Raw genomic sequence first — 72,089 nt, 5'->3', positions numbered from 1 at the left:
ATATTTTGAGGCAAGCTTCCTTTGGCTCCTATACCACTAATAATTAAATGAGGCAAAATTCTGTCTCATGGAATTTATATATTCTAAGATCACCACTTAGCTTGAAACAAAGTACCACTAGTGAACATGGATTTAAATGTTTAAAACCCATTGTTTTATTTATTTGTTATTTATTATTGTTTATATTACTTATTTATTATTTATTTATTTGACACAGAGAATAAGCGGGGGAGTGGCAGAGGGGAAGGAGAGGCAGACTCCCAGGAGCCCAATGCAGGTCTCGATCCCAAGACCCTGAGATCATGACCTGAGCCCAAGGCAGATGCTCAACCAACTGAGCAATGCAGGTGATCCTTGATACCTTTAGGCAAGGGAACCTGGGTGGCTCAGTTGGCTAAGCCTCTGCCTTAGGCTCAGGTCAAGGTCCTGGGATCCAGTCCCACATTGGGCTCCCTACTCTGCAGGGTGTCTTCTTCTCCCTTTGCACCTTCCCCCGCTCATTCTCTCAATCTCTCTCTTACCCTTGTTCTCTCTCTCTCTCTGAAATAATTACATAAAATCATTAAAAAAATAGATATTTTCAGGCAAGTAACAATGAGAACTCTCATTGGGTGTGCCATTTTGGGACTAATGAATGATTTCATTGGTCAGAAACCAATGAACTTTCATTTTATTTTTGGAGGAGATGCCTGGTCCATGTAAATAGTGATCAGTTAAAGCAATCCCTTCCCCAGGTAGTTTCACTGAGCCACCACCCTCCTTTCTCCCTTATTCCCCACTACTTCATATCTCCACTGTTATGCACTCATAATATTCTTGTTTCTGTTTCATAACACTTGTTAAATGCACTTACTATATAACCTCTATAAGTATGTGGATCCAATTAGGCTCTAGTTCTTTGAGGACAATTTCCATATTTATCTTCTTTGATATTGCCCCGGAGCTGATAGTCTTCCTTGTATGCATTGGTGCTCAACAAAAATATTTGTTTCGTGTTATCTCTGGTTGTTAGAACAGCACCTACAATGGTGTCTACATTGAACTCCCAGAAAACAGACTCTGAGGTGGAGATTTGCACGAGGAAAGCTTACTAAGGAGTATTCTCAGGAGATGGACCTGTCAGGAAGAGAGAAAGGCAGGACTGGGCAATAGAAGGCCCATCGCTCACCTTAAGGGAAACACTGGGTTTGAAATGTCCATTCAGAGCTGTTACAAAGTAAGGCAAAGGGTGGGGCTTTCAAATTTAAAAGGAAAGTTATCTGTTAGGGGAAGGGACTCTTGTAGTGAGGATTACAGCTGTGAACTGTCAGCAACCAAAGTTCCCAGAAGCCAGAGGACATGATCCTGAGGGGATTTTGGTGATTCTCACGGGATCCATTACTGATAATTGTTCTTTTCTGGAGGAAACAGACTGCCATATACCTAGTAACACTTGAGTAGACTAGAACCAAGATTTCCAGACTCTTCCACCCGCGGCCCCTTTACTCTTGAAAGCTCAAGTCACATTTTAATTATTAAATATTTCTAATTGTTTCAGTATTTCTTTTCCTTTAGTGCCCGTGGCTCTTGGTCATTCCTCTTTGAAGAATGAGGAGGTAAACCAGATAGGAAAGTGGTGGGCAGCAAAACAATTTATTAAGTGATAGTACAAAGCTCCAGAAGAGGGAGGGGGACCCTAGAGGGAGGCTGTCAGAGTTTCTAAGCCTAGGAGTTTTTATAAGATTGTTGGCAGGTTTTTCAATCTGATTATCCCCATCCGCCTGTCATCCCATCAGCTTTTTGTCCCCGTGCTCATTTGCCTATCAGATCGTGCTCATCTGCCTATCAGATCGTTGTTCATATGGGAGAGGGTCCTTCCAGGGTGTTGTTTCATAGCCTAGGGGATCAAGAGGGTGGCTGCCGCCACTGCCCTAAGGCATGCCAGTCAGCTGCGGGCCAGAGGATCAACCTCTTTGTTTAAATATCCCACTGGCTGTTGAGCTAACCCCTGGGTCTGGGTTAAGATGCCCAAGGCCATTCCCTTCATTTCTGTAAAGCCTAGAACAGGATGGGCTCTTTTTCTTTTTAGGGGTAGTTTCCTCCTAAGATAGGGGTGGTGTGGGAGGGCCATGTCCCCCTTGCCCCTGCCTGCCTTTCTTCTTACTATCCTCCGTTATAATCATGTTAGATGCCTGATGTGTCCTTGAATCATCAAGAGAACAAGGATATTCCGGACAACTGACTTGTGATTACCTGTCAAAGAACACAGCCAAGGCTGACTAGGCTACCTACGTGGATTAAGTACATAATAGGTAACACTTAGCATTTACTAATTTCCAAATAGCGGTCTAAGTCATCTGCATGAATTAAGTCATTTACTCCCTCACAATGTTATGTGATAGGTACATCCTCATTTTTATAAGTGAGAAAACTGAGGTACCCTTACATAAGGAATTTTCCCCTAAATGATACAGTCAGTAATTGACAGGACCACAGTTTATACTCAGAGTCTGGCTGGAGAGTGTATGATCTTAATATTTTGGGAAAAAAAATCCCTGTCCCTTGATTTATTATGTACTGACTGTGTCAGGCACTGTTGTAAGCATTTTGCTGGACCTGTCTCATTTTTGCTCCCACAGTCCTTTGAGGTAGCTTCAGATATTTATCCCCATTTTAAGGATTTGGAGATAGATTCCTAGCAGCTTTATAACCTGCCCTAATTCACACCGCTAGAAAGTGGTAGGATTTAAATCCGGATCCATCCTACCTCATGGCCCTGATTTTTAGTTGGTATCTCCAATGTTCTGGCTTTTATGTTTTGATAAAAAGGCCAACAAGGCCTCATGACAGCTTTTTCAAGTTCTTGTCAGGCGATTGAAGTTGTTTACTGGGAAGGTTAAGGTCTTGAAGGAGTGTCCTCATGTTTACACAGATCTTCCAAATTCTTGCATATTTTTCCTTCACTCAAGTGACTTCCTGTAAGAAGGAAAAATATGCAAGAAGGAGGACTATCTGGGTGGCTCAGTTGGTTAAGCATCGGACTCTTGATGTCAGTTCAGGTCTTGATCTCAGGGTCCTGAGTTCAAGCCCTGCATTGGGCTCCATGCTGGACGTGAAGCCTACTTAAAAAATATGCAAGAAGGAAATTAACATTTATTGGACATTTTATAAGTGCCTGATACTTTCCTTATATATTATACATTATACATATTATATATATATTATACATTATATATACCATACATTATCTATAGTGAGAAGCAACACACATTAATTCTAACAATATGAAAATACAATGCCCCTACTGCCAACCCTGTAAGTTACACATCAGTCGGGGCAGGAAGGAGAAGGGGTATATTCTGCCCCGAGGAATGGAGCTTTCCTCTGGGAGTTGGTTAACAAGGCGGTGGGGGAATGAAACCCAGACGGCAACCTTTATAACATTATAACAAACCACCCGAACTATTCACCACTTTTGGAAAAAAAAAAAGTTTCTAGAATCAAAACAAGTTCTTCCTAAGATACTGGTCAGGCATCCTATACATATTTTAATTTTCTTACTTTCAAACTTCCGAACACTATGTTTGCATGTAGGGTAAAGGAAATCTTGTCCTGTTGTGGTGTTCCCTTAAAAGAAGAGCTACAGATAGTCTTTGTCGTGGGATGTAAGACCTGCTGAACACCTGCCTGATTCCTTCACCTGATTTTGACAAGAGTGACCAGGCAGGTGATTTACATGGGTGCAGTAAGGGAAGCTGACAAGGGTTTGTTGATTGAGCCTGGCAGGGTTCAATTCCAGGGATGACTTTGTGCTGACATCAAATAGCGGTGATTTCAGGTTTATGACAGTTATCAGATATAATGATGTGGAATGGGACCGAATTGTACCATAATAGCAATAAAAGTCAACCTGGAAGGAGAGAGAGGCTTCCATCTGTTTTTGCTGTTGCTCAGGGAGCTTCACTGTGCACATCTGAGGCAGTGCCATGACTGTGAGGGACCAGATTTTGTGATTCCCCCTAAGTGGAGTCTCAGGCCACCCCGACTGCTGGGGTCACAAGGGACTTGGACTGTGACAGCTGTTTCCTGGCCAGACATCAGTTGTCACATTCACAGTCAACATTGATGGTTGCCTCCATGGGAGTTCCACCAAGGGAGATGAGAGGAGGCTTGAGTTGGCTGGGTGAGTGTCGGTGACATTAAAATAGAGCCGCTGCTGTGCAAACCATACATGATGATAGCTCTCCGCTTATGTCTACTCAGAGGCTTCCCTTCTGGGGTAGCTGGAGAATGATCCCTGACATTTTTCTATAGGGTGTTTTGTGTAATACTTCATCCTATCTTATGCACTCCCAAACAAACAACAAACAAACAAAAATCCATGGTGGAATGTGACTGAAAGATACTGTATACGATTTCTTTCCTTTATAAGTTAACCTCACACCTGATTATACTAGAAATCTCAAGAAGTCCTACCTGTTTACCTGAAAATCATAAACACTTAGAAGACCACGGAGAATTTTTACCTCAGTATCCCATGGACTTATTTTTTTAGGAAAACATTTCTCTAAATACTTTTAGAAAGCCATGCCTCATTAGCTGCCAGTGTTCAGATGGAGGTGATTTCTTGTTACATGCAAGATGTGAGCAGTGCTGAGCCTCCCCTGAATTTGAAATCTGACCCCTCGTCAGAGCTGGGAGGATGCTACCGCCTGCTCAGAGGTGGCCACTACTCTGGGGGAAGCATTGCCTGTACTTTGATGATGAGCCCCTTGCTAAGATGAAATACAGTGTTCCCAATGCAAGGGATTTCTCTTTCTGAGGGTTGTTTAAGCCAATTTTTAAGTCTTATTTTATGTTCAGGAAGGGAGTGTTGTGTGGTCTGGGGGAGAGTGTGGGCTGAGAAAAGGAATCTGTTCTCCATCTTTAGGGATAAAGGAAGCCAGATGGACATGAAAGGGACAGTGTGTAGGAGAACTCACTGAAACTTTAGAATCTTTGCCATGTGTTTTGTTAGCCAAAGCCCTTTGAGGTCCTGGGGTAAGTTAAGAAAACACTGAGACCTCCTGGGCTGGCCATCACACAGGAGACCTTATCATCCCCTTTTAGACCAAGAACTTACGGCATCATCAGTAGTATGTTGCTGTAAGCCTATTTCAAAACTCTTGGGGCGCCTGGGTGGCTCAGTGGGTTAAAGCCTCTGCCTTCCGCTCAGGTCGTGATCCCAGGGTCCTGGGATCAAGCCCCCCATTGGGCTCTCTGCTCCGTGGGGAGCCTGCTTCCTCCTTTCTCTCTGCCTGCCTCACTGCCTACTTGTGATCTCTGTCTGTCAAATAAATAAATAAAATCTTAAAAACAAAACAAAACAAAAAAAAACAAAAAAAAACAAAAAAACTCTTGGCCAAGTCTTACATAGTTCTCAAGCGTGTTTTTTGATGGCTCAGTCTTCTCTCATTGTGAGCCTTGTAGTTACACAACACTTGTATTCAGGAGGAGGCTTTATTTATTTTAAAAAAGGGAAGATGATTGATTGATTGATTGGTTTATCAGAGAGAGAGAGAAAGAGCTAGAGCACAAGCAGGCAGAGTGGCAGGCAGAGGTAGAAAGAGAGGCAGGTTCTCCGCTGAGCAAGGAGCCCGATGCGGGACTCAATCCCAGGACCCTGGGATCATGACCTGAGGCAAAAGCAGCGGCTTAACTGACTGAGAGATCTGGAGGCTTTAGTTTCAAGTAACTGAGCTGCAACTTTAACTGCTTCAAGCCCCCCCAAAAGAATTTTGGGTCTTCAGGAAGGTTCAGGAATACTGTTGATATGCAGCTCGGTTCAAGGGCTCAAGTGATTTCTTTGGGTCTTAGAATCTGCCTCTTTCTCATCTCTCTCTTTTTATTCCTGTCTCTCTTCCCACAGTTTTCCCCTTCTCCCATACCTCTCCTCTCCCAGTCTCCATGATTCTAATCTGCATTCATCCGAGCTGGCTGCTATTTCAGGCACGCCTTCTCCGTAAAATGGAAAATAGCTCTGGAAACCCCAGATTCACATTTTCACAGGTTAGCAACAAAACCGAAAAAAACACTTTCCGTTTCCTAAGATCGCTAGCAAAGCCTTTGAATTAGGTTTTTTTAGGGCCAGTTTGAGTTACAGCCTCCCCGCTAGACCGACAACCGTGGCCAGGGTGATAGAACCTGCTGACCGGCGAGGTCAGGCCACAGCCTCCCTTCTGGTCCTAGCTTGAGGGTCAGCTGGACCACAGGGCCTGAGAGGAAGGTCCTTCCCCCAAGGAAAGCTGGGTTGCCATGACCAGAAAAGGGGCAAAGGCACTAGGAAGAGAGAAACCACAGATGTCCTTTGAAATAGTAAAATTTCTCCCATCATATGATGGGGGTCCGTGGAGGGGAAGCACTAGAGGACATTTTATCAAGAAAGAAAGGTTAAATCAGGTGCTTTTGCAAACATTTCATACAAATTCTGTTGGTTAGCAACCTCCTTGGGGGTTTTGCGGAATGAAATCTGAAACCAGTTCCCATATAAGGAGGGCAGGGAGAGACTGAAAGAGGCAGGTTGTTCTAGATGGGTAGGTGGCAGGTTCAATAAATAAGGGAACTTAACATATGAGGCTTGTCTTGGGCAGCCAAGAGACCAGTGGATCTCTCTACGTGCCCACCAAATCTTCAAGTTTATACAGTTCTAATTAGGTCAGTCACAAGCACCATCCAGGTCGTCTCCATACCACGGCACTCTCTCAAGGTTGTGTCCTTGAGGCAGTTTGTAGGAGCAGGGAAGTCAAGTGAATGCACATTTCAAGGACAGGGAGGAGGTGAGACGCCTCTGATTTTGAGGGGTCAGCTCATGGGTCAACCAGCAGTCATGTCCTCTCAATGACCTCCCCCAACACACTCCTGTAGGAGAAACCAGGGAGATGCTTGTATTTTCTTGTTTGAATCAAGGTAACTTAATGTTGTTATGTTTGTTTCTACCCCCAACCCTCACTCCTGTCTTCTCCTCTCTGCCCTGTTTGTGGCCCAGGGCTCAGGCCCCTACGAACTTTATCTCCCGGTCTTTCTTGAGCTCAGATTTGCAAGTGGGTTTGGGCTATGAGAGGCATGGGGCAGGAGACTGGAGGGTGGGAAGAGAGGGGTTGGGGTCTCTTTATTCCGTCTCAGAGCTATAAGTCAGCAGGGGCTGCAGTTGACTCAACTGTGAGTCCTTCCTGGCCACCCTTATTTGGTTTCAGTGACACCATTTCCTCCCCTTGTCCCTGCAGCCTAGAGAATTGGTTATGACATTCTTGGTTTCCTGCAATTGTTAGTACTACAGTTACTTACCATGGTTTTTAGAGGCCCATCAGTTACCCCTATCTCTGTAAGCAGGACTTTGCTGAACTTCTCTTTAGAATCCCATCTGCATGTGCCTTCTCTTTCTTCTGTCTGTGATCCTTATCGATAGACATTGCGGAGTTTTCAAGAGGAGTTGAGACTTTTCTCCCTCCCCTTTCACTATTAATGGGTATAAATATCTAGACTAATATGGATTCTGGAGGTTAACTAGGAGAAAGGGGAGAAAGGCCTTTTGGAAGATACAAAGGAAATGAATGCTATCATATGGTAAACCTGTTTATAAATAAGGAGCAAGAGAGGCCTGTATAATTAGCCTATTCCAGAAGGATAGGAGATAACACAGTACTTAACCCTAAGTCATCCTGGATCCTAGATGCTTGCTGCTAAATGAGGAATTAAGAATGTTTTCCTAGTTCCAGCTGGGACCATTCTCATAGACACTTGTCCATGCTTGTCATTTTTATTACCTTGTTTACATCGCCATGTGATGAGTCTGTGTTTTAGGAGGAGCCAGTGGGGGAGGGGAGGGTCACTGGAGAGACTCCATCCTGGGGATAGAGTTAGAGGTGGCAGCTCTGGAGAGGAAAAACAGGAAAGAAGACTCAGTGCTAGGAGCCCATGGGAAGGAAAAAGAAGGTGCATGGATAGCTGGCCAGGGAGAAAGAAGGTGAGGTCAAGCCCGCAACTGGCAGGATTCCCTTGTGGGTTTTTGTAAGGACTTGTGATTTGGTTTCAGCAGTAGAATTCTGAGGCCCGGTTGCCTAGATGGGCCATACTGAGGAATATTTAGGCCTGGATCTCTCAGATCTCTCAACCCTGGGATTCCCCTGGATGCTGCTGGTGAGCCGTGCCTGTGTCAAGGGCACACATTAGGGGGAAGTTATGACTGCCACGCTCGCTGGGCATGCTTCAGTAGGGGAAGCTATGTAGTGTGATAGAGAGGACCATGGGCTGGGGTTGAAAGCTGTTACATCGGGTTTCTAATTTGTTTTTGACTTGAGGATAACTTACTGAACTTGTCCAGTTTCATTATCCCCAACCAGAAAATAGATCAGCATTATGCTCTTTCTGGTGTTTTTCTCATAGAGTGTGAGACATGAAATCAGACTTAGAAGCAAAAGACTTTATTTTAAGGCTTTTTTTTTTTTTTTACATCAACAATCTAGTTTCTATTTTCTCACAATCACTGGTTTGATATAAAAAATATATGTGTATCCATACTCACAGCAATGTGATAAACACTGTAATCAAGGAATGAGTAAATATCTCTGAGAATGGGAAGGAAACCCCCTTAACCTTGGTAGGGGTCCTTCTTAAAGGGTAATAAGGCAGACGAATAAGGAAAGAGACCAGGTATTCCAGACAGACAATGGACCGAGCATAAAGGGTGCAGCAAGACACCAAAAGAGCAACAACTACATGAAACACTGTAGCCAGTTAGACCAGTTGGGACATGAACAGTGGAGGACCATACATGTCAAGCTGAAGGCTTTGGATATACCAGCATTTTCCAAAGTATGTCCCCTAGAACAGTCCTTCCTGGGAGATAAACACTGGTCACATAAAAATGGAAAATTACCCCACTTTGTCAATTTCCTGGAGATTTACAATGCACATTAACATATTAAAAGTTCTCATAAGGACTGCAGTAAAAACAATCATCTGTTTAATCTTGTTTTATTCAGTTTTGTCGACTCTTACTTAAACACGTAGCTCTTCTGAGAACAAATGCATTTTTATCTCTTAGAATTAATGATCCACAGAACTCGTTTTAGGGAAACGGTACAGGAAGATTATCATAGGGAAATGATATGATTACATCTGGCTTTTAGAATGATCATACTAATGGCCAATGTGGACAAGTGGATTAGAATGGAAAGATGAATGCCAAGGACCAATAAAAAGCCTTCTGTGGTAATCCTGGAGAGTGAGGACAGGATCTTGAGCTAAGGCATTAGCAAGGGGAGCTGTGAAAGAAGCAGATGTTTGAGGTGTAATCAACCATTCAGTACTTGATTGATTGAATATGGAGAGTTAATAGGCTATAAAACTCGAACATATTTTAAATATTATTTATCAGGCATATAGTAAAACAGCAACAAAACTAACACTGACAGAGTGCATATTGCATACCAGGTGATGTTCTAAGTACTTGTAATAAATTGACCAATAAATTCTGTGCAACAATCCTAGGAGAGGGATCCTGTCACTTCATAGATGGTAAAATGGAGTCACACCGAGGTATAATTATATGCCCAAGGTCACAGCCTTGATAAGTGGAGGAGTCATGAAACTATGGCTTAGCGGGCCAATCCTGATCCTTCACTTGCTTTGTATGGCTTGAGAACTGAGAATGGTTTTTATTTTTTATTTTTCAATTTTAGCATTTTCATATGGTTGGGAAAAAGTCCAAAGAAGAGTAACATTTCATGACATGAGGAAATTCTATGAAATTTAGATTTCCTTGGGGGCACCTAGGTGGTTCAGTTGGTTAAGCACCTGCCTTGGGCTCAGGTCATGATCCCAGGGTCCTGGAATTGAGCCCCACATTGGGCTCTCTGCTCAGCAGGGAGCCTGCTTTTCCCTCTCCCTCTACCCTTCCTCCTTCTATTTCTTTCTCTCTTGCTTACTTTCAAATAATAAATATAATCTTTTTTTTAAAAAGCAAATTTAAATCTCCATAGATGAAGTTTTATTGGCACACAGCCACACATGGTCATTGCTGTCTTGTCTTTGGCTGCCTCTGGTCTCAACAGCAGAGTCAAGGCCTTGCAACACAGTCCTGATGGCTGGCAAGGCTGAAAATAGTATCTATCCCTTATGGAAAAAGCTTGCAGACCCCTAAATTAAGTGGCACAGGCAGCCTTCAAATCTGAGATTCACAGCCATTTCCAGCTCCCTCTAGACAAAACCCACCCAGGCTCTGGAAGTGTAGCCTTAGGACCCCGTGTGCTTCCCAAGAGCTCAGACTGGGGAGAGATGGGTAAGTCAACAGTCATCTGAGCATCAGGATGGCAGTTGTCACAGTGTGGGAGAGACACAGGTAGGGTCTTAGGATCTGAGACCATTCCTAAATTGGTCTTGGGAGGGGGCAGGATATATCAAGGAAATTGAGCCAAAGATAGAAATGAGATACTCAGAGATAAAGTGGTCAGACAAATGTCCCAGCAGGAAGCTTTCCCAGCAGCCTGTTTCTCCTTTCACATGGTCCTTAATCATTGGCCAGAGAGGGAGCCCAAGATTCAAGAACACCTAGTAGGAAGAAAGAGAATAAATTGCACTCAGAGGTTTCAAACCATGTTTTGGGGGAAAATAGAGGCTCTTGTGTTAAAATAGAAATTGAAAGTGGTCACTGGGAGCTTTGTCAGTTTTGTTTAATAGTAGCAAGCTAGTGATAGATTCGGCAAGAAAACAATTTCTCCCATTCAGGGCTGTTGTGAGCCGCTTTACTACAGAAACACATCTCATCCCAATACCTTGATCAGATCTGTTTTACTTCCAGCTGGGAAGAGGCGCATGTGTAAGTGCACCTGCCCAGCATGTTCTGGTGAGAGCACATGTGGTCGATGTCTGCTGCAGAGTCTGCATTGTCCTCGGTGCTTCTAGAAATGGCTCCCCGTCAATGGCAGGTAATGAGCACGTGAAAGTAAATGCTTTCTTTACATTTATTATGATGTGTTCCAGCATTCTTTGGACAGCCTGACTAACTTTTTACTCCAGGGTAATATTTGCTCATCTAAGAAATTAGGCTCAAAGTGAAGGGAGAAACGAGGTGAAGCCGGTATGCAATGCTGACTTGAGCTTTTTGTGTCCACGACACAGGGAAATCTCATTAGTCTGCATAGTCTGCATGGCCAAGTTTGTTTAAAAAGAACATCAGAGGACTGGATGTGGCGGCTGGGTGTCAGCTTTCTGCTTGCTGTTAGCCATCATGGGACCCGAACCTTTTGTTCTCACATTCAATAAATATTTATTGGGTGCTTGCTTCACCTGTCCAGGCAACAGGAACACCATGGTGTCCCAAATCCAAGTGGTCTCTGCCACCATGGGGAGCGTGTAGAGTCTTATGGGGGCTGAAATGCCAATCACAGAGTCATACAATAGAATAGAAACCTGAACTGTGGTGAGTTCTATGTGGGAGAGATTCCTGTGCTTTAAGAGTATATAACAGGGAGATTTGGTCTAATCAGGAAGGGCAGGAACTTGAAGAAGTGGAATCTGTCTGAGATTTTAAGATGAGCCTGAGTTACCTATATGAAAAGGTGAGGGGGGGCACCTGGGTGGTTCAGTGGGTTAAAGCCTCTGCTTTCGGCTCAGGTCATGATCCCAGGGTCCTGGGATCGAGCCCCGCATCGGGCTCCCTGCTCAGCAGGAAGCCTGCTTCCTCCTCTCTCTCTGCCTGCCTCTCTGCCTACTTGTGATCTCTGTCAAGTGAATAAATAAAATCTTTAAAAAAAAAAAAAGAAAGAAAGAAAAGGTGAGGGGACAGAGTTGCAGGCAAAGGAAGACCTGTGTCAGCTTTACAGGTGCAGAGCTGGTTTCTAAATGCCAGGATTGCTGTCTTTATTCTGCCGGTCTGCCTTTGCCCAGTCATGTGACTCATAGGCCTTCACTTGTGGTTTAATTGACTCATTGGGCTCACTGGGTCAGCAGTCTTTATTGAGAGCTATGTGCCAAGCTTAATACCGAGATGGAAACCGTGTGATCAGCATTCCAAAGCTCCTGCTCCTACATTCACTGAGCTCTTGCTTGACACACTGAGATCTGTGGGTGGGTCCCAAATGTGCCGTTCATGGGGCTGGCAGTGGGGGCAAGTTATCTAGTTTCTCTGAGACTTGAGTCCCAATGTATTTAAAAATAAAAAGGCTAGTGGTATTTATCTAACCCAATCATTGGGAAATTGAGTGACGTGCTGCGGCGTGTAGCACAGCCAGGATGAAGTAGCAACTCAACGAGTGTTTGTTTGTTGGCCAAATAGTGGAGTTTGTCTGCGGCCCATTTTGGGATTTACGGTCTGGCCTGGTCCATCTCAGTTTATGCACAGATCATAACATTCTTCTTCAACTGTCTGCCCGGCCGTTCTGTTCTTTTATTAGGCTCAGAAATAGATTTATACCATTATGAACTCTAGCCATTCCTTTTCTGGTCAAAGCATGAACCCATGATCCAAGAATTATGTTATTTATGTATTTCTAGCAACTGCATAATGATTGGTCCAGCTAGATACTCTTGGGGTGAGGGGAGGGGGACAAAGATGTTCATACTGTTATAATCTGTGAGTATTCAAATGGATTGATGATTGGAGAACTCATGAAAATTGCTGATTATTTTAGGTCAACCCCTGAGAGCAGAAATGCTTGCACAGAGCTCTGCCATCTTTGTCATGTTTCCTAGTTTAGAGAAAATCAAATTCTATCCAAATAATGTTCTTGCCTTCAGAGCCTACATCTGCATGGCCTCTAGGAATACTATCATGCTTCATTTTATTAGGAAATAGGATTATGTCCATGATTGGACCATGCGTCTTGTTGTTTGATGTCTCCCAAACCTGAGATTATAGAATCCAGGTGCTTGCCTACAGGATAAAATAATCACAGTTACGCTCACCCTTCTTCAGAAGGTCTCTTCTAAAATTTTGGCTTTTGGGAGATAGGATGTAGAAGAAATAAAACAAAAAAGCCAAACAGCACAATTTATAGACCTTCCTTAAATGGAAGAAATACTCACGGATTTGTGCCCCCTCAGAGAAAGAATCAGAATGGTCTGTTTGCTGGGGCTCAGAGGAAAAATGAGGCCCCTGCTGCTAGCCAACAGATTGTGTAATTATATATTAGCAATTTATCCCGGAGAAGTGAACTTTCTTGGGATAACCCACTGATACTTCACCACCTTGTGCTCTTCTGTCTTCCTTTCACTCATTTGTCTATGATTTGTAATGGCTTATTTAGAGGCATGCTGTTAAAATCTGTTTTTCTCCTGACTTATCTGGTGACTAAATGGGTATTTAATAAAAATGATAGATAAGGAAACAAAACGGATGAGAAAATATGTAGAAAAACATGCATTACCTTCCAGATTCTTGCTTATTACTTTCTTTCTTAACATGAAGAAGGTACCCTCTCAGATCACCATCCTCATGAAACCATTTTCTCAAGAATCTTGGAGGCTTCGCCTCCCTTGGTGAGCACCTCCCTCTGAGCAAAGCTTCTGCAGAGTAACTAAGGCATGCAGTGAATAGATAGGCAGGCACAAGCCCTGGGAAGCAGGCGGTGGGGAGCACAGTGACATGGCTTGGGGCAGAGGAGGTAGTTTGTGGGGAGGTAAGCCTGCTGAAGGTGGACACAAGGCACTGGGGCACAGCATACTTCTGGTGTCCCCTAGGTGTTTGAGAGAGATGAAATCTCTGGTTTTGTTGCACTGAAACTGTGCCAGTGTGAATTTGACATGGAGCCCTGAGCCGTGTTAGTGAGCCAGGGTCTCTGAGGTTCCAAGGCCTAATGTGGTGCTAACATGGGTGATTTTGCTTTGGTTTATGTCCTTGCTGTAGATTTCATTCTTCCCGCTGCTCCAGGCACATGGCCTACATATTTTCCTCCAATGCAGCAATTCTCCACCAGGGGAGATTTTGCTCCCCAGGGGACTTTGCGCAATGGCTGAAGACATTTTGTTGTCACAACTGGAGGAAAATGGGGTAGCGCTGGCAGGAGGTGTAGGATGCGGCCAACATTCTACGGTGCACAGAACAGCACCCCATAACAAAAACTATCCAGCCCAGATATTACTCATGTCAAAATTACTGAACTCTGCCTAATAGGACAAATTTGTTCCTGCTTCAGTCTCTGTCCTGGGTTTCCCTGTGTCTAAATCTTTCTTCCTTCTTACCTCCTCCCAACTGGCTCTTGGTGCCACGCGGCCTTAACGTGAGTGTCATCTCCTTGGAGAAAATGACTCCAGTTAGCACAGGCCTTCCCCTTCCACTTTTGATACACTTCGCCCACCCCCATGCTTTTTATTGACTTTTTTTCTTTCAGAGCACTTAGCCTTGTGAATTATGAGCTGCTCAGTAAAGATAATCACTTTTATGAAGCCGTGCATTTTGCTTTTCACAAGGCAAAGAATTTACAAATGCATTTGAATTTTTGATACGTTTTCCTTTTATTGCCTTTACTGTGTGGGAAAAGCTTTCAAACACCAACAAACCCCTTTCACTTGTTGAAAAATGCAGAATCATTGTGCAGCAGTAATTAATTTTTTTGGCTTTCACCTAATTAAATTTGTGCAAAGAATGAAGGAAGGGCTTTATCATCCACAGGAGAAGCAAGTTGTTCACACCTGACTTCAATCACTCTGAGTAACTACTTCATTAAGACATAAGCAAGCCTAGTGACAGATCATTAATTTTCGTGGATATAATCTGGGAAGCCAAATGTTTGTAGAAGGGGAGTCTGGCAAGAAAGGCATAAATGTATTAGCACTTATTAAAAATAAGCTGTAAGTCTGTTTGCATGCTGCCTCTGTCATGTTATGAATTAATCGCTTCAATGTAACCACCGTAATAAATACATATCAGTGTGTCAAGGAACTAAAAGTAGTTAGTGTCTTCATCTTCTGCACAGTCTAGGTCTTTTACATTCTTGAATTTAAATATTTTGAGTCTAATGGAAAGAATAACATGGAATCAGAACCAGGAACATTTGTCCTCTTTCTCGCTGTAATTTGACTGTTTTTGCTGTTTTGAAAGGATGAAAGAGAAGGCAGAGGGTACCTGAAAGGCCTTGTGTTCTGTCTGGGATGGTGAATGTACTGTCTTTAGTACCACACCCATCAGATCATTTTTAAACATAATTGTCCCCATATTTCAAAGGGAGTATTAAAATTCAGAATAAAAGTAGGATTATTAGCAAATTGTACATTTCTCCAAACTAACCAGTTTTAAGGGAAAGATCTTCCTGTCTCTGAATTTATCTGTTCTTTTTCAGGAATTACAGTCTGCGGATACTAATACCACCATGCTAATGGACTAATCTATTGCTCTTACAAGACTATTGCATCAAATTAGATAATGATCTCACAAACTTCAAGTACTTTAACAACATTAGCTCTAACTAATGGAAGGAACCTCTCTATCTTGAAGGCTGAAGTCTGTCTCTCTTCCTCTCTGGGGCTGGTATCTGCTGATGCCGGCTTGATGCTTTGTTACAGAGACTTTGCCTGGTAACCTACATGTGGTCTGGATGTAAAAATTGAATTAGAATTAAGATGTGTGCTATTTAGAAATCAATTTGGTAGAAAGACAACAGCTTTTAGGGTCAAAGCTACATCCGAATATTGGCTTTAACACTTGTGAGCCTAGTGGACAATTGATACTGCTTCTTTGGATATCGGTTTTTATCGGAAATAAACAAACAAGAGCAATGATTTGGTGAAAGTTTACTGTAGCATACTGGCACATAGAAAATGCTCAATCAACAGTGGTTCCTTTTCCTATAATAGTTGTCAAATGGATTTTGGGGGTCACTTTGTAGGAAATCTTTTTTGTCCTTGATGTTTCTTTTGTTTTGGGTTATAATTGTTATCACAATGTTATGATAATTTAAAAGGGGCCTTTTGGTTATTCCTAGAATGTGTTTGTTCTCGTACACAAGCTTTTAAAATTTTGTTCAGAGACTGGAAGTCTGGATGCTCTAGTTGACCTAATACACTCCTGAATTCTGTCTTTGAGGGCATTATATTTATACACTGTACAGAGAAATAGATAACTTAAATATTTAAAACTAGGACTTTCCTCTCAAATTCCTGGGATAGTTGGTGGTTCTGGATAAATTTATATAGCAAAGACCATATTTATTTTTCTTTGTCTTTTTAAATCAGAGTAATAGCAGTTTATGGTGCTCTCTCTATGTAAGTATGCTGACTGAAAAGAGAAGAAATAACTCCCAGAACTAGACATGATGGCTTCCTGTTTCACCTTTATATCCCAAACAACTGTGTCATAGTAAAGAAGGTTTGAAAGAAATGGGGTAATAGTAAAAAAAAGTAAAGAAATGGGGTAATAGGAAGTGAGACAGTATAAATTAGGTGAAGGCATCACAAAATACTGGAAAGTCAGAGAATGTAGGTTCAAATATTGGTCTGTGACTTAAAGGCTGAACAAATATGGACAAATAACTTGATCTTTTTGAGTCCCACATTTTTTATTTATAAAATGGTAATCATAATCATTCTTCTCTCTGAGGTGTGGTACTAGATAGATCTTCATGAGGATTTAATAAGATAATGTAAGAAAAGCCCTTAGTGCAGTGCAGAGCACAGAGAGATTGGCATGAAAGGCTAATAATAACAATAATAATTATTGTTTTATTCAAGGAAATACACATTCATGACAGCTGGTTTGGGGTTAAACTCTCCTTCAGTCGCATGTTCAGATTCTCCTTTGTCCATCGAAGCCACTAGCCGAATTCCCTTTGAGGAGGATGTGCACCAGTAACCCCTGAGAGCACATGTGAATGCTGCCCACAGGACGGGTCCACCTGGTGTTGGAAAGCTGTAAGGTCATCCTGTATTAGCTAACTTCCTTAGTTCTGATCCAAAGAGCCTTCCTCTGTGAAAGTTAAGCTGCAATCCTAATTTTACACTTTTTATTAGCTTTGATTCATGAACATCCTGCTGAAGTATGATATTTGTCTGAAACTACTTCATGCAAACAATGTGGTCCCGAGAAATAAGCTGAAGACAGCGAGAGAAAGTTTTCAAATGGAGTGGTGTGACTTCGTCTGAGAGCATTCCATCACGGGCGAATTGCATTTGTCCCTTCGGCACCCTAATGTGTTGCTGTCCTAAGTCTGAAGGGGAAAAAGGTCATGTCAAGTTTGATGATGATCTTCTTGACTTTAATATTCCTCCAGATGCTCTCGAGATGTGACACCAAACCCAGACACTGTGAGAGAGAGTTTCCTCACTCGGTTTTTCTGTTCATTCTCTGGCTTGCTAGGGTCTTCCATCCTGTCCTCTTCTCCTTTGTGTAAGTGTTAAATCTTTTCTTCCAAAGGACACCTGTGAGAACAATGTGTGACCTGCTTTTTCAATATAGTGTTGGTAAAGGTAAATATCCCATTATGCTCTTCCCATATTATTCACTTAAACAGAAATTGTTTAGTCAAGCATGCTCCCTTTCAGCGAAGGATTCAGAGGTGAATGAACTTGTATTCTAATAGATAGTTTATGACAGGTGGCTCTCATGGCACCATATTCTTTCCCATTGTATTTGTTTCCTGGTTCTGCTATAAAAAAGTAACAAAAACTGGATGGTTTAAAAAAATTCCTGTCTCATGATCCCAGGGTCCTGGGATTGAGCACTGCATTGGGTTCTCTTCTCAGAGGGGAGCCTGCTTCCCCCACACCCCCGTCTGCTTCTCTGCCTACTTGTGATCTCTCTGTCAAATAAATAAATAAAATCTTTAAAAAAAATTACTGTCAATTCTGGAATAGAGAAGACTGACATAAGGATGTCAGCTAGACCATGACCCCTCTGAAAGTATTAGGGAAAGATCTGTTCCAGGACTTTGTCCTATCTTCTGGTGGTCCCTTTGTCTTCCCATGGCTTCCTCCGTGTGTGTGTGTATGTGTGTGTGTGTGTACGCACGTGTGTGTGTATGTGTGTTGAAATGTCCTCCTTTCTAAAAGGACATCAGTCATTTTGGATGAGGGCCCACCCTGATGTCATTCTAACTTGTTTACTTCTGTAAAGGCCCTATCTCCAAGTAGGGTCACATTCTGAGGCAATGAGGTTAGGACCTCAAATACCTTTTTTGAAGGATACAATTCAACTTATAACACCTCTCTGCCTTGTAGGCAATGTGAATGCACTATAAAACACTGTTAGTACCAAATCTGAGCGTGCTCTCAAAATGTTTGCAGTTAATTTCTGATCAGATAAGATTCCTTTCTTGGGATTACATCTATATAATGATGAGACTAAGTCCTGGCTTCAAATCTGTGCTATTTTTTTTCCTACAAGGAAAGGAACTGTTTAGCAAATCTGGATTTATCTTTGTTCTGTATGAACAAATAGCTTAACTTCAATAAGCCTCAGTTTCTGTTGTTGAGAAAGTTGGTATTAAAACCAATCTTAGGAAATTTTGTACAGATGAATTGAAATACCCCATATGAAGAAGGTATACATACTTAGCAGGCAGTCATATACTACAAATTATCCTTTGCTCTTTCCATATTCAAGTCTTGGGAGAGGACTGTGAACTTCAGAAATGAAAGAAAATTCTCTCATCCCTTTTTACAATTAGGGAGATCAAGAATTAGAGACTGATAGATGACCTTCTCAGAAAAAGAAGAAGAAGAAGAAAAAAAGATCTAAGTTCCTTCTCTTTAGTTTTTTGGTTGAATTATCTTGAGAAAAATAATCCTTTTATCTTTGTCTTCCCAGTTAATACAGCAAAATTCCACACACTAAAAATAGAATGATAAAAGGATGATGAAAAAATTTTTGTAGGATTTCTTTATATGAGTTCAGCTCTTGGGTAAGATACTTCTATAGCATTTCCCCAAGCCCATCATTGGGTTTTCTTGGTGCTTGTTGATTTGTTTTACTTGAATCTCAGAGTAATTTTATTTCTGGCAGGATCCATCTGTTACCCTTTGCTCATGAACACTATGTATTATTCTTGACAATATAATGTACATAAAATTTAATGTATTTTAAAAAGTTGATCTCAAAAACAAACATTAGTTATTAAAACAGTGGTTCTCTTACCATTATTTTCATCTCTGATATATGATCTGACTAGGCAGCTCCTTTGGGTGACATAAATGGGACATGTTGACTGACTTGTAAACACAGGACCATTCATATTCATTTGGGCTATGTTTTAGGATCCAGGTTTTCTTACCGCTAACCAGAGGCTAGATAAATTTGTTCTCTCAATGATAAAATTAAGAACATGGTATTTATCTTTAAACTCTTAAGCCAGTAGAAAGCTGTACCATGTAATAGCAGGGATCAGAGACCTCTTCCTTTGCTACACTGACCTGCAAAAGCCAGTAAGTAAATTGGTTTGCCTCTTGTCATCTCCCTACCCAAAATGAGACTTTTGGTCAAATACAAATTCAACTTTTACCAAGTCTACAGGTAGGTGTATTCTGACTAAAACTGGGCAGAGAGGGGGAGAAGAATTCTATTTCAAATCTTAATTTTTTAAATGTCTTTAGAGCTATGTTTTCAGAAAAATCGGTGACTGGAGAAAGAATACACAGCTGTGTGGCCAACTGGGGTGCTGACATTGAATCTGAATGCCCCTTCAGGTTCCATCTGGGGATGACATTTAACTTCACCTTCTCAGGACAAGAGGTTAATTTTTGAAGTATTAGAATTATGGAGATGAATTTGTGAGGCTGCTCATTATTAAGATGCCTTTGGCTCTTCATCTGGGCTAGAGACAGCAGACATTAATGATGATAATCCATTTTCTTCCAGGGGGAATCAAGGTCTGCAGTTTCAAGCTTGACCAATTACTTTATGAATTGTTCTCCTTTTTTTACGTTCCTAGAGAAAAGATTGGGGACCTCTACAAACACAATGCCTTCCGTCACCTGAGATGGAAAAGTCAACCAAAGATCTTAGCAGAGTGTATAATGGATCCATTCCTTCCTCTTAGGTTAGCTGTGATAATTACAGCAAGAACTTACTATTGATCCCGCCTCTATGCTAAGCCCGTGACATACATTGTTTCATTTAATCTTCCCAACACCCATGTAAGACAGAAACTATTATTACCTTTCTTTTATGAATTATCAGGGAGTTTAAATAACTTTGCAGGATCCTGTGGTTGGTATGTTTGCAGAACCAGGACCTGGGAACGAATCCTTCTTACTCTAAAGCCTGTGTTTTCAGCACTTTGGCTATCTTGTCTCCTGGAGAGGTTTGGAAATAATGATAGTTCTGACTGTGTAACACGCACAGTTGTGAGGGATTCAACCTCACAACAATCCTAGGTCATAACACAAAAGCATTATCCCCCTCCTACCGAGTATTATCTTCCTGTCCCTCCTTCTAGTGGGGCATAGGGAAACTGAGTGACTTGACTGATACTGCTCAGTTAATAAATAAATGGTAGCCAGGGGACTCAAACCCAGGCAGTCTGCTATCAGAGTCTATGTTCTTGGCCCATCTACACTTCTTCCTGAGTAGAAATGGTTACTGAGTTCATCTATAGGCAATATAAATTGATGTTCCATAGCAAGGAGAAACATAACTGGACATTGTTAACTCTTCTGGAGAAGAGTTTGTTACATTGTTACATTGTTAACTCTTCTGGAGAAGACTTTGTTACACCAGGCTGCATGTCAGAAACAACTGGGGTGGCCCCAGTTAGGGAGATTTTTATTTAATTGGTTAGGGTCGGGACTTGGGCATCTATTATTTTCTAAAACTCCCCAGGTGTCATAATGGGAAGCTGGAGTTGAGATTAACCCTTCTAGATAAGCAATTTAGCCATAAAAAAAGAAATTATCAGATAGAAAAAGAAAGATAAAAAATGATACACTTTTGGATAATGATTGCTGTTCTTCTAAGCAATGGTGAGTCAGATCTTAATACTCAGTGCTCATTACTTTCTCCTCCCCGGCCCTCACCAAAAATAATCAGAACTAGAGATTTGGGGAAAAGGTGTTGATGTTGACTTAATTGGTCCACTTCCTAGAATCCTATTAATCTGATCTAGTGTCTCTGACACGTAGTTTACAGAGTTCCACCATTCCTACAATTTGTGATTTATTGCTTAGCTAGACCACAAGCGACAACAAGAAACCCGAATTAACAGCCTGTCATTTGCACTGGCCTCAGTCTTTCCAGTTTTTCTGACTTGCAAACCTCACTGAGTTCGATCAGTTTTATCAGGGTCTGATACTCTGAGAAGCAGCTTTGTTTCACTTTATTTACATTTCTTCCCCTTTTCCTTCCTCTGCCTCTTCTTCCTCCCCTTTCTCAAAGGGTTGTTTCATCTAAGAGGTTCAGCTGGAGGGGATGGAATTATAAAACAGAACAGAATAAAAAAGCTCCATTGAACTTTCTTGTTTTGCATTATGCACTACCAATACTAAATAGTTAAAAACAAAACAAAACAAAACACTGAAGGTCTTTTGTCATCAAATTCATACAATAGTTAAGAGTTTTATAATTGGAATTCTTGGTATTTCCATTTTAAGACACAACCATATAATGTATTACTAACGTTTCTTAGCTGATTTGCTTATAGGATAGAAGGTGTTAATAGTTTTGTCATATATGAACAATTCCCTTTATATTTAATTTTAAATGTTACATTATGTAAAGTGGTTTCATTTTAACTGATATTTATGACAGTTGAATGAATATTAACATTTTTGCAAAGTCAGGGAAGCTACACAAAATAAAAATAAAAGATTGCAGTTAAAATGGCTGATGCCAAGTTATACTGATGAGAGTAAAGGGCAGGTATCATGTAATTTCCCTGTATACATTTCTTAAGTTATAAGCCTTCTGTCTGGGCTTGTGCACTATACTGTGTCTACAAAGGAAAGCGTATAGCACTGTGATGCAGAGAAACACATTAATAACATCCTTTAGGACATGTCTCTAAATGTTAAAAAAACCAGGACAGTGTGGAAGGTCATGGAGAAACAAAGTGGAGGGCTGATGACCAGGAGAACTGGCATATTGTATGATGTTGAACATGTGATCTTCTCTATAACTCTTTTCATTCATCTATGGAATATTGGAGTAGAGGAAGGCAATGAGTTTGGCTAAATCAATGGCTCTTCAAGTAAGATCTTAGAATCATCATCATCAGCATTACCTGGGAATCTCTTAGGAAATTCGATTTTCTGAACTCACCCAAGACCTACTGAGTCAGAACACTCTGGGGTAGGGCCTAGCAATCTGTGTTTTAACAAGATCTCTAGGGGATTCTGATGCGTGCTATATTTTCAGAACCATTAGGAACAGGTATCGTTGTATTCTATCCATAGCTAACATTCTAGAGGGCTTTCACTGATTATCATATACTTAGAAGGTACTAAATATTACATCTATGCAGAAAATACTATATTTTACTTAGTTGACCTAATACCATTTGAACCTGGACTATTATTATCCTGGGTGAGCATGAACATGCCAGTTAATAGGTGTTCCTAATTGATACAGTGCTACCTAAACATACTTAAAAGTAGAATTCTAAAATATTAGGAGTGGAGGAAACCTTAAAGTCACTTCGGCTGATTATTTCTAGCTGCCATTTTATACTAGAGGAAACTGAGGCCCAGAAGGCTCTATGACCTTGATATAATCTTTTAGATGAGACAGAAGGGCTTTGAAAAGTTTGAGCTACAGGATAGAAATAATCCTTCCATTTTACTATTTTGTGGCATATAGACAGTGCCAGAGAACTACCCGAGCAACTAAATTGATTTTATACCTGTGTGCACACACAAACCAGCAATTAGGAAACAGTGTGTTGCAGATTTTGACATGTATGAAATTATAGAACCAATTACTTTTTACAAGTCAACTCATGACAGTCATTTCAAATAAGGCAGACCCTGCAATCTGTTCCTTAAGGACATGATTGACAGAATGTCAGTGCATGTAAACCTCATTTCATTTTCTGAAGATCACATTTGAGAGGGTGAGCTGGAAGAGTAGATTGAAGATGTTAATTTAAATTAAGAATTTACTATTTTAAGGCTTGCTTTCTTGGGGAAAAAAAACCCGTCAAATAACCAGTGCTTTCCACTAGGTTGTAATGGAAGGAATGTTATTCTTGATTTTCAGGGATGTAATTGTTAATCTTATTTCCCTACTTCCTCTTGTTGTTTACTACTCATAGGGTCTTGAGATAATCAGGTCAACAGATCCAGAGGGCTTTATCTGTGAAGTGGGCATATTAACATCTAGAGTTTCTCAAAGGAGAGAATCAGACCAATTGATTCCTTGAAAAAACAAAGAAATGGGAAATTAAAGGGAGAAATTGAGTTCCAGAGAACTCATCCAGAAGTCTGTGTAAACAAGATACTGCTTCTTAAAAGAGAAAGAGTAGTGAACTAAGAGGCAAAAAGAACTAGGCTCAAATTAGTTAGTTACTATCTACGACCTTGGGACCCTGAATGTTTGGGAAGAAGCACAGTTAAAGTTAACTTACTTATTTTAAAACATCACCCAGTATACCTTCCAGCACATTGGCTACATCATTAGTAAAATCATTGGAGGCAGATAGTTCTATCAGAAGTATGCATGGAGACTTCCGTTTATGTCTGTAAAAGAGCATCTGTTATAGGACTTGACCTTTTGCTGTAAACATATAGAAAACTGGATAAAATATACAAGACAGTGCTTTTTGAATATTGGATGGCAGGTGAAATAGGACTGTGACTCCTGATAGAAGGTGAACAAGCAAGTGAATCCTAGGTATACCCCAAGTGTCTTCCTCGAAGCAGGTTTTCCACTGTGGTATAGGAGGGAAGAACCCAAACAGAGCCTAAGTAATCTTGCTGGGCTGAAGAGACAGAGATCAAAATTCAGGAATGGTGAGACAGCTAGAATTTGAGTGTAGAGCATGAGATAGAAGGTAGTTGCACTGTGAGAGAGGGAGGGAGGGGAAGAGAGAGAGAGAGAAGAAAAGGAAGGGAAACACTGGAGAGCTGCAGAAAAGTCCTCTCATATTTTTGAATGACTATCAGTATGTCCATCTATAGGGTAACACTCCATGAGACTGAGTAAAGAACAGCTGTCAGGGAAGTAGCAATTACACAGGAGCTGTAAGCCAAAGTTCATACAAAGCAGGAGCCTTTTGAATTCCCATTAGCCAGAGTGGAGAGACATCACTGAATAAGCATAGAATATACTGGAAACTCCAGGGTAGTGATTTTTTTTTTTTTCTTTAAGGGTCAGATTATAGGAACTGCTTTACTTTATTTTTAAAAATATATTTAATTTTATTTAAATTCAATTAGTTAATATATAACGTACTATTGATTTCAGAGGTAGTGGTCAGTGATTCATCATCTTAAATAATACCCAGTGCTCATTAAATTACGTGCCATCCTTAATGTCCATCCCCCAGTTGCCCCATCCCTTCGCCCCTCTCCCCTCCAGCAACCCTCAGTTTCTTTCCTGTGAGTAAGAGTCCCTTATGGTTTGTCTCCCTCTGTGATTACATCTTGATTTATTTTTTGCTCTCTTCCCCTATGATCCTCTGTTTTGTTTCTTAAATTCCACATATGAGTGAAATCATATGATAATTATCTTTCTCTGATTGACTTATTTTGCTTAGCATAATACCCTCTAGTTTCATCCATGGCATTGCAAGTGGCAAGATTTCATTTTTGATGGCTGATTAATATTCCATTGTATACATGTACCGTATCTTCTTTATCCATTCATCTGTTGATTGACATTTGGGCTCTTTCCACAGTTTGGCTCTTGTGGACATTGCTGCTATAAACATTGGGGTGCAGTTTCCAGGATGGTGACACATTAACAATAGCCCTAAAGTAAAGGCTACAATAGATATTCCATTTTATAAGCTTCTGTATGCCTGCAAGGGTCAACTAGATTTACAATAACTGTTGAAGTACTTGACATAATGAAGTCTAGCTCCCTTTCAGGAAACTCAGTAAAATCCAGTGCTTAACACTCAATAGTATAAAATTTGTAGTACCTGGCATGCATCAAAAATAAAAAATACGCAGGAGCACCTGGGTGACTTAGTCCTTAAGTGTCTGCCTTCTGCTCAAGTCATGATCCCAGAGTCCTAGGGGGAGCCTACTTCTCCCTCTGCCACTCCCCCTGCTTGTGCTCACTCTCTCACTGTGTCTCTCTCTGTCAAGTAAATAAAATCTTTAAAAAAAATTTAAAAATATGCAAAGAAGAAGGAAAATATATAGAGTATATAGGAGAAAAATCACTTAAGGGGTTTGAGGGATGAGGAGGAGATGATAGCAATATGGGTAAGGACTTTTAGACTATTGTATGTAAAACTAAGTATAGAACTAAGGAAAATATTTAAAGGAAAACATGACACAGGATAGAAAAAGAAAATATAAAAACCAAATGGAATTTCAGAATTAAAAAAATATAATATCTAAAAGAAAACTTTTGTTGGATGAACAGATGATGAGGCACTGCAGAAGAAAAGATGAGTGAAATTGAAAACAGAGAAATAGGAACTATCAATGTGAAGTACAAAGCACAAGAGACTGCAAAAACCATAGCACCTCAGTGACCTGTGGAACAATATCAAACCGCCTAACGATGTAACATGTACTAGAAGTCACAAAAGGGGAAAACAAACTACAGTTGAAGAAATTAGAGGAGAAAAATTTCAAATTCTTTAATGATTTTCAACAAAAAGTTTTCGTTTGTTTTAACAATACAGTGCTAAACACTGTAAAGCCACAGATCCAAGAAGCTCAAAAAATGAAGTTAACACACACACAATTCACACTAACATTTATCATAATCATACTTGTGAAAACCAGTGATTAAGGAGAAAATCTCAAAGCTGCCAGAAAAAAAGGATATGTATTAAGTAACAAGTTAGGAATGACTGCAGACTTCTCATCACAAATTATGTACACCAGAATACAAGGGAATTTTTTTTTTTTTTTAGAAGTAATTTATTGAAGTTTTTGTCCATTTGTTACTGGCTTGTCTTTTTATTATTGATTTCTAGATGTTCTTAAAATAATGTGGACACAATTCTTTTGGTCAAATGTATGTATTGTACATGTTTTCCCCATCTTTGCTTGTCTTTCCATTTCTTAAGCATGTCTTTTAATTGGAACTTTTTCATTTTGATAATGTCCAATTTATCCTTTTTTTAAATGTATTTTGTGCTAATTTTTTCTAATAACTTATTGTCTACTTCAAGGACATATAGAGTTGTCCTATTTTTTTCTAGATACATTATACTTTTAGCTTTACATTTAGATATGCGATCTATCTTATTTTAACTTGGGAATATGGTGTGAGATGGGTGTGAGGTTAATTTTTTTCCCTAATCTCAGAAGTTTTAATTTCTAAGAATGCCGGAGAAGAAAAAGTAGCCTAAAATCAAACTGAGGCCCATTTAGGCATCAAGTTGAAAAGAAGTTTGCAAAGGAGATCAAAAGAAGGTACATAGTTTTGTCCAGTTGTTCCAGAATAATTTGTTTAAAAGACTTTCTCCCTGACTTGCATTGGTACCTTTGTAGGAAATTAACCAGTCATATGTAAGTGAGTCTATTTCTGGAATATATCCTGCCTCATTGATCTAAGGAACAATATTTTTTAAGATACAGAAATGAAACCAAAACCAAAACTGTAAACCTAGAATTCTATAACCAGAAAAACATTTGAAAAAGGAAGACAAATGAATTTGTCTTATTAGATTAAAAAAATGATTTAACTATATTCTGCATGTAAGAAACTTTAAAAATAAATACATAAATGTATAAAAAGTGAAAGAATGGAAAATTATAGGGGCCCCTGGGTGGCTCAGTGGGTTAAAGCCTCTGCCTTCGGCTCAGGGTCCTGGGATCGAGCCCCACGTTGGGCTCTGCTCAACAGGGAGCCTGCTTCCTTCTCTCTCCCTACCTGCCTCTCTGACTACTTGTAATCTCTGTCTGTCAAATAAATAAATAAAATCTTTAAAAAAAGAAAAAGAATTGAAAATGGTATATCATGGAAAAACTATTAAAAAGCTGGACTGGCAATATAAGTATTATGCAGGTAGAGTTAAGATCAAGAAATATTGCCAGGGATGAAGAGGACATTTCATAAAAACAAAGGGTTAATTCTTCAGGAAGACCCAAAATCTGAAATGTGTCTACAGCTAACACCATCAGTATACCTGAAGTAAAACAGAAATGAAAGTAGGCAAATATATGATTATAGATGGAAATTGCAAGTTTGTTTTCTCCTATGACTAATAAAACGCACAGAGCAAAAATCAATAAGGTGAAAAAATAATGAATACTGTTTTTCTGAAAATAAATAAATTGGGGAAAAAAAAAAAATCAATAAGGATATTGAAGATTTGATAAATGTTACAAATCACCTTGACTAACTTCTTATTTGTGGAACATTCTGCCCAACAACAGCAGACTATATGTTCTTTTAAAATGCATATGTAATACCTACCCAGATAATCATATTTTGGGTCATAAAACAACTAGGTTGGTTTAAGAATTGAAATCATACAGAAATTTTTACTATCAAAGAAGTTACTAACAGATAAATGTCAAGAGTATCCCCAAACATTTGGGTGTTAAACACATACTTCTAAATAACTTATGGGTTAAAGAAGAATTAAACACATACACAAATTTATTCTGAAGTATATGAAGATGAAAACACAAATACCAAAGTTGGTAGGATAAAACCATATTCGTGCTTAGAGGTATATTTATAGCTTCAAATTATATTGGAAAAGAAGAAAGATCTCAAAAATTTAAGTTTCCATCTTAAGAGGTTAGAAAAAGAGGCCAATTTAAACCAAGAATAGGAAGAATAGTAAAGATGGAAGGAAAGAAATTACAAAAAAGAAAATAGAGCACTAGAGAAAATAAGTAAAACTAAAAGCTTGGTCTTTGAAAGTAAAATAGGCACAAGCAAACCTCTGGCCATAGTGATCAAGAAACAAGAGAGAAAGTATAAATCATCAGTATTAGGAATGAATATGGGATATCCACCAAAAGGATAATAAATATCATGACCAAGCAAATGTAGGTGAATAAATTTAACAACTTAGATGAAATGGACAAAGTCTTTGAGAAATTTTTAAAATCAAAAGTGACACCAGAAGAACTAGGCTGAATAATGCTTTATTAATTAATGATATTTGATTTGTAATTCAAATGCTTTCCTTATTAGATGCATATGATATCCTAGGTTGGATCTTCAGATGCTAATAGAAAAATTGTTGAAATCTTGAGTAGTCTGTACTTAATAGGAAGGCACCAGGATTAATTTCTTAGATTTTACAAATGCATCATGGTTGTGTAAGATGCTAATTAGGGTAGAGGTTCTCTACCAGGGATAATTTTGTCCCCCTCTGGAAACATTTTGGCTGTCACAACTGGGGGAACAGTGCTGCCAGCATCTAGTGGGTAGAGGCAAACCATGTTAGTGAATGTCCTATAACGTACGTATAAGGCATCCTCCACAGTGAAGAATTATCCAACCTGAAATATCAGTTATGCCAAAGTGGAAAGGCCCCACATTTGGAAGATTAAGTGAAGAATAAATGGGGACTCTGTACTATCTTGGTAACTTTTCTGTAAATCTAAAATTATTCCAAAATAAAAAAAGTTGATTTAAAAAAAAATTCTTCCCATAAAAAAAATTCCAGATTTATCTTGTTTTACTGGTTATATTCTATCAAACATTTAAGGATAAATAATACCAATTGTATACAAATTTTTAAAAAAATATAGGCAGATGAAATATTGATTTTAAGAGGCCAGCACAATCCTTTGTCCATTCATCCCCATTTTCTGTTTTCTCTTCTGTCCCCCATTCTCTCTTTTTTTTTTCTTCTAAATATATGGCCATTTTATTTCGTGGTAAGGAAGATTGTAATGTAATTATGGAAAAGGGAAGACCAACAGTGACCATGTGCTTCCCCTCAATCACCTCTTTGCTGCTCAGTTCATTTCTCTGAGTTTATCTAGATTTCTTGTTTCATTTCTAGAGTTTATCTAGATTTCTGTGCCTCAGTAATGGGATTGTGGACCTGGCATTTGGAACATGGCTGGCTTTACATGTAGAAATTTCTGGTCTCGTCACTCTCCTAAAGCCTTGTCACTCTTTTCTTTTTCCTTCTTTTCTTTTCTTTTTTTTTTTAAAGACTTTATTTAAACGAGATAGCAAGAGAGGGAACACAAGTATGGGGGAGCTGGAGAGGGAGAAGCAGGCTCCCCGCTGAGCAGGGAGCCCAATGCAGGGCTCCATCCCAGTATGCTGGGATCATGACCTGAGCTCAAGGCAGATGCTCAACTGACTGAGCCACCCAGGCACCCCAAGCTTCCTCATTCTTGAATAAAGTCATTAATCCTGAGCCAGCTATCATGTGCAACAAGACTAATCTTTCTCTCTTCTGTGCTTGGCTTTTTCAGCAACTAGATATATAGAACTTAAATTAGTAGAGAAATAGAATTGCCTGGCATACATCTCTGTAAACAGCATAATTATATAAGGGTCCATGTCTCTCTCTCTCCTTGAAAATTTCCTGAATATCTTTGGGAGTCATAACCACCCACCTTCCTCCAGAAGCCTGTGGTATAGAACAAGCAATTGCATGTAAACCTTTCTCTCCCCTCTATCAACTCACCCATCAGAAACACAGAGCAGTGGGAGGTTTAGCATTTTTGCTAACCTGGAAACTAGCAGTTTTCTCTGAGGAAGTTACAGGAGCACGGGTTAATGGGAGCATTTCATTATCTGGTGAAATCTTGGCGTGCCTGGGGACCAGTTAGGGAACTCTTGAAGTCATACTTCTCACAACCTAACAATAACTTCAATTACAGTAATTTAGAGACTGGCATACTTTAGATACTGGTACCCTAACTTTTTATGAAATGTTTTGCTCCATTTCATTAAAAGTGTGCATTTCGATGAAACATACATATAAAAGGAATGTGTTGTACACACATTCACATAGTGGGGCTCAGTGTCAGGACTTAACCTGATCCCTGTGGTTTTCTGCTTCTCTCATTGTACTCTTTGCTAAAGTTGTTGTTTTAAGTGTTTCAAGGAAGTGATTTAGGTCCACCCCAGCTCATTCCATGTTCTTTAGTTATAGACCTTGAAAAGTTAGTTTTATTTTAAAGGTCTGAGCACATTTGCAAACCATCCAAAACAGCACTTCCCTTCTCCCCCAAACTCAGAGAAAATACAAGCTTATTTGGGGTGGTCAAAATATTAGAAATATTACGCAAAAGCAGATAGAAGAAGGGAAGATAGACAAAAAGTATGCTAATGAGGATATATGAAAGTAGAATTATGATAAGGAAAATTATATAAGCATTATTTAAGAACTCAAGAAGACCCCAAGTATTTTGGTTGAATGAATGGTGTACTCAATCATTTTTGGTCCATATTTTTGATGTTTAAAAGATAGGACAGTTTACACTCACCAGTAGTGTTCTGTACTGTTCAGTGAAATGACAGAATTATATATGAAAACACTATATGCTTGTGTTCAGTTGTCAAGTATGGACAATAAAAGACGGGGCACTATTTGACTTGCTGAGTGAAAACACCTGCTTAATGAGTTCCTTCCCCAGTTCAACCGAGGACCCGTAAATAATCAGGTTGAGCCCCAATTGGTCATTAGTGGAGGAATGTTCCAGCTGGCAGTGAGGAGGCATCTAGATATTTGAGATTTGACAAGGCATTGGTGAGGGCTGAGAAAGTCTCAATATATATATTTATGAGAATTTTCAGGATGGGCCCTTCTTGCAGTTTCAAGTTCCTGCGGATGAGCTATTCTCTAATGAATGAGACTAATTGTTTACAGATTAAGATGACACTTAAGGCTGTTGATTCATTATCCATAGGAAGTGTGTTTTGAGTTTTGTAGTAAGGAGAGGACAGTTTTGCCTGTTCTCTTTAGGGATCTTTAGCATTTGTGGAAAATTGGGTCAACATGGATCCAAACTGATTCTAAGAGGTAATTATAAACACAGTGAAACACTTGGTAAATTTGGCAGTAGAACATGAAGAGAAATAACTTCATGTAGTGAGGAAAAACTTTATTTACCATTGGGGAAGCCATGTTTTTTTTTGTGATCTAAACACACATCTTTAACAAAGAGTATATTAAATATGAAACTATCTTCATATTTAATAAGACACATTGGTATCCACTTACATCTTACTGTATCACTCTTCCAGCCTTGCACATCTTGCTGCTAAAGGCAAACACTTGGTTCTTGGGTTTGGAACCCCCTCGCCCCTTAGGAAGAGTCAGAGATGCTTGATCATTACCTCCCTGCCACCCCAGGCTAATTATGACAGAATGCTTTTCTGATGTGTCAGCAGAAAAGCCAAGCTCCATTGACTCCAGAGACACAGACTTGGAGTTTTATGTTAATACTCCAGAATTCCCAGCAGGATCAAGCGGAGTCTACACTTCCATCTGAAGTCATACCCTTGTTGCTGCTAGTTTTCTGTCTTCTTTTGCCACTTGCTGACAGGTTTCTTCTGAGAGCATGTTTCTTTTTCTTTTCATTTTCTTCTGAGAGCATTTTCATTACATTCATATCATTGGCTCAGATTGTACTTTTGGAAGAACTTGATCCTAAGATATCCTTATAGTTATAGATGGTAATCATGGGGGACTCACACAGGGATTCTTCTCCTTTTACAGTAAAAATGAACAGAGTTTGTAAAGAGGTTGCTCCAATATTCTGCAGCCACTGGCCCTATTTTTGGCTCATAAGCCCAGCAGTGAATTTGCATAACAGACTCCAACAGTTTGCCTATCATCTTGCTTATCTGTCAGAAAGATATTGTAATATCTATTTTTTAAAGGTTGAAATGGAAGTTTTTTCCACTAAAGCACTGCATTCAAATCAACAACATGCATTTTTAAGAAGTCCATAATATATGTACATCAGACCCAACTCTGAGGAATTCAATAAACATCTCATACAATATTATGTCTACTCACTCTGGGGAGTTCTTAATGCACACTTTATGGGGATTTTAATCATTTCTCTTCTTTAATAAAAGTGAAAGAAACAGTAATAGTGCATATAAAATGTGTATAGTAAAATGATGTGTGGATTTTATACAAACACAAGGTTGAAAAATGTGAGGCTTGGCAGCTAATATAAAAATTTACTTTGAACAGGGCTGTCCTGAAGCATGAATTTGCTGATGAGGCTTTCAAGTTATTTATCTAGTTCAGTGTTCAGTGAAATTAAAGTGAGTTACAGAAACATTATAATTAGGCCCTTAACGATTTAAAATAAAGTTTAAACTCTTTTAGTCAATGAAATACAAAGGTAAATTTGACCTTTGCTATCACGGAGAGATACTAAATTATTAAGACTTATGTAATAATAGTTTTTGATCCTTTGAATGTGGAAAGAGCTTCTGATTCAAACAACACTGATGGAGACTGACTTTCCAGGTTCCATGGTAGTTACTGGTTGTCTATTATCTTACTTATTCTTAATTACAATTTATGAGATGAAGATATTTTCTCCCATTTACAGGTTTGAATAGCTAAATGGCCACAAATCATATAGCAAGAACTGGCAAAATGGGATTCAAATCTGGGTCTGTCAGATCTAGTTTCTGTGCCATTTGCAGTCTTTTCAATTGCTTAACGAATGAAAAATATAATCTCCTACACCTGTGGTTTGAGGCTAACAATGTTTCCAAGCAGTTGAAGGAGCCATGATCAATTTAAGCTGGCTGTATTGCTGGGCAATTTATATTGATATTTAGATTATTTTATATTTTGGCATTTTTACACCAGGTTTTGAGAGAAAGCTTCTGCTCCAGTTTTCCTCTATCTGAGTAATACTTGGTAGAGGAAATAAATCACAGGGTAGAAGGTATTCATGTGCAACATTCTACCACTTATTTGCAGGAGAAGTGAAAAATACATATCAGGCACTGACAAGCATCAGATTTCTCTCTCCATGTTTATGCTGGTTTCATATCACTCAGGGAGGAAAAGTGCTTGCCTTTTGATTTATGTTCACTGACAATGAAATGTCCATGATGATTAATTACGCCGCTCTGAGATTTTGCTGTGGTGCTTACCTCTGTAGCCCCAAATCTGAAGCAAATAAATGTCTATGTCTTGCCATAGAGCCACCATTAAACTTTCCTTTAACCAAATGATACACAGTTTGAATTGGACGCAGTATTTTAAAAATTAATTTGTAATCTAAATTTCAGTTTTTTAATAGGGAACTGGTTCTTAAGATGAACATATGTGACTACATTTTTTAGGGGTACCTCTCATAGGCTATTGATGGCGCTTTAAAGGAATTTTTAAAAGTATATTGCAAGACTCAGAAATGTTTATATTCTGTAATTTCTTTTATTTCTGTTCATTCTAAAAAATAAGGATTTAAGTACAAAGATGATGATTTAAGGGATGCCTGCATGGCTCAGTTGGTTAAACCTCTGCCTTCCACTTGGGTCATGATCTCAGGGTCGTGGGATCCAACCCCACATTGGGCTCTTTGTTCAGTGGGGAGCCTGCTTCCTCCTCTCTCTGTGCCTGCTTCTCTGCCTACTTGTGATCACTCTCTCTGTCAAATAAATAAAATCTTAAAAAAAAAGATGATGATTTAAGCTTTACATTGTAGGGATAAAGTGGGATATTCAAATACCCACCTATACAGAATGGATAAGTAAATCTTGAAATACCTAATTGTGTAGTAATTGCAGTATAATGTGTGAACATCCAGATATTGTATTCTTAATACATTATTGTGTGAAAAACAATATATAAAAAGAGGAAAATATGTTAATATTAAAATCTACTTTTGGATAGTGGAACTAAATATATTTTTTATTTTCCTTTTAAAATCTCTTTTTTGCAGTTTTCAACAATGTGTACATATTTTAACAATAAACATTTATCACAAAACAGGAGTTTTGAGTGTTTAAAAAAATTTTTTTTTAAATTAAGATTTTTTTATCTGGCATGATATATACATAGTTGTGATTTGGAGCAAGGATACACAAACTACCATCCACGGGCTGTATATGACCTGCTACCTGTTTTTTTCTTTCAGTTTATTTATTTTTTATTGAGGTATAATTAACATGCTGTTACATTAGTTTCAGGTGTACAGCAAAATGATTCAACAATTCCTTACATTCCTCATTGCTCACCATGATAGTGTGGTCACTATGTGTCACCAAGCAACATTATTACAACCTTATTGACTATGTTCCCTGTGCTGTACTCTTTATTTCTGTGACTTACTTATTTTATAACAGGAGGTTTGTACATCTTAATTCCCTTCATTTCTTTAACACTTCCCCCCAGCTACCTTTCCTCTGGCAAACATCAGTTCATTCTCTATGTTTAAGTCTGATTTTGTCTCCTTTTTCCTTTGTTTCTTAAATTCCACATATGATGAATGAATGAAATGGTATTTGTCTTTCTCTGACCTATTTCACTTAGCATAATACCCTCTAGTTAATCCATGTTGTTGCACATGACAAGATCTTACTTTTTTTTTTATGGCTGAGTGATACTTCATTGTATATGTGTGTGTGTGAGTGTGTGTGTGTATCACATCTTTTTTATCCATCTGCTGCCCGTTTCTGTAAATCATGTTTCACTGTAACACAACTACCACATCTGTTCATTTGTTTATGGTCTAGAGCTGGTTTTACATTCCAGTGGCAGAGTTGAATAGTTGTGACTATAAGGATTAAAATATCTATTGCCTGGTCCTTTTCAAGTTGGACAACCCCTGTTCTAGAATAATAAAGCAACTCTACTAAACAAATTTATATTTACATGATGTTAGATTATATTCCTTGAAAATGCATCCAACTTCATATGCATATTCTGGAAACAAATGAGTTAACTGGAAAACTGTGGAGCAGGGTAGAAATAACCCACAATTTGTACCATGTACATATTTATATTTATAGCTAGACCTTGACACTTGGTAAGCTGATGATTCATCTGTTCCTGAAAGATCTTTGTAAGATTAAGAACTTAGGTAAAACACAAAATTGTTGAAATTAATGACAAGATTCCATTTTATTTACTACGTAATGAAAAGAAACGAGGGTGTCCTTCAATCTCCTTTCCCCCACCTCCTTTCACCAGTTTTTCTTATGTATTATTTTTTACATCTTCCTGGTGTATAATGTTAATGCTCTTCTATAAAGCCACCATTTCCACTGTTTCCATGTTGTTTATGTAAAGTGATGAGTCCAGCCTGATTTTTTCCCCCAGTTCATTAATTTTTTTTTGGAGGGGGCAACTTAAGAATTCTTTCTCTGTGTTTTGGAATACAGTATGTTATACTAAGAAAAAATATAGTGTTGAACATTCTATGTTAAGTTTCTGTGGAACAGACTCTGGTCTTTTACTCTGAAGAGTCAGGGTATTTTTTTCTGCCATTTCAGGAAAGTTTTCATTTATTGCGTTCTAACTTCTTGGGTTGTATGTGTTGATTTGTTTACTTCAGCACCAACAACAGTTTTTAGGTTGGAGTAATTTTTTGGTCCTCCTCAACTGTTAGCTTTTCTCAGACTACTTTAATGTTCTGATCTTTTGTATTTGCATTTGTTGCATTTATTATTAAGCTTTAATTAAAAATATGCTTTTCAGTTATATCTTTGATTCTTTTGTTTCTAATTCATTTATTGGCCCTGTAATGATAATGCTTTTTGTCTTTATTTTTTCCAGTCTGCATTTTCTTCTTTGTTCTGTGATATCCTCTTTGAAGTTATTGTCATTGTCTTTCTTTTTTTAAAGATTTTATTTATTTATTTATTTGTCAGAGAGGGAGAGAGAACACACACAAGCAGGCAGAGTGTCAGGCAGAGGCAGTGAGAAAAGCAGGCTCCCTGCCGAACAAGGAGCCCGATGTGGAACCCCATCCTAGGACCCTGGGATCATGACCTGAGCTGAAGGCAGTGGCTTAACCAACTGAGCCACCCAGGCATCCCTGAAGTCTTCTTTTCACTGGGTTTATGTTCTTACCCATAGTGTAAAGCACTTGTGGAAATGTTTCTTACTTTAGGTTATGTTTTTTTGTAGATTGGGTTCTACTTCATTTTATACATATACCTCTACATATATATAGAGAGATCTGTGTGTTTATTTGTATATGTGTACACACACACACATACACACACTTTTTGCCTTTTTTTCTTTTTAGCATGATCATTTACCCTGTTGATCTTTTAGGCTGTTCTCATCTTTAATTTTGCTTGCCTTCTCTTTTGTCTAACATGGTGTTAGTGATCAATTTGCCCTTCAGTCCTATGGTTCCATGACCATGGTTCTAACACTGTATTAATTATGTTTTAAAGTCTGTTCTATATCTAAAGGAATTATAATGGAAGGTATAATGTGTGGCATAGGAGAGATTCTCTCAGTTTGGGCTCAAATGTGTATTGTGATACTGTGTTAAATACTCTATACCATACGTTATTACACCTGTTAAGGGAAAATGCCCCATGGTAAGGAAATTCTCACAGCCAGCATTCAGAAGAGAACTGACTTTCCTCTTCCATTAGCACATGTCAGCTCCAGCAACTGTTTCTACCTCTACTCAGAGAGAATAGGGAAAAGATAAGATACTCACATAGTAGTTAGCTTCTCACCTGATTTCAGAATATTAATGGAGGTTCTGGGGATTATTTTTAACTCATTTTATGGCACTAAGGATGGGGCTGACCCTGCTTGCTTAGCTCTGCAATAGAGTTTTACATTTATTTATGTAGATGCCAATATATTTTAATTTCATGATATTAAATTCTTCCTTCCACCTAGATAATTTATTATTGATGAACTTATTTTGGGAAAGGTACTATTATTTGTTCATTTGATTGTATCATAGAGTAGGAAGATTGTCTTTATCCAGAGATCCTATAGCTTTATTCTATTTGAGTAGAGGTTATTTTCTCATTTAAGTTTTTGCTTTCATGTCATTATTCAAATGGTATATTTTTATTATTTAGTTTTTTTAAAAATAAATTTTATTTTTTAAGAATGGTTTTAGATGTATAGAAAAAATATGCCAAGATGGCACAGAGTTCCCATACATCTTGCACCCAGTTTCCTCTGCTTATTATTATTATTATTAACAGCTTCTATTACTGAGGTACATTGTAATAATTAATAAACCAACATCAATACATTATTATTGAATAAAGCCCATAGTTTATAACATTTCCTTAATTTGTATCTAATGTCCTTTTTCTGTTCCAGGACCCATCTAGAACACTACATTGTATTTCGTTCTCATGTCTCTTTAGGCTTCCCTTGGTTGTGAGCATTTCTTAGACGTTGATGATGACCTTGACAATTTGAGTAGTACTGGTAAAAAACTTTGTAGAAGGTCTTGTAGAAGGTCCCTCTAAATGGGTTTGCTTGGTGTTTTTCTCATGATGAGACTGAAGTTATGTGTTTTGGAGGAGATTACAGAAGTAAAGAGCCATTTTCATTGTATCAGGGGTTCATACTTATCACTGTTGATGTTGACCATGACCATGTGGATGAGGTAGTACTTGACAGTTCTCTCCATTCTAAAGTTACATTCTCTTTCCATTCTGTACTCTTTGGAAAGAAGTCACTATACGCAGTCCACACTGAAGGAGATGCTCCTTGAGGATGCAACATCTACATAAATTATTTGAAGTTATTCTGCTTGTCAGATTTTTCTTTTCTACCCCATTCATTAATTTATTCTATCATTTACATCAGTAAGGACTCATGGATATTTTGTACTTTGTTATGACCCCAACTCTATTTGTTGCTCAACTTTGTTCCATGTTTGGCCATTTGTGCTACTTCAGTTGGCTATGTGTCCTTTTGACATGCTCATATCACTGTGGTTTCATTCTCCCAGGACTTTCTTGTGTATCTTCTTCCCCAGTTACAGAATCAACCATTTCTCTAAGGATGCCTGATTCCTTTTATTGGGAGTAGTATTGGGGCCAAAGAACTGGGCATAGTTGTGCTCATTATTACTGAGGTGTCATTACTTCTAGGATCTCTCAGCCAAGGGAGCAAAGAAGTAGTATGTATGAACTCAGGTATATACACATATCTATAAATATTTCTATATATGCATCTATATTAAGACAAATATTCATACTCGTGCCTCCAACTATAACTCATCATCATTTGGATTATTCAAGTCTCCTCCCCTTACGTCTATAAACGCATGTCTCAACTCACTGAGAAATCTGGCTATTACCCCTTGGCATCCATGTGCTTCGTTGTTCAGTTTCTTTATGCACAGGTAGCAATATCAGAATTTTTAAGCCATACCTCCATGGGAGACAGTTTTGTGAGCTACATTGTGCTGCTTATGTTTAGTTTCTTTTGTCTCTAGTTTTATGGACTTCATTCATTTCTAAAGTTACTTAGGTTATTAATTTATTTCCGGTTCTTCTTTAGTGTGGTTGCTTCATACTAATAGAATATAATTAGATTGTTTGGTCACATTCTTCATTCCCTACTCAAATTTCCCCTGATCTCCTATACAATTTTATAAAAATTTTTGCACATTAAGGTTCATTCTCTGTGTTGTAAAGTTCTATGGATTTTCACAAATTCGTATTATCATGGATCCTCAATTACAGAATCATACAGAATAGTTTCTCACTACCCTAAAAAATGTCCTGTGCCTTCATCATTTTAACCTTCTTCTACTTCCTCTCTATCCCTGGCAACCCCTGATCTTTCACTGTCTCTATAGCTTTGCCTTTTCAGAACATCTAATAATTAGAATTATATACCCTTTTAAGATAGGCTCCTTTCACTTAGCTTTATACTTTTAAGATTCATCTATGTTTTTTCTTTTTCTTATTATTTCTTTTTATTACTGAATAATATTCTATTATATGAATATCCTATAGTTTGTTGATATAGTCACCTATTAAAAGAATATTAGTTGCTTCCAGCTTGAGTGATTATGAGTAAAGTTGCTAAAAACATTGACCGGCAGGTTTCTATGTGGATGTAAGTTTTCACATCAGTTGGATTAATACTTAGCAACATGATTGCTAGATTACATGGGCAGATTATGTTTAGTTTTGTAAGGAATTCCAGGAGTTTTTTGTTAATTCTTTGGTGTTTTCTATATAGATGATAATATCATCTGTTAAAAAAGGTACTTGTGTGGGATGCCTGGGTGGCTCAGTTGGTTAAGCGGCTGCCTTCGGCTCAGGTCATGATCCCGGCATCCTGGGATCGAGTCCCACATTGGGCTCCTTGCTCGGCAGGGAGACTGCTTCTCCCTCTGACTCTGCCTGCCAGTCTGTCTGCCTGTGCTCTCTCTCTCTCTGACAAATAAATTTAAAAAAAAAATCTTTTAAAAAAAAGGTACTTGTGTTTCTAACTTTACTTTCCTTGTATTTTATATTTTTCCCTTTTCTTGTCTTATTGCATAGTCTAGATTTTCCATTATTGCACAGTATAGGAGTTGTTACAAAGGGCATCCTTTCTTTTTCCTGATCTTAGGAATAAAGTATCAGGTTTGTCACTATCAGTTACGATGTTAGCTCTCCTTTTTTTTTTTTTAAAGATTTTATTTATTTATTTGACAGAGATCACAAGTAGGCAGAGAGGCAGGCAGAGACAGAGAGAGGGGGAAGCAGGCTCCCTACTGAGCAGAGAGCCCAATGTGGGGCTCGATCCCAAGACCCTGAGATCATGACCTGAGCCAAAGGCAGAGGCTTAACCCACTGAGCTAGCCAGGTGCCCCTGTCCTTTTTTTTTTTCTTTGTAATGTTCTTTATCAAGTTGAGGAAGTTCACATCTGTTTATCCTGATCTGAGAGGTTTCATAATGAATGGATGTTAAATTTTGCAAATGCTTTTTCTGTATTTATTGATGTGATCATGTGATTTTTAACTTAGATTCTTGATGTAATGGGTTACATTGATTTTTGAATGTTGACCCAGCTTTGCATACCTGGAATAAATCCCACTTGGTCATGGTGTATAATTCTTTGGATACATCGGTGGATTCAATTTCCTAACAATTTGTTAATGATTTTTTGCATCTTTGTTCATGAGAGATATTGATCATAGTTTTCCTTTCCTGTAATATTTTTGTCTTGTTTTGTTTATTAGAGTAGTATTCTTCTTATAGAATGAGTTAGGAAGTGTTTTCTCTGCTCCTGTTTTCTGGAAGAAAAAGCAGGCAACTAACATCCTTTATTCCATTCATATTTGGTGGAGTTCACTAATGAAACCATCTGGGCTTGGTGCTTTCTTTTGGGGAAGTGGATTATTTATTGATTCAATTTGTTTCCTGGATTTAGGTCTTACAAGATAAGCTCTCCTTGTGAGTTTTGGTACCTGGCATCTTTTAAGTGATTGGTCCATTTCCTCTAAGTTAACAAATTTGTGGCCAGTGAGTTGTTTAGAGTACTCCTTTACTATCATTTTAATGTCCATGGAACTGATAGTGATAACTCCTCTTTGACTTTTGTTACTTATAATTTATTTTCTTTCTCTCTTTATCTTCTTGTTAGCTTGTCTAGATGTTTGTTAATATTTTTATTATTTCAAAGAACTTAATTTTGGTCACTATTTCTTTCTATTGTTTTCCTGTTTTCAAATTTACTGATTTGTGGGGGTGTGCCTGGGTGGTTCAGTCAGTTAAGCATCTGCCTTATGCTCAGGTGGTCATCCTGGAACCCTGGAATTTCCCTCTCACTTTGTCTGTCACTCACCCTGCTTGTGTTCGAGCTCTCTCTCTGTCAAATAAATAATAAAATCTTCTTTAAGAATTTATTGATTTTTTTGTTCCTATCATTTCTTTTCTTCAGCTTCTTTCATTTGCTTTTTTTCTTTAGTTTACTGTTATGAAGCTGAGAGTATCCATTTTCATTCTTTATTATTTTATAATATATGAAGTTAATGGTATGTATTTTCCTGTGAGCATCCTTTTTATTGCATTCTGAAAATTTTGGTAAATCGTATTCCCATTTTTGTTTAGTTTAGAATATTTTAAAATTTCTCTTGAGACTTTGACCCATATGCTATTTAGAAGTGTGCTATAATCTCTAAATATTTGAGGATTTTCTATTTACGTTTCTCTTAGAGATTTCTAGTTTAATTCTGGATTGAGAAATATACTTTGTATAATTGCTGTTCTTTTAAACTTGTTATGCTGTGTGTTGTAGGCCAGAATGTGATCTATCTTTCTGAATATTCTGAATTCTGAATATTCATGTGAGCCTGAGAAGAATGTCAGTTTTACATATATTGTATGCAGTATTCTATAAATGTCAGACTAAGTTGAATGGTAGTGTTGTTCAAGTCATTTCTATTATAACTGATTTTCAGTCCAGTTTCTATATCAATTACTCAAAGAGAGGTGTTTGGCATATCCAACTATAACAGTGGATTTGTCTGTTTTACTTTGTAGTTCTATTAATTATTAACCTCATTAATTATAGTGCTCTGCTAGTAAGTGCATAGAGATTGAACATTATTATATCTTCTTGGAGTATTATCTGCTTTATTATTCTGAAATTCCTTTCTTTACCCCTGATAAATTTCCTGGTCTGAATTCTGTTTTGTCTGAAATTAACATAGTTTCTCCAGCTTTCTTTTGATTGGTACTAGTAGGGTATGTATTTCCCTTAGTATATTAAATGTAACACATACAGTTTTTTTTTATTTAAAACATATTTTACTATTTATAAAAATAATGTTATATATATTTCATTTAGAAAGTTAAGAAAATACTGAAAAATGACAATATTATCCACAATCCCACTACACATGCTAAAAGTTTGGTTAAAATTTTTATGTTTTTTTTCTTGTGATGTACTTTTCACACTATGAGTACATGTAAATTGAATCTATATTGAGATTCAAATGTACCTAGGGGTGTCCTGACTAACAACAACAACAATAACAAAAGTAGGAATAGCCCACAAGCAGTTTCTATTAATTAGAAGATGAAGAGACTTCAAATATTGTGTATTTATCTAAAGAGTAAACACATAAAGCACCATATTCATAAGGGCATATATTCATTGATCATATTCTCCAAACCTTGACTCTGAACTTCTTATTTCTCCTTCCCTAGAAATAACAACTATAATACTTTGCCATATATTAATATTAGAATATATACTCCGTATATTCAAGAATAGGCAGCTTTAAAAAAAAAACAACAACAGTATATACTATAAACACTGTCCTGCCCTAGTCCTTAAAATACAATTATGTATCTCAGATAATTTTCTATCTAGGTTATTTTCAGGGTTTTTCTGTTATAAATAGTGATGCAATGAATTTCTTGTACACATCACTACATATACATAGATATGGATCCATTATATCTATGTATGTGTCTGTATCGATCTGTGGGGCACATTCCTAAACTTGAGATTCCTTGGTAAATGGGTATATGCTTTTAAATTTTGATAGATACAGATATTATTGAATTTCTACCATCAAGATCCAACTGTATTACATTCTGAAGAAACACATTCAAAAAGACCTCTTTCCACAGCTTTGCCAATATGGTGTTTACCAAATTACTATATTAGCATTCCATTGAACAATAATGCCATATATTATAGTTATATTTTTCTTAAAGTTTTAAGAACGATTGTGTGTAACAGCTGTATTTTTCTTTGAACCAGCTGTTCATATTGTTTGCCCATGTTTCCATTCTATTGTTGGTTTTGCCATGTGACTTGTAGAAATTCTTTTTGTAACTTAGTCCTCTCTGATATGTGTTGGAAGCTTTTTGTTTGGTTTGTTTTTGGCTATGTTGACATTTAAAATTTTGGGGTAATTGAACTCAAATCCCTCCTTGTATGTCTCTGGGCTCTGTATCATACTTTGGAGTGCATTTTCCATACTGGTGTCACAAAAGAAATTTCCCTGTTGTTTATCTGGTCATTTATGATTTCTTTTTTGTTTAATTATTTTATCCATTAGGTTTTTATCTTGTTGTAAAGTATGAAGTAGAAATCCCACCATTTTTTTTTCAGATTGCATTGAAGTTTTTATATAATCATTCCTTCAAAAGTGAACATTTTTTAATTAACTTGAAACACTTTCTTTACTATATATTAAATTCCCATATGTAATTGAACCTACTTTTGGGGATATGCTATCTTGTTCTCTTGGTCTGTGTAAATACCACAAAATAACATATATAGTCATATGCAGATTTTATACACACACATGCACGAATTTAATTGTTTGGGATGCTTCTCTCATTAGTCTTTCTTTAAAATTTTATTTAAATTCAAGTTGGTTAACATATAGTGTAGTCTTAATTTCAGGGATAGAATTCAGTGATTCATCAGCTGCATATAACACCCAGTGCTCATTCCATCCAGTGCGCTCCTTAATGTCCATCACCCAATTACCCCTTCCCCCTACCTACCTCCTGTCCACCAACCCTCAGTTTGTTCCCTATAGTTAAGAGTCTCTTAAAGCATACCTCCTTCTCTGTTTTTATATTAACTTTTTTTTTCTTTCCACTATATTCATCTGTTTTTTGTCTTAAGTTTCACATATGAGTGAAATCATATGGTATTTGTCATTAGTCTTTATGCTGAGACACAAACCTTGTATGCTTTCTTAGACTCCTCAGCTTTTCTTTATGTGTTCTCTGCTTTGGTTGTTGTTAGCTGATTTTCCTCCCTTTTGGAATTTGAATGAAACCCCATACTGTTAGGGTCAGATCTTACTTTTTAGTGGTTTCAAGGGCTTGACAATGCAACCTGGCAGTGCAGGGAAGTTAATTCCCTATAACCAGTGTAACATGAGTGAGAGCCAGACAGATAAATTACCTCTCTGTAAATGCAAACTGTCTCCTTGCAAATCTTCCACATGGATTTTATGGCTCGGGGCGCCCTGTAGCCAGTGTAATAAAGCACCAGGCAGATGACCATGTACATTGAATTTGTTTCAAAAAGATAATAAGGCCTCAAACTTTTTGTGCTTAGCTATCATTGTGACATTCCTTGTTCTTTTGGTTTTGCAATTACATTGGCCATATGTAATAAAGTGTGAATCTGTGTGTTTACCAAAGAAAGGTTTCGTGGACTAAAAAAAGGATAGTCTTGTACAGATTATTTGAATGTATGGTTCTGAGTGTTTCATGGCAGGAGTATTTTACTTGCATATGGTATAGATTTTCTAATCTGTTAGTAAAAATATTTGTTCATTCATTTTTTTCTTTTTTCTTCTGCTGAGTTCCCCAGCCTTCTGGCTCCCCAAAATGCCTCTTTTCACCTGAATAGCTCTGTGTGTGACTTCAGACTTTGAGAGACCAAAAACAACCATGACCCAAGGATCCTGGAGCACGTTGGCTCCCATTAAAGGCTCCCAATAAGGGGAAGAGGAGAAGAGACATGTACAGCATGGATGAGGGTAGGGTTGAATGGGTGGAGGGATCCCAACAGACCATGGACAGAGGCAGAAAGGAAGGTGATGACAATAAAATGGGGCCAAAGACAGTGAGGATGAAGATGGAAAGAGACAGACACTCACACTGGCTCTGGACTCCTTCTGGTTTCCCTCCCAGTGTTTCCATGTTTCCCCTGATTGGCCCCCCCTACTGCTTCCCTCCCCTTCCCATTCTTTTCTATCATTTTATATCTCTTCTCCCCCCATATGCATTCTTTATTAAATTCTATAATTGTCAAGTATAATCCCCCATTCCCTAGAAAGACCTGCCACCATAAGTGATATTGCTCAGAGGTTGGGCCATATTCACTGATTTTTTCCTAGGGGTTTGGCATCATGCTGGACACTGAAGAAGAAAAGATGTGGATTTAAGTGGAAAGTATAAGATATGGTCTATCTCAATCATGAGCCTGATGGATTCTGCTATGGAAGCTAACTAAAAAGAAAATGATATAAAAAATTTAATATTTCAATGACCTCTGCCTCATAAAATCACTTGCTACATGTAGCCACTTGGGGTGTTTTGGCCTGTCCTCTGCTAAGTGATGCTGAGTATTGGGGCAGATAACCCTGGCTTTATCAATAAATTATTTCCTTTTATAATGAAAAAGTTACACATTTTATCCTTGTAGTTGATTGGATACATCCCATAACTCAAGGCAAGTGTTTTTTGTTCATGCTTTCTCTGTTTTTATGTTCAACCTCGTAGATTTGAACCTTGGGAGGAAAACTTATTAAAAACATACTCAAGTGTTTATTTTTTGAGAAAAACCAATAGATCTCCCATGACATGCTTGAGAAGTTACATTCTACAAGATGAATTAGCTTAGCCATGCATGCAGTTTTGTGATGGTGACAAGAAGGAAAATGAAATTTCGTGTTTTGAGGCAGCTGAGAAACTCGGATGGGTGGGGCCACTGTACACTGGTGTGTATTATCTCCACTGGCTCTGCATGGAAGCTGAGAGGTCACTTCTCAACAAAAGGTTGTTCTCAGGTGTTTGGAACGAAAGCGACTGTAGGTGATACCCATAGGCACTGGGTATATTGGTTCACTAAAGCTACTGTAACAAAGTACCACAGGTTGGGTGGCTTCAATCACAGAAATATATTCCCTCACAAATCTTGAGCCTGGGGTCCACGATCAACATGTCAATGGAGTTCATTTCTTCTTCTCCAGGTCTCTCTGCTTGGCTTGTAAATGGCCCCCTTCTCCCTGGGGCTTCATGTGGTTTCCTTCTGTGTGTGTGTGTTTGTGTGTGTGTCCTAATCTCCTCTTCTCATCAAGATTCTACTCACCCGGGACGCCTGGGTGGCGCAGTTGGTTGGACGACTGCCTTCGGCTCAGGGCGTGATCCTGGAGTCCCGGGATCGAGTCCCACATCAGGCTCCCAGCTCCATGGGGAGTCTGCTTCACTCTCTGACCTTCTCCTCGCTCATGCTCTCTCTCACTGTCTCTCTCAAATAAATAAATAAAATCTTTAAAAAAAAAAAAAAGATTCTACTCACCCTGTTTTTAGGGGTACTCTAGTGATCTCATGTAACCTTAATTACCTCTTTAAAGATGCTTTTTCCAAATACATTCTGCTGTACTGAGCATTAGGACTTCAACATACCAAGTTTGCAGGGACACAGTTCTGCTCATAACTGGTGGTGATGTTTGAGGCTGACCTTTGGACCAGTTACCTCTAAGGTTAGAGATGATCTGAATTAATGTGAAATGCATTTCCTTCCATCCCACCCCACCCTGTTCTGAGTTGGATAAAGCCCCATTATCTGGTCTTTAGGGTCACATTACCAGCTTCTTCAGCATCTCTTCTGTATTTGTATCTGCCTTTAACATGACTGATACATATTTTTCATAACACATCACAATGGCAAGATTCATTGGCTTAACTCTGCCGCCATTTAAATCTACCCTGATTTTCCTCTGAATGCCAGTATGACTTGCTTTGCTGATCCTTTCTATCATTTTGCTCCAAGTTTCCTTGGACAACATGTTTGGTAAGAGAGGGGTTGATTGTTGACAAGTTCTTGGCCACAGGGCCAGGCTAATATCCTAGATTATTTGGTTTCCAAATATTTTTTAGTCTTTTATTGTCTTATCAGAATCAGGAACTGTTTGGGTATTAGGAGGCCATGGGAAATTATAAATAATATAACTTGTTATTCCTGTCCTCAAGGAGTTTAATTTTGTTAGGGAAGATAAGAAAAAGGGAGACCAAGGCACAGTGGGCCCAGGCTGGGGAGCTAGGAACGGAAGTTGTTAGTTTGATCTAAGGGCTATGTGAAGATCTGATTACATCACTGTAGAGGGATTTAAGGGAAATCACAGCAATGATTAAGGCCACTTAACATAAATCAGAAAATTTATGAGGTGATCTATTTTTATTATTCTGCTGTAAAGCAACAATAAGAAAATGAGTCAACTAATAAAGAGTGATGGCCTTTATTAAATATTATAAATATTTATAATTTATATATAGGAATATATATATAATATGTAATTATATTATAGAATTATAATTTATAAACATTATACATCATCCCATTGAGAAAAGAAGTGGAGAATTTATTAAAATGCTGGATGGTACTGCACTGTGATATTGGTAGGCTGGTTCATATTCTTCCTGATGTTGGCTTATGAAGTGATTTTATATGGTACCAACTTCCTGACTGAGGGAAGGGAAATTGTTCTAGAGCGTTTGATCTTTGGGAAGATCATCAATTTTCTTATATTTAATGAAAGGCAAGAATAATTCCAGGGTTACTGGATACATTGTATTACTATGATGGAATATATTACATTTCTATATGAATTCTGTGCTTTAATTCCCTCATCTGCAAAATGAGAGTAATTAACAGTATCTACTTCAAAGGTTTGTTGTAAGGATCAAATGTGTTCACACAGAGAAAGCCCTTGGTGCAACATCTGATTACAGAGTAAATTCCCATTAAATATTAGGTATTAATGGCATTAGTTCCAATCTTAGGGCCACTTTATCACATCTCCTTTGATGCCTCTCAAGTTCCAACGATGGCAGCCAATTCCAAGTGAATATCCAGAGGTACTGGCAAAGAAATTAAAACTGAAAAATTGCAAAAATAGGCCTTTCAGAAGTCGTAGTGCTTCTCAGGGAGATGAGGAAGGGGAGAAAGGGAATGATTTCTGTAAGAGAGCTTGCAGCTCAGATGAAACACCTACCTATGGAAGCCAACAAAATTCAAGCTGTTAAGGACCCTCCTAGGCTATTAATTACTTAAACATCATCGTAATTTTGACATTTTGAGAAGTAGATGTATTTTCTCTTTTACAGTTCTTCCAATAATGATTTTTAAAAAAAATTAAGCCTGTACAACGTGCTAGCCATTGTGTTAAGTGCTATATTATATATCACCTCATAATCTCAGGACTAGGTAGACAAAATTCGTCCTATTACATCAGTGGGAAAACAGTGGAGTTGGAGTATCTTGCCTGGCATTTTAGAGGAAAAGGCAAAGTGGAATATAACCCTTCTGTGTATCAGTTTCTTCACCTATAAAATGATGAGACCATATTTCAAATTGCCCTTCTGGCCCTGCTTTGCTAGAATTTTAGCCCATTTTTTTTTCTAACTGCCAAGTTGCCTTTTCTGCCACCTAGTGGACACTGTAGTAATTACCATACTAACATTTCCAGGCTTGGGTCGTTGGCTTTGAATTACAGAACCATAAAGGTTCTGTTGAGGAAGAGAAGAGAAGACTGAGCCTAGGAAAAGAGGAGTTAGTTATAGTCTAGGATACTGAAAAACGGATATATAAATCATGGCTTTTAGCATAATTACATTTAGTATTTCATTTATGATACTATCTCTGTGTCACAGGGTAATTGCCTAGGGATATCAGAGAGGATATGTAGAGTGTATGCAATTTGTCCTGTTTGTAATGAGAGTTTTTGATTCACAGTAGAATGGCTGGTGTAGATTGAGATAAGATAATTTCTTCGAAGTAACTTAGGAAAAAACCATATGACAACAAAACTTAGTACATAATAAAAACTTTTGAGCAATTGCCAATTACTGAATGTCGTAAATGATTTTTAAATGTCTGGGTTCTCAGTTATAAGCATTTTATAAGGAAATTGTGGCAGTTTCTTGAACTTCTGTGGCTCAGGAAGCTGCCTTTGAGACTGCCTTCAGATTGTTCCTTTAGCTGGAGATGCTGAAAATTAAGTTTCTTCAGTGAAACTCACCTCATCCTTTTTTTTAGCCTGGGAAATCTAAACATGTCATTTTAAAAAGGGCACAGAGAAATAAATGCATGTGTAAGGGTTGGAGCAATTGTAGGATATCTCAATGCCCTTTGGATCCTAATTCCCGACTTCCTATCAAGAGATTTTTATGAATTATAGCAGAAGGAAGGGACATGTCCTATGGATTAAAAAAAGGCCTAGTTTAGCCTCAGACTAAGATTTGCTGTGTGGCCTCTGGCAGGTTAGTTAACCTCTGTAAGCCCTAGCGTCTTCAGGTGCATCTGAAATGGTGCTTATTCTGCCTTCCTCCCTAGGGCTGTGGTGATTCTGTGGTTCACGTGAATGTGCTATAGCAATAGCAGAGCGTGAGTCTCACAAATGACACAGCTTGACTGAAAAGCATCAAGTCAGACTGTTTCATTTGACAAGAGAAGAGTATGGGGAAAGAAAATGCATGATCCTATTACTGATTCGCTTAAGCTTATGCTCATTAACATTCCAAATAACACCTGTGAATAAGATACAGGTGGTGGGCTTATGTAGGCAGTGCTAGAAATTGGCTTTGAAATCCAATGGCTTTTTATGGACCATGTCTCTTATCTTGGCCCTAAACTGAAATTTGAGTGTGCTTGATGAACCCCTGGACAGTCCTGAGATGTTCTTTTATTTAGGTATTTTGTTTGGGGTGAAAAAGCTGGGGAGAAACATGTATGAATGCTGAGGGTATTATGCTAAGTGTAATAAACCAGTCACCAAAAGACACATAAAGTCAGATTCCTCTTATATGAGGTACTTAGAACAGGCAAACTCCTAGAGACAACAAGTAGGATGGCAGTTGCTAGAGGCTTGAGGAAGGGGGGTAGGGGTTTAGTGTCTCATGGGTGCAGAAATTCCGTTTTGTAAGACGAAGAGCTCTGGAGATCAGTGGTGGGGATGGCTGCACAGTCTTACGAATGTATTTAATACCACCGAACAGTACATTCAAGACGGTTGAGAGTAAATTTGATATTGTGTGTATTTTAGCGCAATAAAAAAGAATGGGAGGAAAAGAGAAACATGTGCGAGCAAAAAAACCAAATATTTAAAAACAAAACAAAGCTAGAGAGAGTATTGTTAAGGTCTGGATTGAAGAATGGGTTTGGGGGTGCAAAGTGCAGCATCTCTCTGTCCTGGTTTCATGCAGCAGAGAGATTTTTAGGGAACATGAAAAGGAGCTGATTTCACAAGGGGCTTAGTGACAGCTGTTTGGGGGACCTGGTGTGAAACCAAGTTGGATGGGGAGCCCTGGGGGTGGAGAATACTGACTGGTACCTTGCAAATTGGATCTTAGGGAGTGCAGACTGAACGCATCACTCTTGGTCTGGCTTTGGTAACTCGTGGTGGATCCCCCCAAGCAGGGGTAGTGACAAGATTCTCTCTAGGGTTTTTATGAGCAGAGGACAGAGCTGGACCAGGAAACAGACATGTTGGGTGCTTTCTGGTGACCATAGCTGACAGTCTGGCCCTTGCATACTTCTGAGATAACCTTTAAGGGGTCCATACCCCATGGTGAGTCAGTACGGGTAACCAGAAGTCCCGTGTGAGCAGGTGAGGACAAGAGCCAGTAAAATATTATCAAAAATGACTTCATTTCCACCCTCATGTTCGTGAAGGCCGGGGAGGTTGTATTTCTCATGAATAAACAGGGGGTCATTTGCCTGAACAGATTGAGCAGAGAACAGCATATTTACTCAAATCCAAAATCTGTTAATGAATAACACATGGGTCCAATCCTATGAATGGAAATTTGATTTATAATCATGGCATCCGGGACCTATTCCTTTAAGCTAAAACATGAGGAGATGGCACTTGCATGGAAATCTTTGGTGAGTGATTTATTAGAAGCTTACTGTTTTATGAATGGCAAAGGGAAGAACTGCCCCCTTTACAATGTATGTATAAATCATCTGAAATTATGATAGATTAAGTATTCTTCCTCCTAGTGGCAGTACTAAGTGTTACGAGCAGCTTTTAATAGTTAGAAAGACAGAGGAGATAAATATCAATTACTATTAGAGGAAGCGTTTTTTAAGCCAGCTTTCACACTTTCTCGAATGATGAGGTTAATTATTTATGGCAAAGGCACATTAATAATTGCGCTTTATTTCTTTATCCAAACAGCAAATGAATTGTAGTACAAGGAGATTTGGACCATCAATACAAGCAGAATGTGTTCCTAGTATTCAAAAGTTTTATATTACCCTCCAAACTTGCTTTTCTTCAGTCACAGACAGTGCTTACATTAATAGTACGTATTGAACATGGTGTTGGGGGACCTTTGTCTTATTCATCTTTTAACATTTTTCCTTTCTGATAAGCAAGCTCTGTAGGACGGGCGGTAAGCACAGGAAACACTGAAGGGCTGGGATCCTGAACTTAGGAGGCTAAGTGAAGAAAGAAGTATGAATGCATTTCTAGCTATTACTATAAAATTTTATTTATTTGCATATAATGAAATTCACTCTTTTTGGTGTATGCTGCTTTTGTAAATTGAAGTATAATTAACGTCAGTTGTACTAGTTTCATGGGTACAACATAATGATTCAACAATTCTAGGCATGACATTCCTTGCTCACTGCGTCCATCACCGAACAACCTTATTACAATCTTATTGATTATACTCCCTATGCTGTACTTTTCAATCTCTGTGACTTACTTATTTTGTAAACAGAAGTTGGTCCCTCTTAATCCCTTTGATCTATTTCACCATTTCCCCACCAACCTCCCCTTTGGCAACCACCAGTTTACTCTCTCTATTTGAGTCTGTTTTTTCATCGGTTTGTCTCTTTTTCCCTGTGTTCATTTTGATAAGTGCATAAAATCCTGTGTCCACAGCACACTCAAGATAAAGAACAGTTCCGTCGCTGTCCCCCCGCCCCGAACCCTGTCATGCTTTCTTACTGGAGTCGGTACCTCTCCCCACCAGTCTGCCATCCCCGCCCCTGTCCAGTGCTGATCTGTTCTCCATCCTGCTGGTCTGCCTTTTCCTTCAGCGGTGGTTTTCTCCCTTTTCATGCCCTGTACCACTGTCAGGAGCGAATTGTGAGGCTGGTTGTGTTCAGAGGTGGAGAGTTCTGTGGTTCTGAGGAAGGCTCCGTCTCGGTTGGCACCGTGCCTCTCCCGGTGCTCCTGCCTGGCCCCCGGCTGCAGGGCTGCCCCTCGCTGAGGACTGGAGGGCTTTGTCCCCATTAGTCCCAGTAACACACAGCGTCTAGAGCCAGTCGTATGTTTTAGAGTCTCCACAGATGCGTCAATATTAATTATTTAAAATGAAAGGAGAAAATGAATGTAATAGTAATGGATAGAGAATAATGTATTCTGGGTGAATGGTAGTCATTTCTACACCAACACAGTGGTAAAATATGACTTTATATGTATATAAAATTTTATATGTAATTTTATATGTAATTTTAATGTAAAATTTTACACGGAGGAAGGGGCCCCCAAAGGCAGAAATGTCTACGGTCCGAGGAAGTGATGATGTGACCCAGGGGACAGGGTTTGTTGTGTTTCCCCAGAGCTTGCAGGGCTTTGGCTGTCTCAAGGAGAATGTTCTGTGCAGGGCTTTCCACACATGGGGCTGTTGTTGCCTTTTTGGGCCTGCACCTCAAGACACGCTTTCTCAGGACCCTTGCCAATCCTTCTTTCTAGCAGAAAAGACTACAAGTGGGTGCAAATCCTTCTTATACACTGCCCTGGGGACTCTCTGTTCTCTAGCCAGCTGGCACTATGCCTTTATTAATTTGTTAAATGTTTAATTTTTTATGTTTTTTAAAGATTTTATCGATTTATTTGTCAGAGGGAGCGCACAAGCCATTGAAGTGGCAGGCAAAGCAAGCAGAGGGAGCAGCAAGCTCCTCGCTGAGCAGGGAGCCCGATGCGGGGCTCCACCCCAGGACCCCGAGATCATGACCCGAGTCAAAGGCAGACACTTAACCTACTGAGCCACCCAGGCATCCCTCATGAAATGTTTTAGATGAATTCTCTTACTGACGTCCAAAAATGTCTTTCCTGGGTCAGTGGGTGCAGCTGTCCTGCCTTCTCTTCCTGTCGTTTCTTAAATTGGGGGTTAGCTGGTTATTGGGTGACCCCAGTTCTCTCAGTCTTTGAAAGAAGTTAGGAATCTGTCAAGTGTCCAGTTTTTCTTGTGTGGGAGAGAGCGACGCTCTTTCTACTGACTGCATCCCAAGAGGAAGCTGGAGCTGCCTGTGTCTTTAAGCCCCTGTTATCTCTGCTGCCGTTCTGCACTAGTTTCCAGTTGGTTTTTGTTGCTCAGGTTTGTTTAGCTTTGTTTTCTTGAAATTTATTCCCCTTTGCTTTCCTGTCTGTCAGTTGCTCTGGCCCAGTGTGATCATAACCTTAGCCTTGTAACTTTAACCATGTTTCAGTCCTGGCAGAATGCTGGACAAGGCAAGGCATGGCGACTCTAGCTCTTTGCTCCTGGTCTTAGGTAAAGAGGTGGTATTGCTTTGAGTTACTCTTTCACATCCACTGAGGCGTGAGTGTGCAGTTCTTTTGGGGACGAAAGCTCTGGATATGGCTAACCGCCTTCTCTCAAGCTCTCAGCACCTCCTGGAGATGGTGCCCCAAGAGACGGTGTGGAGAGACAACATTCTTTGGCATTTTCCATCTTGAGAGCTTTCTGCATTTTCTCTTTGTTCATGACTGTGAGTGAGGGAAGGAACAATAAAGAAGAATTGTAGGCAGGAGTGTCCGCATGTGTGCCTTGTTCTCTTTAGTAACTGGTGGGTATTCCACTTACCGTTCTGTCTGGAGCACTGGATGGTCCTCCAACACAATCACTGTTCCTGTCCTTGAGAAAAAGCAGAGAAATGGCTACAGTGCTCTCCTGACATTCTGCATCCTTATTTTCCAGTGTTTATTTGGGGAGGGGTATGGTCTGGGTGGGTGAGAGGTGGGAGACTTGGGTTAAGGCTGAAAGATTGTTAACTGGCTTCCCCTTTCACGCTGCACGAGAGAAGCACTGAATTTAACTTTCAGAGCTACCACGGAGAAAGGTTCAGTAATATGATCAGGCTACTGACATGAATCCCTTCTCTCAAATGGTTGGATTGGAACAATCCCCAACAGGAAGAAGTAGAACAGAGTCTCATTTTTCTGGTATTATACTCCTGTGCAGTTCTGTAAGCTGCCATCCTATGTTAGGAGAAAAAAAAAAAAATGATGCGTGTTCCTCTTTTCATTTCATTTCCAACAAGAGTCTGTGAGAATTGTCAGGGTGTAAAAGGCAGCCCAGTCCAACACCAGGTGTCTCCTACTTGTTCCTACAGAGTGGGATTATTTTATAGCCCCATCCATTTACCTCTTTACCCATTCAACTATCCATTCATCTAAAAATACTTATTGAATGTTTTCTGGGTGCCGAAATGATGAATATAATATCTTGAATAAATAGCACAAGAACCTAATCATACAATAGGTGCTTAATACGTGCTGAGGGAATGAATGAGGGAATGAATGAAGATTGGATTCCTGTTCTTCTGACATATATGGTCCCTTGGCAGCAGCAGGTGTGGAAGCAGGTACATTAAAGACTGCTGTAATAATGGTGAATGGAGGATTTATTGGTAATGAGATATAGGGGCCTTTGAAAAGGACTTGGATATTTTGGGAAGTTTCTAAAACCAGCCATATGAGAGTCATGACAAAGGAGCAGGGAAGGAAGAGGGGGCTAGAAAGTGACAATTAGCAATGTGGGCTCTGTGTTATGGCACATCTGGGTTTGAGCTGCAATCCCACCACCTGCTTAGTCTGATGTGCCCAAAGCCCACCAGAATAACCAACTGATCAAGCCAAGCCAGGCTTATCAGACCTACTGTCATAGGTAGAACATCACATCATAGGAATCTTCACAGCATCTGGGAGGGGAGTGGTCAGAGGAAGACATTTGAGGTATTTTAGCACCAGGGCTGGGTGATTTTAAGGCTGTTCCTGCCAGTGGGGGTGGGGACTAATTGGGAAGGGGCAGAGTTTGTTTCATAGTGAAGTGAGGGCCTTGAAGAAAGTCTAACCAAGCAAGCTAAGAATCTTAATCTTAAGCATACTAGCTTGATGGAGTCATCACCTTATCTTCTAGAAGGAGGCACAGAACGGTGATGCTTTTGTTTGCTTTCTGAATTTGCTTAACCCAGGGACAGAAAAGTATGTTGATTTCAGCACTAGCTATATAACTTCTGACAAGTTTACTTTTTCAATTTGTTTTAAATTGAAGTTAATGGAAGGCATGAAGCCAGCAGAAGATTTAATGAGCTAAAACATGTGAAGCAGGTAGCAGGGCTTGATGGACAGGAAGCATTCACTGTTGGATAGCAGAACCGGAAGCAGCAGTAGCAACAGCAGAACCAAATCACGTTCATCTTCATCAGGCTCTTGTGGGGTAATGATAAAGTCTGGGAGGCTAGAAACCTGTGCTCGCTTGTCCAGCTCACTTGCTGTGTGACCTCAGGCAGATGATTCACCCTCTCTGGAAATCGGTTTCCTCCTCTGTAAAATGAAGATGTTTCACTTCCTCATATTACAAAGGATCTCTGACATTTTCCTCCAGGTCTCTGAATGAATTTGGCCTGGAGCAAGTTGTCCTGTAACTTTTTTGTGTCTGAGCTTACCCTGCTGCTACTATCGGTCTCTCAGGGGATCTGGAAAGTTTAATTCACAATTGTGAAGCATTTGTGTTCTCAGCTGCCTGAGGCCATTTCTGTACCGCTAAAGGGAATGAGAACACTGGTCTGGTTCACTGATGGTACTGGACATTCTGCATCATTTAGCTCCTAGACTCTACATGACCCACTGGAACAAGTTGTTTTTGTTTTCTTTTCTTTTTTTTTTTTTTAATAGCAATAGTAAGGGAACTCGTTCACCCTGTATCAGGAGGCAGCAGAGGATAACAGCTGGCAGCGTGACCCAGAGTAAAGATCGCTAATTTGGAATCTGAGGACTGGACCTTATTCCCCTGTCTGCCTTTCTTGGGCAAGTCGCTGGGGCCTCCCTGAGCCTTGCCTTCCTCTCCAATACATGGAGGTGGGTCATAGGGAGAATGATGCTGTTCAAATCAGACAGTGAATGCTCAGGTTCTTTTTAAACTAAGATGCTCTACCAACACTAGCTGATAGGACTGTTCAACATTCTGCAAATACTTATGAATGTTAGGGACTGTTCTTGCGCCTGGGAATGTAGCAGTGAAAGGGACAGACAAAATTCCTTACCACCAGGGAGCCTGAGCTCTGGTGGAGGGACTCCTGTGGAAAGACACCAAGTACCCTACTCATGTAAGGCTTTGTTTTAAACAATTAATTTGAAAGAAAGCAGAATGGGAGCTGATATGTATTGAGCACCTATAACGTGCCAGGTCCAAGAAGATGTTTTCTCATTTAATCTTTGCAAAGACCCTGTGTGGAAGGTATTCTGGTTCCTATTTGCTAAATGAGGAATTTGAGATTAGAAAAGTCGTATATATTAGGGATTCAAAACTGCGTTTCTCTGGTAATAAAGCTTTGGTTCTTTCTAAGACACTGATGACCATGCATCCTCAAGTCTCTGAATCTGTATGTTTGTACTTTCCACTGTGTGCAGTTCATCTAAATTTTATAATAGTAAGGCATCAAAAGAGTTCCATGTAACTTTATAATTTCTTCCAACTCTGCCTCATTTTGTTCGCAGAGCTGTGTACCTGCTTTGAAAGGTCCATTATATGCATTTGAGCTAAAGAAGGATAAACACGCCCCTTGTGGAAAGACTCCTCCTCCCCTTTATTGTAAATATCACGTAGTAAGTTGTGTTAGTTATTGGTGTTAGGGTTAATAATACCATTTCTTACCTGTCCTGAGTTAGGAAGCTACCAGGTTAGCAGAAGATGGAACTGAAGTGAGAAATAGGCTTCAGGCCCTCGGTGTGAAAGGAGGTAGAGTCATTACCTGCATTCATGGCTTAGAGATCAGCTGGTAGAGAGCTTAAAATGAGGGGCCACATCCTTCCGATGACTCTTGGGAGGGCTCCCTGGTATTCATGCTTGTGGAAAGGCGGTGGCAGCATCACAATAAAGGTAGCTAAAATGGCTTTCCTGCTGAGGCAGCAAGATCGCTGTTTTATAGCCGGGAAGACCGGAGTGCGGAGTTTTGCTCCTGCCGCATTGGGCTGGGCCTGGCAGTGAGCTGGCACATTGCCTGCCTTTGGGCAGAGTGAGTTCTGAGGAAATAAAACACTATCACTTGGACTTTGCAGGCAGAGAGAGGGAGAACAAACAAAACACCAAGGAACAATGATTTCTTGCAAAAGAGAACTGTTTTAAGAGATCATTTGTATTTTTTTTTTTAAAGATTTCATTTATTTATTTGACAGAGAGATCACAAGTAGGCAGAGAGACAGGCAGAGAGAGGGGGGGAAGCAGGCTCCCCACCGAGCAGAGAGCCTGATGTGGGGCTCGATCCCAGGACCCTGAGACCATGACCTGAGCCGAAGGCAGAGGCCTAACCCACTGAGCCACCCAGGTGCCCCGATCATTTGTATTTTTTAATTTGTATTTTATTTTTTAAGTGTTTATTTTAATTCCAGTTAGTTAATGCACAGTGTCGTATTAGTTTCAGGTGTATAATATAGGGATTCAGCACTTCCATACAACACCAAGTGCTCATCATAGCAAATGCAGGCCTTAATCCCCATCACTTTTTTTTACCCATCCCCCATCCACATTCCCTCTAGTAATCATTGGTTTGTTCTCTATAGTCAAGAGTCTCTTTCTCTCTCTCTCTCTCTCTCTCTCATTCTCTCTCATTTTTTTCCCCCGTGGCTCATTTGTTTTGTTTCTTAGGTGCACATATGAATGAAATCATATGGTAGTTGTCTTTTTCTGACTTATTTTGCTTAGTAGTATGCTCTCTAGCTCCAATATGTGCTGTTGCAAATGACAAGATTTCTATCTTTATTAAGACTAAATAATATTCCACTGTATATATAAACTACTTCTTCTTTAGTTGATGGACACTTGGGCTGCTGCTTCCATGTCTTTGCTATTTTAAATAAGACTGCCATAAACATAGGGGTGCACGTATCCCGTCAAATTAGTGTTTTTGTAGTCTTTGGGTAAGTACCCAGTAGTACGATTGCTGGGTCATAGGGTAGTCCTATTTCTAGCTTCTAGCTTTTTGAAGAAACTCCATACTGTTTTCCACAGTGGCTGTGCCAGTTCACCTTCCCAACAATTGTATATGACTGTTGTCCTCCACATCCTTACCAACAGCTGTTGTTTCTTGTGTTGTTGATTTTAGCCATTCTGACAGGTGTGAGGTGAAGATTATCTCTTTGTAGTTTTGATTTGTATTTTCCTGATGATGTCTGTCTGTAGGTTTTTGGAGAAATGTCTGTTCAAGTCCTCTGCCCATTTTTAATTGGATTATTTCTTGATTGAGTGTTGAGTTTTACAAATTCTTTATACATTTTGGATCCTAACCCTTACTTGGATATGTAATTTTGCAAATATCTTTGCCCATCCCATAGGCTGCCTTTTAGTTTTATTATTTCCTTCACTGTGTGGAATCATTTTACTTTGATGTAGTCCCAATGGTTTATTTGTGCTTTTGTTTCCCTTGCCTCAGGAGACGTATCTAGAAAAAAAAAATTGCTACATCCAAGGTCAGGGAAGTTATTGCCTGTGTTCTCCTGTAGGATTTTGATGGATTCTTGTCTCACATTTAGTTCTTTTATCCTTTAGAATTTATTTTTGTGCGTGGTGTAAGAAAGTGGTCCAGTTTCATTCTTCCACATGTTGCTGTCCAGTTTCCCCAACATCATTTGTTGAAGAGACTGTCTTTTTCCCATTGGATATTCTTTTCCTGCTTTGTCAGAGATTAATTAACCATATAGTTGTGGGTTTGTTTCTGGATTTTCTTTTTTGTTCTATTAATCTGTGTCTATTTTGGGGGCAGTACTGTACTGTTTTGCTTACTACAGCTTTGTAATGTAAGTTGAAGTCTGGAATTGTGATTCCTCCAGCTTTGGTTTTCTTTGTCAAGATTGCTTTAGCTATTTGGGTCTTTTGTGGTTCCATATACATTTTAGGATTATTTTCTAGTTCTGTGAAACATGTTATTGCTATTTTTTCAGGGATTGCATTAAATGTCTATAGGTTGCTTTGGATAGTATAGACATTTTAACAATATTTGTTCTTCTAATTCATGAGCATGGAATGCCTTTTTTTTTTAAATTAACATATAATGTCTTATTTGTTCCAGGGATACAGGTCTGTGAATCATCAGTCTTACATAATTCACAGCACTCATCATAGCACATCTCCTCCCCAGTGTCCATCACCCATCCTCCCTATCCCTCCCCCACCCCCAACAACCCTCAGTTTGTTTCCTGAGATTAAGAGCCTCTTACGGTTTGTCTCCATCTCTGGTCCCATCTTGTTTCATTTTTCCCTCCCTCCTCCTCACGAACCTCTGCCCTGCCTCTCAAATTCCTCCTATCAGAGAGATCATATGATAATTGTCTTTCTCTGATTGACTTATTTTGCTCAGCATAATACCCTCTAGTTCCATCCACATCGTTGCAAATGACAAGATTTTGGTTTTGTTCATGGCCGCATCATTCATATATATGAATGATGCAATCGATCTATCTATCTATCTATATCTATAATTCCTATCTTCCACATCTTCTTTATCCATTCATCTGTTGATGTACATCTAGGCTCTTTCCATCGTTTAGTTATTGTGCACATTGTGAGCATGGAATGTCTTTCCATTTCTTTGTGTCATCTTCAGTGTCTTTCATTGGTGTTTTAGATTTTTCTGGTACAGGTTTTTCACCTCTTTGGTTGAGTTTATTCCTAAGTATCTTAAGGTTTTTGGTGCAGTTGTAAATGGGATTGTTCCTCAATTTTTCTTTCTTCTGCTTCATTATTGGTAGATAGAATCACAACAGATTTCTGTACATTGATTTTAGATCCCATGACTTTACTGAATTTGTTGATTAGTTCCAGTGGTTTTTTGGTGAAGTCTTTGGTGGGTTTTCTATATATAGTATCATGTCATCCACAAATAATGAAAGTTTTACTTATTCCTTACCCATTTGGATGCCTTTTGTTTCTTTTTGTTGTCTGATTGCTATGGCTATGACTTCCAGTACTATGTTGACTATAAGTAGTGAGAGTGAGCATCCCTATCTTGTTCCTGATCTTAGGGGAAAAGTTCTCAGTTTTTCCCCATTAAGGATGATGTTAGCAGGATGCCCAAGTCACATGGTTTATCAAGTGTCCAAATCTTCATGTTGACTCAGGTCATGATCTCAGGATCGTGAGACTGAGCCCTATGTTGGGCCCACGCTCAGTGCACGGTCTGCTTCAGACTTTCTCTCTCTTTCCTTCTGCCCCTCCCTGTTGTGTGCACTCTCACTCTCTCAAATAAATAAAAAAATACTTATTTTTTTTTTTAAGAAGGACGACTTTAGCTTGGGTTTTTTATAGATGGCTTTTATTATGTTGAGGTATGTTCCCTCTAAACCTAATTTGTTGAAGGTTTTTATCACAGATGAATATTTTACTTTGTCATTTTTTCCTGTATCTATTAATATGACCCTATGTTCTTTTTTTTTCTCCTATTGTTGTGATATATCATGTTGGTTGATTTTTGAATATTGAATGGCCCTTAAAACCCAGGAATAAATTCCATTTGAGTGTGGTGAAATTATTTATTTATTTATTTAATGTATTGTTGGATTTGGTTTGCTAGTATTTTGTTGAGAATTTTGCATCTATGTTCATCAGAGGTATTGGACTCTAGTTCTCTTTTTTGGTAGTATCTTTTTCTGGTTCTGGTATTGGGGAATGCTTGCCTCATAGAATGAATTTGGAAATTTTCCTTCCTTTTCTGTTTTTTCAAATAGTTTGAGAACAATAGGTATTAACTGTTCAAACTTTGTTAGAACTTGCATGTGAAACCATATGGTCCTGATCTTCAGTTTTTGGGGGAGTTTTTTTGGTTACTGATTCAGTTTTTTTGCTAGTTATGAGTCTGTTCAAGTTTTCTATTTCTTCCTGTTTGGTTTTGGTAATTTATATGTTTCTAGGAATTTATTCATTTTTTTTTCTAGGTTGTGCAATTTGTTGGCATTTAGTTTTTCATAAGATTCTCTTATTATTGTTTAGATTTCTGTGGTACTGGTTATTATTTATCCTCTCTCATTTGTGATTTTATTTATTTGAGTCCTTTCACTTTTTTTCTTGACAAATCTAGCTAGAGGTTTATCAATTTTAATGATTTTTTTCGAAGAACCAGCTCCCGATTTCATTAATCTGTTCTTTTGTTTTCTGGTTTTTTGTTTGTTAGTTTGTTCTTTTAGTTTATTTATTCATTTCTTCTCTAATCTTTATTACTTCCTTCCTTCTGCTGGTTTTAGTTTTGGTTGTTTTATTTTTCCAGCTTCTTTAGATGTAAGGTTAAGTTGTTTATTTGAGATTTTTTTTCTTGTGGTAGACTTGTATTCCTATTAACTTCCCCCTTAGAACCACTTTTGCTATATCCCAAAGGTTTTGAACCATCATGTTTTCACTTTTGTTTCCATGTACTTCTTATTTCTTCTTGGATTTCTTAGTTGAGTCATTCATTGTTTAATAGCATGTTATTTAACCTTCATGTATTTATTTATGCTCTTACCAGATTTTTTTCTTGTGGTTGAATTCTGGTTTCATAACATTGTGTTCAGAAAAGGTGCATGGTATGACTTTAATCTTGTTGAATTTGTTGAAATTTGCTTTGTAGGCTAATATGTGATCTCTTCTGAAGAATGTCCCATGTGCACTTGAATAGAATGTGTATTCTGCTGTTTTAGGATGGAATGCCCTGAATATGTCTGTTAAGTCCATCTGGTCCAGTGTGTCATTTAAAGACATTGTTTCCTTATTGATTTTTTGCTTAGATGATCTGTTCATTGATGTAAGTAGAGTGTTAAATTCCCTACTATTATTGTATTATTATCGATTAATCTTTTATGTTTATTATTAACTATTTTATGTTTTTGGGTTCTCCATGTTGGGTGCATAAATATTTGCAATTGTTAAATTTTCTTGTTGAATTGTCCCCCTTATAATTATATATTGCCCTTCTTTGTCTATTGTTACAGTCTTTTTTCCCCCCCTTGGAGTCTCATTGTGCTCCATGTAAGTATGGGCACTCCAGCTTTCTTTTGATGACATCTAGTTGCATGAAAAATGTTTCTTCATCCCCTCACTTCCAATATGTAGGTGTATTTATTTATTTACTTATGTATTTATTATTTTTTTAAAAGATTTTATTTATTTATTTAACAGACAGAGATCATAGGTAGGCAGAGAGACAGGCAGAGAGAGAGGAAGGGAAGCAGGCTCCCCGCTGAGCATAGAGCCTGATGCGGGGCTAGATCCCAGGACCTTGGGATCACGACCTGAGCCGAAGGCAAAGGATTTAACCCACTGAGCCACCCAGGCGCCCCTGTAGGTGTATTTAGATCTAAAATGAGTCTCTTGTAGGCAGCATATAGATGGATCTTTTTTTGTTTTTAGTCCATTCTGTCACCTTATGGCTTTTGATTGGCACATTTAATCCATTTACATTCAAAGTAATTATTGATAGATACATATTTATTGCCATTTTATTATTTGTTTTGTGGTTGTTTTTGAAGATTTTCTCTGCTCCTTTCTCATCTTTTTCTTTTTGCTAATTTCTGGTTTTCTTTAATGATATATATGAATTTCTTTTTATTCTCTGGATATTTATTAGTTTGTTTTTTTTTTTTAAAGATTTTATTTATATATTTGTCAGAGAGGGAGCAAGAGAGAGAGCACAAGCAGGCAGAATGCCAGGCAGAGGCAGAGAAGCAGGCTCCCCGCTGAGCAAGGAGCCCAGTGTGGGACTCAATCCCAAGACCATGGGGTCATGACCTCAGCCAAATGTAGCTGCTTAACTGACTGAGTCATCCAGGCATCCCTATTAGTGGTTTTTGATTTGTGGTTACCATTAGGTTTGTATATAATGTCTTCTGCATATAGCAGTCTATATTAAGTTGATGGTCACTTAAGTTTGAGCCCATTCTTTTCTCCTCTCCTCTTCACATTTTAAGTATAATGTGTCATCCTTTTATTTTGTGAGTTCATTGGCTGATATTTTTAAAAAAACACTCATTTTTTCTGCTTTTGTGTTTCCTACCTTCATACTCTCACATTCCTACCTTCATACCTTTCTGCTCAGAGTCCCCTTAAAATTTCTAGCAGAGCTGGTTTAGTGGTCATGACTTTTTTTTTTTTTTTTTAAGATTTTATCCATTTATTTGACAGAGAGATATATAGTGAGAGACAGTGCACAAACAGGGGGGGAGTGGCAGGGAGGCAGAGGGAGAGGGAGAAGCAGGCTCCCTGCTGAGCAAGAGGCCTGATGTGGGGCTCGATCCTAGGACCATCACTACCTGAGCCGAAGATAGCCGCTTAACCAACTGAGCCCCTCAGGTGCCCCCAGCTTTTGTTTGTTTGGGAAATTCTTTCTCTCTCCTTCTATACTGAATAATAGCTTTACTGGATAGAGTATTTGGCTACAGATTTTTTTTTTTTTTTTCCTATTCAGCACTTTGAATATATCATGCCTGCCCTTCTGGCTTGGTAAGATTATGCTAAAAAATCCCCTGGTAACCTTATGGGGTTTTCCTTTTATGTAATTGTTTCATTTTGTCCTCTGCTTTTAAAATTTATTCTTTATTTTGCCATTTTAATTATAACGTATCTTGGTGTGGATCTGCCTCTGTTGATTTTGTTGAGAGTTCTCTGTGCCTTCTGGATCTGCATATTTATTTCCTTCTCCAGATTTGGAAAGTTTTAAGGTATTCTTTCTTCAAATAAATATCCTGCCCCCCTTTTTCTCTTTTCTTCTTCTGGGACTCCTATAATATGAATGTTAATACATTTGATGTAGTCACTGAGTTCTATAAGTATTTTCTCATTTTTTTTTTCTCTCTTTTGTTCAGCTTGATTACTTTCCATTACCCCCTTGTCTAGGTCTTAAATTCATTCCACTGCTTTTTCCAGCCTGCTGTTTATTCCATCAAGTGTGTTTCTCATTTTATTTATTGAGCCCCTTATCTCTGCTGTATTATTCCCTATCCCTCTGTTAAGGATCCCTTTGATGTCTTCCACTCTTTTCTCAAGTCCAGTATCTTTATGATCATTACTTTAAACTCTCTATCAGGCCTGTTATATGTCTCTGTTTCCCTTAGATTACTAGCTTTGGCCTTATCCTAGTCTTTCATCTGGGACAAATTCCTCTATTCATCCAAGTCTCTGTGTCTGCCTCTGTATATTAGGGACGTCGGCTACTTCTCCTGATCTTGAGGGTGATGACCTTATGCAGAAGGGCTCCCAGATTGGGAAACATGGTGTTGGCAGGAGTCTGGGCTGGTCTTCTTGGGGAGGGGCTGACTGTGTTGGGACTGAAGCCAGTGTGACTAGGAAGGGTGATGCCATTAGAGCATGGGGGTAGGAGTGAGGTGTGGGGCAGCAAGCCTTGGTATAAGCAAGTTAGGTAATGAGTGTTGGTGCTGCCCTGGTTTGGGCAGGTAGCTTTGTGTTTATGCTGTTGGACAAGAGAGGGAAATGGGGCCAGCCAGTTCCTTTGTTCCAGGAGAGGGATCTCCCTGAATGCTGCCTCTTAGGGACACACTAGGAAAAAGTGCAAATAATCTCCCTGCTCTGTGCCCCAAGTGCTCTACAGATCACTGTTTCAATGCTGTATGTCTCGGGGCTGTTTGCCCTGCCTTCACTCTAAGAGCAGTTCCAGTGCCTCTGGGATTTCCTTGTGCCAAGCCCACTGATTTTGAAACTCCAGGCATTAAGCTCTGCTGGTTGCAGTAGTTGATGAAATTTGCCCCCTCTTGCTTTCCAACCCAGCTGCCATGGTGTTTTGTCTTCCCTGGGTGGGCTTACCTGTTTGCTAGTCTTGTCTTTCTCCCTTCTCTGTGACCTTGGCTCCCTCCCCGCTGCAGTGACTGTGATCCATTTCTCTCCTAAGCCACATCTCTGTGCTTCTTACTTTCTTTGATGTGGCCTCTTCTCTACCTTTGGTTATGGATTTTGTCCTGTCAGTCTTCAAGCCAATTTCCTGGGTATTTTGGATGATTTGATAGTTAACTAATTGTGTTCATTGGACAAGATGAGCCTAGGGTCCTCCTGCTTTGCTGCCTTCTTCCCCAGAAAAGACAGATGATTTGAACAGACAGATGATAGAACAGTTAGGTAGATTCCACTATAGCATACTCAAATATACATACTCATATATCCTGGCTTTCAAACTAAAATATTAATTAAAAGAGAATGGATACTATAGAAACTTAAATTAGTGCCCTTGAAGATTAAGTGAAAGAAATATCATAAAACATAGATTGAAATTACAAGCACATGGAAATAGTGAGAGAAAAAAGATATTTAGAAATCATTTCCAAGAGACCTAACAAGTAAGTATTCATTCATTCAGAAGAAAGAAAGGTTGGGGGAGGGATACAAAATAAATAATAGAAGAAATTTTCATTGAGCTAAATTGGAGATTGGAAAGACTCCCCAAATTCTGGGCAATGGTAACGAGAGACCCATACCTAGTAAAATTCTTGAAATTTTACTAAAAATTGGTACTCAAAGACCTTTGACCATAAAGGAAAAAACAAACAAACAAACAAAAAAAGAAAACAGAAAAAAACCCCAGAATCTTCTAGACAGAGCAAGTTATTTTTTTTTAAGATTTTATTTATTTATTTTTTTGACAGACAGATTATAATCAGGGAGAGCAGCAGAGAGAGAGAGCAGAGCAGAGAGAGAAGCCCGTATATGGGGCTCCATCTCAGGACCCTAGGATCATGACCTGAGCTGAAGGGAGATACTTAACCCAGTGAGCCACTGGGTGCCCTCGGAGTAAGTTATTTTTAAAGGAGAAAGCTTTAGACTGGTGTCTGAATTCTCCCTTGCTACACTGGACATTAAAATGAGTAGCGCCTACAATTTACTGAACACAAAGCCTTCTCTATGCAGACAAAAAAAAAAAAATCCTTTCCTTGTTTGGTAAAAGATATATTTAAATAAGGAAGAATTTAGAGACTACCTCATGTAAGCAATATAAATAATACGTTCAAAACAGTACTATAACTACAAAGGCATCACAGTACAGAAACTCTGAGATAGAGGAAAATTGAGGGAAAACAGAGGTGAAAAGTAAACCTTGCAATATGTGTGTAAAAATGTAAATCTATTTGGATAACAGTAAATGACATAAACAGGTGTAATATAGATGCTAAATGTGAAGTCTCAAAATTGTAATTGCTATCCTAAGCATAGTCTGGAAATACAAGTACTAAGCTCTGTAGAATTAGGTTGGTATAGTTTTGAGCCTAATTTTGCAGAGAAAATATTTGTCTGAAAAACAGAAACCTGTTTGATATCTCTTTTTCCAGCTTGTCTTTTAGCTGACTGCTTCACTACACAATTTAATAGATCTTGTCCTGAAAGCAAAAACAGGATTTGGTGGAGAAATATGTCCAAAGCTCTCCCCCTCACAAAATTTCTAGGCAAGCAGGTTATATTTTCTAGATATTCACTATGTACCTAAACACTATTTTAATAAGTTTTCAAATATTGAATGTACATTCATGAATTTAAAACCTCTCACAGGGAAACTGAAACCTTGTCCATTTTTTTAAAATGTTTGCCCATTCCTCAAAATGATTGACCCTGTAATTCCATTCTTCAGTATATATCCAGAGGAAATGAAAATATATGTCCTTACATGGCTTGTACATGAATATTCATGGAGTATTATTCATAATAACCCCAAAGTGGAATTGATTCAAATGGCTATCTGTTGATGAATAGACAAATGAAATGGGTTATATCTATACAATGGAATATTATCTGGCAACAGAAAGAAATTAAGTACTGATCTTACATGGATTAAACCCTATAAAAATTGTGCTAAGTAAAAGAAGCTGATCACAAAGGATCACATATTGTATGATTCTATTTGTAAAATAGTCAAATCTATAGTGACAGAGATCAGTGATTGCTAGAGGCTGGGAGAAGAAGGAAATGGGGGCTCGGGGCTTATTTTGGGAGTGATAAAAATGTTCTAAATTTGATTGTGGTGATAGTTGTAGAATTCATAAATGCGCCAGAAGACACTTATTTTTTACACTTTAAATGAATGAAATGTGTGGTACATAAATTATATCTCAATAAAACTGTTGGAAAAAAAAGAACCCAAACTTATCCTATGCCTCTAATGACCTGTCATTCCAGTGATTCCAAGTCTTTTATAGAATTCTATTTTATAAAAAACAAATACTTAGTCAAAAAATGGCAGTAAAATTTCACCTAGATTGGTAAACTTTGTGAATGAATTGGTTGGTATTTCATGTGCCTTTTTCTTTCTTCCTTCCTTTCCTCTTTTCCTTTCCTCCCTCCCTTATTTCTCCCTCCCTCCCTCCCTCCCTCCCAGCACCTGTCTCTCTCTCTCCATTTCTTTTCTTTTCTTTTTTTTTCTTTCTTTCTTCCACCTATCAGAATGAAAGGGTAATGAAGATTGACAGTATGATAGATCTTCAGTTAACATATGAACAGACCAAAGATACCAAGGGCATCTGTTACTGAAAGTAACACTTTCATTGGAAAGCTTTTGGTTACCATGGGGAAAAATATATAAAAGAATTTTTGTAGCTTACAAAGGTTTCTCTTAAGGGTAATTCCAAAGTAAGGCATTATAGTGGGTTGGACTTCTGATTCTTTTGAGAACATAAGCCTTCAGCTGCCCTGTTTTTAACATGCAATTCGTTTGATAGATCTTTGAATTCATGATGATGTCTCTCTTATCCAAGTTTGGTTTTTTCTTCCATTTTTATTTCCTTATAACCTCACTTATTTTTAACTTTCTGCTTTATTTTTATGTGTATAGTATGTTTTAAAATGTATTTCGAAGAATTTTTACCTGATAGGAAAATATACTTTGTTTACTGATAGGAAAAAAAATACATAAAAATTTTAATATTATATAAGATGTTTTTGTTAACTGAAAATTTCAGTTACCTTGCACTAAACCAGAAACCCTTTTATTTATTTTTTAAATCTTATTGGGAATATGTCTGAGAAGGGGCAATTCTCTTCCCTACACATTAAAATAAAATAGGCATTCAGTGATAGGTAAAAGGCTTTGTAGCTCCCAGATTTCTTACTGTCAACAAGTACTTACTGGCTGCTTATTACATGAGACTCTTATTGAATAGAGAGTAGTGTGCTAAAGATGATACAGCATATTTGGCTGAGTGTATCTTGAGCCCAAAATATCTTAATTGAAGATTTCAGTTACATACATCCTAATAATAAAATGTATCCAAATGTACCCACATCCCAAACTGATTTTCCCATCAGAAAATGTAAACCTTTTTTTTTTTTGTCTTAAAAGAGAAAGTTTTGACTTGGTGCTTTGAAAATATTACAGACCTTCTAGAGTATTGTTAATGAAAAAAATATTTGAGACCCTTGTTAAAGAATGATAAGGTAGATTTAATTCAGGGGGACTGCCATGGTAGCTGTAGGGATCAGCTACCATGCAGTGGGGTTTTGTAGTAGGGAAGAGAGATTGGGCTCAACCTCAAATACAACAAGGAAAAGTGGAAATTTATAGCCAAGGAGCATGGTTGTGGGAGGAGGGATATCAGTGGATGGAAAATTACTAAAAGCAAACAATTAGAGAGGGGATTCTTGCTAAAGTGACCTTATGGGATTCTTGTTAAGGGCAGGAAGGGTGATCAGACATTGTCAGATGAGTGGTGGGTGGGGACAAGGAATGTGATTCGGTATCAAGGTGATCAGAGATTGAGCAGGGGAATTCTGGCAAAACCATTTTAGGATTCTTGCTAAAACCTGGCTCTTAAGAGATATGCGGGCCCAAGGATGGGGTCTAGTTAGGCTCAGAGGAGCCTGCATTGAGTTTGGTCATGGAGAGAATCTTTCTCTGTCTATGCACAGAACTAATGAGGTAGTGGCAAGAAGGATTTCCTATGCCAGGGGGAGAGAAGAAAAGACCACAAGTAGGATTATCATCAAGGTAGATGTTCACAAAGAGAGCAAAAAGTCCAGACATGGGCACTGATTTGGATCTCAACATGAGAATTGTTTCATAAAGATGAGGCTTGGCAATCTAAATACATGTGTGGTTCATCTTGTTCCAATATGAGAAAACAATTCCCCCTCTTCTCATCCCTTTTTGAGAATTTTTACAGGTGAACAACACATATGTTAATTAATTAAGTTGCATTCATTTAGGTAGTCATTGAGGAGGTTAAAAAAAATTGTGAAGACTTGAGTTCTTGGCCCTCATGGAACTTCCAGTCAAGGAAGTAAGAAAAACGTACATGACTCGTTTTTTGATTTGAGCTTCAAAATGGAGGATGGATGATATCGCACATATGAGCTTGTGACTCTAATGCATTGTTTTCATTCAACTACAGTCATCTTTGAAGTTGGCAAAATGGATCACGTTACCACTGTGCTTTAAACCCTTCCATAGTTTCTCACTGATTTAAGATAAAGAATAAAATCCTTTGTATGACTTTCAAGATTCTCAATGACTTGCAGTCTTTCAATCTCTCCAGTGTTTTATTTTCTAATTTACTTCATTTTCAAAGTGAGTATTTACTGAGTGTTGCTGAGTTTTCATATGAATCTGTACTGGGTTATTTTCTTTTACTTTTTCTTTCTTTTCTCGGCACCCCCCACCCCAGCGATTTCTAAGTGAGCTAATTAAAACTGTGGCAGTTTACAGAGATGGCAAAGGGTCCCTGCCATTGAACAGGTATCTGAGTTTTGATGAAGGTGGGTTCTGTGGTTGAGGGTGTCCTTAATGAAAGTGTAGCCTTTCGATTTTATGATGCAGTGAATGAAGAACAAACATTCCTGCGTTTATAAGCTACACCACTGCTAGGTCACCAGGTGAGTTGATAGAATTGGGTTGGTAGGCCCTCCCTAGAAGTTTATTGTAATGCTCAGTGACATTTTTCTTCTTTAGCTGTCTTCAGTGTTCCTTATCAAGATACCCTTTTCTGACTATAGTGAATAAAGATACCCAGATAGAGATATGTCCTAATTTTTAAACTTGGGAGTCTGGGCTCCAAAGGAGAGCCCGCTCCACTCACTGTGGAGTAAAAGAGGCACTTATATCTTATTAAATAGTCCACCCTGATGAATTTATTTGATTGTAGCTTTCCCTGACTATCTTGCCATGTCTTTCAAATTACTCAATAAGATATATTGGTCCCATACACCTGGGTCTTGGTGGCAGTCTTCCCCCGCCCCAAGAAATGTATTTGTGGATATGTATGGCTTTTGATTTGAGGCTGGCCCTGTCCCATGATTTGCAGTCATTAAATGAACCTTGTAAACTATTTAAACAAATATTTAATAAAGACACATTCTTACTTACTTATTGCCAAGTGTATGTTCTTTGAGGAGAGTGCTTGATTCATTGAGAAGCATTTTCTGAATAAGACTATTGTTTGTCAAGGATGGAAGGAAGTACATATTTTGGGGGCAGACAGAGCACTCAACCTGTATCTTGGCAAATCTCTGAGGTCCCCAAGGGAGTAGTGGTTAGTATTGATAACCCTGAATCACAAATCTTGACTTAACTGGATAATTTCTTAGGGAATTCCATTCTCAGCTGTCATTATAAGACCTTCCTCTCTCCCCCCCCCCTATTTTGGTGTTATTTATTTATTTACTTAATTTAAAAAATATTATTATTGCCTTTTATTTTTTTTAAGATCTTAATTTTATTTTTTTTTCAGTGTTCCAAGATTCATTGTTTATGCATCACACCCAGTGATACACACAATTTGTGCCCTCCTTAATACCCACATCCAGGCTCACCCATTCCCCTACCCCCCTCCCCTCTTAAACCCTCAATTTGTTTCTCAGAGTCCACAGTCTCTCATAGTTTGTCTCCCCCTCTGATTTTCCCCAATTCACTTTTTCTTTCCTTCTCCTAGTGTTCTCCATGTTATTCTTTATGTTCCACAAGTAAGTGAAACAATATGATAATTGACTTTCTCTGCTTGACTTATTTCACTCAGCATAATCTCCTCCAGTCCTGTCCACATTGATACAAAAGTTGGGTATTCTTCCTTTCTCATGGCTGTGTAATATCCCATTGTACATATGGACCACATCTTCTTTATCCATTCATCTGTTGAAGGGCATCTGGGCTCTTTCCACAGTTTGGCTATTGTGGCCATTGCTGCTGTGAACATTGGGGTACAGATGGCCCTTCTTTTTACTACATCTGTATCTTTGGGGTAAATACCCAGTAGTGGTATTACCAGATTATAGGGTGGCTCTATTTTTAATTTTTTCCTCAAAATTTAATTTAATTTAATTCCTCAAAAAAATCTCCACTCTGTTTTCCAAAGTGGCTGCACCAACTTGCATTCCCACAAACAGTATAAGAGGGTTCCCCCTTTCTCCACATCCTCTCCAACACTTGTTTCCTGACCTGTTAATTTGCAAATATCTTCTTCCATTCCGTGGGTTGCCTCTTTGTTTTGTTGACTGTTTCCTTTGCTGTGCAGAGGCTTTTGATCTTGATGAAGTCCCAAAAGTTCATTTTTGCTTTTGTTTCCTTTGCCTTTGGAGATGTTTCTTGAAAGAAGTTGTGGCCAATGTTGAAGGTCAATGTTACTGCCCATGTTCTCCTCTAGGATTTTGATAGATTCCTGCCTCACGTTGAGGTCTTTCAACCATTTTGAGTTTATCTTTGTGTATGGTGTAAGAGAATGGTCGAGTTTCATTCTTCTGTACATAGCTGTTCAATTTTCCCAGCACCATTTATTGAAGAGACTGTCTTTTTTTCCATTGGATTTTTTTTCCTGCTTCGTTGAAGATTATTTATCATATAGTTGAGGGTCCATATCTGGACCCTCTATTCTGTTCCATTGCTCTATGTGTCTGCTTTTGTGCCAGTACGGTGCTGTCTTCCTCTTTATTCTTTCTTCATCTTTGAAGTCTACATTTTCAGGTAGTTTTTGATGAAGGTTTTGATTGTTTTTCTTATTCACATGCATTTTCCCCCCTTGGAGAGAAGGTGAAGAAAACAGAATCCAAATGGCTGCTGTTTATCTGGGTCAGTGGACTACGTAGTTATGAAACCCTAGAGCTCAGTTTGCAAGCATCATTTACGCATTGGCTGCTTTACAGTGTGTAATGTCTTTGCATTTGTAAGATGACCATATTTTGGGGCACATGGCAGACAAAGGCTTTTTATTTTCCATTTCATGAGTTCGTTTATTT

This window comes from Neovison vison, chromosome 6, assembly GCF_020171115.1.
Source record: "Neovison vison isolate M4711 chromosome 6, ASM_NN_V1, whole genome shotgun sequence".
Lineage (NCBI taxonomy): Eukaryota > Metazoa > Chordata > Mammalia > Carnivora > Mustelidae > Neogale > Neogale vison.
This window is presented reverse-complemented; position numbering follows the sequence as displayed.